Below are 72089 nucleotides of genomic sequence, written 5' to 3'. Positions count from 1 at the left end.
ACAATCACTATGAGGGTGATCATAACAATTTGGTATGAGAGCTGATCATTTCTTAGACTGCTAACAGATGGCGACCACCCAATCCATGGTATCGAGGCGTGTCATGGAGGAGTACATACCGAAGATGCTAGCGCACACGAAGAAGTGGAAGGGTACCACCCGAAAGCACCTTGGCGCACAAGTGGTTGATCTAGTCCAAATTTGCCCCTAACCATGGAGTCCCTCCTAATGAAAATGATAAGGACGATGAACCACAACTACTAGCAACTGGTTCAGCTCCTTACGCCTAGGGATGTGGATGAAATGTCATCTTTAATATCTAGATCGGTTGAAGAAAAGTAGTCCGCGCAACCGAGCAAATATATTCATCAGATATTCTTCTATAGTTAAAAAATTATGAAACTAAGGGTGATCAATCTATAACTTCCTGATCTACATTTTGAGTATTTATGCCCTTTATAGATTCGGACTGTAACTGAGACTAAAATACACAAGAGTGGGGGTGATGGTGGTGGTGATGGGTAGAGATGATGAAAGGGTTATGGATGATAATGCAGATGAAGATGGATGGTTGATGTAGTTTAAGGGATAAGGATGAAGGGCAAGAAGTGGTCGAGATTCCAAGAAGGAGGGAGGACTCGATAAACGAGGGAGATTAGAAGATAGATGAGACATTGCCAATGGTAGAGGTGGCTGATTGGTGAAGAGGGAGGAGGGAGATTAGGATAGAGAGACTAGAGAGAGGATAGAGGAAGATAGAAATTAAGTTTCATTGATCATAATAATTTTGGTTGCCAATCACACCTTTTAAGAGGCTAACCAACAAGCCAAAATAACATTTATTAACCCTAATAATAGCGGACTCTCGCTAATCGTGTTCGAATGGGGTCGACCACGTTCAAATGCACCAAATGTGTTATTCTCTGTTGATGTGAACTGATGTAGGCATTCGCAAGGGCATTCAAGCAGGCCCCCTCTCGGGTTCGAACACGACTTATAGAAATTTTATTTTTTGAAAATAAACAACTAATACAATAAGAAAAGACTCAAGCAAGGTGTATAAGCCCACTATGCTTCTCCCACCTTGTTCTCAAGGTGCAAAGTCAGGGAAACGCTCCAAGATGTCCATATCCAACTCCTAAGTCACCTAGTCGGATGGTTTGCCAAGTCACTTGACTAGGACCTCCATCTCCAATCTGGTACATCATCGGCGCCTCGCAAGTATACGAACTGACCCCACAATCACTATCTCCTCCAATTGCTCCGGAAAAACCGATCCAACGACCTGGTGATCTCCAATCTACTCCCTCAGCAATGAAACATGGAAGACCGAATACACTCTCGACCCCTCAAGCAACTCTAAGCGATACACAACCAGACTGTTAGGTTTTTATTTGTTGGCAATTGTGTACAAAATATTCTAAGTGTATTTTTTACATGTATATGAGCTTTACACAAGTCTAGAATATCTCTGGTCTAAAGAATTGCAAGGTTATTGGAGAAAAGCTGTTGAGTTCACACCGCGTTCACAAACGCGTTCGAACGCGGTGCGTTCACAAACGAGTTCGAACGCGAAATCTACGTTCACACAGACAGAGAGCCGCGTTCACAAACGCGTTCGAACGCGGGCACTGCGTTCACACAGACAGAGAGCTGTGTTCACAAACGAGTTCGAACGCGGTGCGTTCACAAACGAGTTCGAACGCGAAATCTGCGTTCACACAGACAGAGAGCCGCGTTCACAAACGCGTTCGAACGCGGGCACTGCGTTCACACAGACAGAGAGCCGTGTTCACAAACGCATTCGAACGCAACCTGAAGAATTCAAGCTGTCGCGTTCGAACGCACTCGAGCCCGTTCGAACGCACCAACAAAGTTTAAAAATATTGGACTTTCATGAGTACGGATAAGATTCAGATTTGGCTCTATCTTGAAGATCATGAGTACGGATAAGATTCAGATTTGGCTCTATCTTGAAGATCATGAGTACGGATAAGATTCGGATTTGGCTCTATCTTGAAGAACATGAGTACGGATAAGACTCGGAGTTGGCTCTATCTTGAAGATCATGAGTACGGATAAGACTCGGATTTGGCTCTATCTTGAATATCATATATAAGGATTATGAAACCCTAACTCTAGGGCAGTGAAAAAACATTATTGAGGGTGACTTCTTGAAGCTACATCGGTTCTTCTACCAACAAGGTTCCACTCATCTACAAGAATTTAATCTTTCGTCTTAAGGGTGATCTAGACGAAAGATCAATCTCGAGGGCTACTGAGATTGGACTTCAATCACAAGAAGCAGTGAATCGTGGGTTCTAGCGATCAAGACTGAGAGAAACAAAGTCGTTTGGATCGACGGGGTGTTTTGTGAGTTAGTCTTGTAACTGCTACTATTATAGTGATTGGTTTTGATCCGAGTTTGGATCCGTGGTTTTTTTCCCGTTTTGGGTTTTTCCACGTTAAAATCTTGGCGTTCATCTCTACTTTTGTTTTTAATATTTCTTCCGACTTTTACTTAAGCGAACGAGAAATATCATTGCCTAGAGGTTAGATACATACGTGTGTCTAGGGATTTATTTTTTTTCACAGACTGATATGCTCTAACACCCAAAATAGACCGAAGTAGCAATGTGCTAATTTCTGATTTCACATTCGATGCAAGGTCATCTGTCGGTACAGTTGCACCCTCATGAACGTCTAACTGCCGATGTCAAACTCCTGTTCCCGATGGCTACGATCGAAAACTTGCTTCATGCGATTTTGAGCAAGTTTAAGAAGGGCATGCAACCTCCTCAATGTGGCGTCTTTATCCATCAATGCCAAGTCCACCTCCGTCCAATCTGCAGATGCCATAGGGTCATAGGTGCGTGATGTCAGAGCCGTGCCCCCATACACCACCTCAAACGAAGTCATGCCAATACTACTGTGGTGAGCAGTGTTATAAGATCACTCTGCCCACAATAAGAACTCTAACCAATGTCTCGGCATCTCTCCAAAAAAGCACCGCAAATATTGCTCAATGCCTCGATTGACCACCTCGATTTGGCCGTCCGTCTATGAATGGTAGGCCGAACCGAAGTTCAATCGAGTCCCCTACAATCTGAAAAATAATATCCAAATGTTTCTTACAAATACACGATCACGATAAGAGACAATAGTGCGTGGCATGCCATGCAACCTAACAACATCTCTCATAAAAATTTTAGCCACTAACTTGACTAAAAATGAATGTGATAATGCAAAAAAGTGCGCATACCTACTCAATCTATCACGTACTAGCTGAATACCTTCTATGAAATCATAGAAATGTCTTCCCAAACACGGTCCAGTATTAGTAAGGATGAAGTAATCCGGTCGGTTTCAATATGGCTGTCTTCGCCCTTTGACAGACTTCGCAAGCACGGACAAAACTCCTTACATCTTGCCTCAGCCCTGGCCATGTGTAGCTCTGTGATATACTCCTATAAGTCCTTAAGACACCCTCATGATCGGCCTCCGGAGTTTGGTAGAAGTGCTCCAATAATTTCTACCGCAATCCATCATTCGCGGACACTCAGATGCACCCGTAGTCCAGCACCAAACTGCCTCAGTTCTCCAACTCTGGATGGCACTCCGGATCATCTGATATCTCCTATAACAACCTCATAACATTTGGGTCAAATGTACATGCATACCTTAGCTCGTCAAGAAAAGGAAAAGTGGGAAAAGAAAAGGATGCGAGCTCGGTTGTATCGGGTTATCGCGATAATGCATTCGCCGCTCTTTTCTTCATTCCCTTCTTATACTAAATTTCATAATCATACCCCATCAATTTTCTGACGCATCTCTACTATGCTGGAGTGTGAATTCACTATCTTAGAAAGTATGGAGAACTTCTTTGATCAGTTCGAATAATAAATCGTCTACCGATCAAATAAGATCTCCACTTTGTCACTGCATATAGGATTGCCAACATCTCCCTCTCGTAAGTCGATAATTGCTAGAATTTTTGTGATAAAGCCTTGCTAAGAAAGGCTATGGGACATCCTCCTTGGGCCTCTGCTGCGATGGTATGATATGATCTCCCCTTTTGGCCAAGGCTCGATCTATTCTGATTTTCAGATCTGGATAGGATCTGACACAGAACTTTGAAAATAGATCCCGAAAGATGTCGCCATCGAATCGATGTGAGATTTTGATATGTTGTAGCCCCAAAAATAGCTTTCCAAAAAATTAAGTTTCAAGCGAATTGGATGTGGGATCTCAAGATATTGTCCAATTAGTGGACGAACATTAGGGAGTCCATCTTAGGATCCCTGGATGGAGGCATGAGATCCTTGGTGTTGGTGAAGGTTGGTAGACCGGCGTTAATGGGGTGGCACCGGTGAGTACATGGAGATGAAAAGATTATGGGTGATGGAAGGGTTAGGGCAAAGTGTGATAAGCTTTGATACCAATTGATAGGCTCTGATACTAATTTGTTAAAGCTCGGATACCAAATTGATGGGATCTAGAACCAAAAGATCGGCTACGGAATAATTCCTTAAGATCTGAATTTATTGTAGAAAGCAGTCCGCGCAATCGTGGAAAAATATTTATCAGATATTCTTCGATCGTTAAAAAATTACGAAACCAATTGGGTTCGATCCGTATCTTCGTAATCTACAACTTTTGTATTTACGCCCTTTACAGATTCGAACTGTAGCAGGGACAACAAATACGGAATAACGTGGGTGATGGTGGTGGTGATGGGTGGAGTAAATGTTAGGGTACCCACATTCACAACCCCGTTCACAAACCACGTTCGAACTCACTCCACCCGCGTTTGAACGCGACTTATAGTAAACTTATTTTAATGGAAATTAAACACTAAAACATGAAACAAAAACACTCCTAAAGTGAATCCATGCTCGAGACGACGTCGGTGAAGTCCGAATCGTATCAGTATGGAGATGAGGGTGGATTGTGGATTGTGGAAGTGATTAAGGAAAGTAGACGAAGGAAATGAAATGGTCGAGATCCCAAATAAGAGGGGTGGCTTGACAGTCGAGGGAGATTAGAAGCGAAGAAAAACCTTGCCAACGGTAGAGGTGGAAGGATGGTGAAGAGGGAGGAGGGAGGAGGGAGGAGTCTAGAGAGAAGATAGGAGGCAAGAAATCAAGAATCTAATAGCAAATATAAAGTTGGGTGCCATCTGCATATTTATAGAGGCTAGCCAACAAGTCCTAAAACAATATGAAACCCTAACAAACCAACTAAATCGGTATTCCTTATCTTCTCCGAATACCTTTTGGATTAAGCTTTTATTTTTTCATAGATATATTCTGAATCTGGAGAAGTCATGAATATCAAAGTTGTAGATATAGAGGTTGTCGACCTTATCCAACTAGTTATATATTATTTGGATATGTGTCAAATATTCTACAAATATTTTTCGGAAACTGTGCAGAGCTGGATTTAGCTAATTAGATAAAATCCTAACTAAGTGTATCAGCCCACCACGCTTCCCCCACCTTGCCCTCAAGGTGAAAAGTCAGGGAAACACTCCAAGATATCAGTCTCCAACTCCCATGTTGCCTCATCAGATGGCTTGCCAAGCCACTCAAATAGAATCTTCATTTTCAATCTGGTACCATGTTGTCGTCGGCATCTAGCAAATACTTGAACTGGCTCTATGATCTTTATTTCCTCCAATGGCTCCGGTAGAACCGATCCTACAATCTCATGATCTCCAATGTGCTCTCTCAATAATGAAACATGAAAGACAAGGTGCACTCTCGACTCCTCTAGCAGCTCAAAACGATATGCAACCGGACCAATACTCTCCAACACCCGAAACGGACCAACATAGCGATGTGCTAACTTTTGGTTTCGCATCAGACGTAATGTCACCTATTGATACGGTTGCACCCTCACAAACACCCAACTACCGATGTCGAACTCCAACTCCCTATGACTACGATCATAAACTTACTTCATGTGGTTTTGAGCAAGTTTAAGATGAGCACGCAACCTCCTTAATGTGGCGTCTCTATCCATCAATGCTAAGTCCACCTCCGTCCTATCTACCGATGCCACTGGATCATAAACGCATAACGTCGGAGCCGTGCATCCATACACCATCTCAAATGGAGTCATGCCAATGCTACTATGGTAGGCGGTGTTATAAGACCACTCCACCCACGGTAAGAACTTCAACCATCATCTCGGTATCTCTCCAACAAAGCACCTTAAATACTGCTCAATGCCTCGATTAACCACCTTGGGATGGTGCTCCAGATCATCGATCACCTCCTGCAACAATCTCAAAATATCTAGGTCAGATGTACATGCATACCTCAGCTCATCAAGGAAGGAAAATGTAGGAGATGAATAGGCTGCAAGCTCGGCGGTATTGGGTTGGCGCGATAGTGCATTCGCCGCTCTATTTTATGTTCCCTTATTGTATTGAATTTTATAATCATACCCCAGCAATTTTGTGACCCATCGCTGCTGTGCCGGAGTGTGTATGCGTTGTCCCATAAAGTATGGCTATCGGTTCGGATAATGAATCGTCTACCGATCAAATAAGGCCTCCACCTTGTCACGGCATGTAGAATTGCTAGCATCTCTCTCTCATAAGTTGATAATTGCTGAGATTTTTATGATAAAGCCTTACTAAGATAGGCAATGGGACGTCCTTCTTGCATTAGTACAGCTCCTATGCCAACACCCGATGCATCACATTCAACAATGAATTCTTTGGTGAAGTCCAGTAGCGCAATAATGGGTGCTGTCATCATTGCTGTTTTTAATTTTTCAAAGGTTATTGTGGCTTCATCCATCTATCTAAAAGAGTCCTTCTTCAACAAAGAAGTGAGAGGAGCAGCGATCTTGCCATATCCGGCGATGAATCGACGATAATAACCAGTCAACCCCAAAAATCCTCTAAATCTGGTGGTAGTAGTATGAATAGGCCAAGCGGTCATACATGCAACCTTTTGAGGATCCGTCCTTACACCATCCACTGAAATGATGTGACCTAAATACTCCACCTTTGGTACTCCCTATAGGTACTTAGACTTCTTGATCTTCAATTGGTTTTGCTCCAACAAATTCAATACGTTCTCCAAATGCCGCCAATGCTCCAATTTAGTCCTGCTATACACCAAAATATCGTCAAAAAATATCAAGACATACTTTCGCAAAAGAGGCCGAAATATATCATTCATGAGGCCTTGGAAGATAGCTGGAGCATTGGTGAGACCAAAAGGCATCACTCGGAACTCGTAATGCCCGTCCGAAGTCCGAAATGCAGTTTTATGCACATCCGCCGGGTGAACTCTAATTTGATAATACCTGGCCCTCAAGTCAAGCTTACTAAATATAGTCGCCCCTGCAAGCTCATCCAACAACTCCTCGATAACCGGAATGGAATATCAGTCCTTGACGGTAATAGCATTTAGTGCTCGGTAGTCAACACAAAAATGCCATGTTCCATCCTTTTTTCGCACCAATAGCACGGGAGATGAGTATGAATTATGACTTGGTTGTATGAGACATTGCTCTAACATCTCGGCTACCATCTTTGAGATAACTTCTTTTTGCACATATGGATACTGATATGGCCTCACGTTAGCTAGTGCAGCCCCGGGTACAATCTCTATACGATGGTCCTCCGCCGCTCTCCTTAGTGGCAACTCCTACAGCTCCTTAAACAGTCCAGAAAAGTTATCTAATAAATTAGACAATTCAATTGTAGTACCTGAACTCGTTTGAGACTCATCTTTTGCTGGTCCTAACTGAAGAAGATAGGCCAAATCATACGCACCAAGCAGCCCCACCATAGGCTGCATCGTAGGAATCGGCGAAGTCTATACACCATCAAGCCGCACATCACATCGAAAGCAAAGACCCTTTGCTTTTCGCTGCTCTACCTAGGCAAGTATGAGAGTTTGAACGGGGGGTCTAGTGCCTCCTCTAACATCAGAAGAAGGTTTCAAAGGTGGTCATGATCTAGTAGTCACAGCCGCTGTTTTTGAAACCGCAGAATTTGCAGCCGGCGTTCTAGGTGCAAACCGCCCATCTCGGTTGCCCCAATTGGTTTTCGCTGCCATCTTTAGAGCCCTATGTTTTTGTTCCATCCTCACGGCCTTCTCAAAGGCCTCCTCAATAGTAGTAGGACATAGAGCACAAACATCTGCTTGTATCTCCTCTCGCAGCCCTAAAATAAATGTACTCATCAATATACGTTCAGGCCACGGTGGCTCACAACAACTACTAACTCTTTCAAACTCATCTTGGTACTCCAATACGGTAATCCTTTGAACCATCTTGCTTAATGTGGCAGTAAAATCTTCATATGCCGCTGTCCCAAATCTGCGTGTAATCCTTCTACAAAAATCAGCCCATTTGGTAAATCCACCACCACGAATAATCGATCTATACCAATGCAATGCCGTTCCTTGGACGTAAAAACTTGCCATCTGGACTTTTGCATCTTTCGCTGTACCTTGACAATCAAAACATTGTTCAACTTGAAATACCCAATCCGTTACGGAATAATTCCTTAAGATCTGAATTTATTATAGGAAGTAGTCCATACAACTATGGGAAAATATTCGCCAGATATTCTCTAGTAGTTATAAAATTACGAAACTAATTGGGTTGGATACATATCTTCCTAATCTACAACTTTCATATTTATGTCTTCCACATATTTGAACTGTAACAGGGATGAAAATACAGAATAACGTGGGTAATGGTGGTGGTGAAGGGTGGAGTGGATGTTAGGGTTATGGATGGGTATGGAGATGAGGGTGGATTGTGGAAGTGATTAAGGAAAGTAGACGAAGGGAACGAAGTGGTCGAGATCCCAAAGAAGAGGGCTGGCTTGACAGTCGAGGGAGATTAAAAGCTCGGAGAAACCCCAATGGTAGAGGTGGAAGGAGGGTGAAGAGGGAGGAGGGAGGAGTCTAGAGAGAAGATAGGAGGCAAAAAATCAAGAATCCAATAGCAAATATAAAGTTGGGTGCCATATACATATTTATAGAGGCTAGCTAGTAAGTCCTAAAACAATATGAAACCATAACAAACCAACTAAATTGGTATTCCTTATCTTCTCCGAATACCTTTTGGATTAAGCTTTCATTTTGTCATAGCTATATTTTGAATCTGGAGAAGTCATGAATATCAAAGTTGTAGATCGAGAGGTTGTCGACCTTATCCAACTAGTTTGATATTATTTGAATATGTGTCGAATATTCTAAAAATATTTTTCTGAAACTGTGCAGAGTTGGATTTAGCTAATTAGATAAAATCCTAACTAAGTGTATCATAACTCTAAAATAGTAGATTTTTGCCGACCGCATTCGAACGCGCACAATCACGTTCGAACACACATTTTGCATTCTATGTATGTGTGAACGCGATGCAGGCATTCGCAGGTGCATTCGAATGCGGTGTTCAAACGCACATTTCACACTCTTTGTATGTGTGAACTTGATGCAGGCGTTCACAAGCGCATTCGAACGCACTCCACCCGCATTCGAATGCGACATACATAAAACTTATTTTTTTATTAATTAAATACTAAAACAAGAATAAAAGACACTCTTAAAGTGTATCTATGCTCGAGATGACATCGGTGAAGCCCGAATTGTATCAATCCACCACGCTTCCATGACCTTGTCCTCAAGGTTTGAAATTTGGGAAGCGATCATTGAACTCTGACTCAAGCTCCTCCATGTTTTGATCATCTCCACTAGTTCCCCACATATCTAAAAATAGAGGAAAGGTTGGTGCTGAAAAGGAGGCAAGCTCACTTGAGTCCGGTTGGCGTGAAAGAGCATCGGTCGCTCGATTCTCGATCCCTTTTTTGTAGACTAGCTCGTAGTCATACCCAAGGAGTCTCATGACCCACCGCTGCTGTGCTGGGGTGTGCACACGTTGCTCCATGAAGTAGGGTAAGCTATGCTAGTCCGTGAGGATAGTAAACTATTGGCCAATCAAGTAGGGTCACCATCTAGCATTTCGCGCTCGTAGGTGGATAGCTATCGCGATTGGTTCGACAATGCTTTGCTCATATATGCCATGGGCCTTCCCTCTTGCATCAAAACAGTTCCAATGCCCTCACCCAAAGCGTTGCATTCCACCACAAAGGGCTTGTTGAAATTTGGTAGTGCCAGAATCGATGCGGTAGACATGGCTGTCTTCAATGCTTCGAAGGCCTCCGTCGCCTTGCCTGTCCATTGAAACCCTTCTTTTCTGAATAAGGAGGTCAACGGGGCAACAATCTTGCCGTATTTGGCAACGAATCGTTGGTAGTACCCTGTCAACCCAAGGAATCCCCTCAATTCCTGCAGATTAGTGGGAATCCGCCAATCCATCATATTCTTGATCTTGCTTGGATCGACTTCCACTCCTCTCGCTGGGATTATATATCCCAAGTACTCCACTCGTGGCTCACCCCAAAGGCACTTGCCAATCTTAACTTTTAACTAGTTTTGTCATAAGATATTCAACACCTCATGCACATGCCGTAAGTACTCACTCCAATTCCTGCTATACACTAGAATATCGTCAAAGAAGGCGAGCACGTACCGACGCAAGAGCGGGCAAAAAATGTCATTCATTAGCCCTTTGAAGCTAACTGTTAGGTTTTTATTTGTTGGCAATTGTGTACAAAATATTCTAAGTGTATTTTTTCATGTATATGAGCTTTACACAAGTCTAGAATATCACTGGTGTGAAAAATTTCAAGATCATTGGAGAAAAGCCGTCGCGTTCTCAGCCGCGTTCATAAGCACGTTCGAACGCGGGCACTGCGTTCACACAGACAGAGAGCCGCGTTTACAAGCGCGTTCGAACGCGGGCACTGCGTTCACACAGACAGAGAGCCGCGTTCACAAGCGCGTTCGAACGCGGGCACTGCGTTCATACAGACAGAGAGCCGCGTTCACAAGCGCGTTCGAACGCGGGTACTGCGTTCACATAGACAGAGAGCCGCGTTCACAAGCACGTTCGAACGTGGGCACTGCGTTCACACAGACAGAGAGCCGCGTTCACAAGCGCGTTCGAACGCGGGTACTGCGTTCACACAGACCGAGAGCAGCGTTCACAAACGCGTTCGAACGCAACCTGAAGAATTCAAGCTGTCGCGTTCGAACGCACTTGGGCCCGTTCGAACGCAAGTGAGATTAAGTTAGGCCATTCGAACGCACTCGGGCCGCGTTCGAACGCACCTATGAAGTTTGCAATTTATTGGATTTTCGTGAGTACGAATATTACTTGGATTTGGAAATATCTTGGAGATCATATATAAGGATAGTGTTGCCCTAACTCTAAGAAGGTTGAAGGAGATTATTCAAGGAGACTTTTTGGAGGCTACATTGGTTCTTCAACAAACAAGGCCCTTCGCATCTAAAAATCTTAATCTTTCGTCTTAAGGGCTATCTAGACGAAAGATCAATCTCGAAGGTTACTGAGATTGGACTTCAATCACAAGAAGCAGTGAATCGTGGGTTCTAGCGATCAAGACTGAGAGGAACAAAGTCGTTTGGATCGACGGGTTATTTTGTGAGTCAGTCTTGTAACTGCTACTATCATAGTGATTGGTTTTGATCCGAGTTTGGATCCGTGGTTTTTTACCGTTTGGGTTTTCCACGTTAAAATCTTGGTGTTCATCTTTACTTTCGTTCTTTATATTTGTTCGATCTTTTACTTAAGCGAACGAGCGAGATCATTGCCTAGTATTTAGATACATACGTGTGTCTAGGGGTTTTTTCAATTGGTATCAGAGCAGGTTCTCTCACCCTTTGAGAGAGATCTATTAGGCATGGATTTTCATAGAGATGGACCATCATCTATTAGACCTCCTATTCTAGATGGATCAAATTATGGATATTGGAAAGCTAGGATGAGAGCTTATTTGAAGTCTATAGATGAGAGAGTATGGATGGCCATTGTGAACGGTTGGAGTCCACCAATGTACATGGTGAATGATGAGTTAGTTGAGAAACTGATTGAGTCATGGGATAAAACAGATTATGAAAAAGTTGGCTGGAATAGCAAAGCAATAAATGCAATTTTTAGTTGTGTTTCCTCGGAAGAATTTAGAAGAATATCTACTTGTGAAATAGCAAAACATGCTTGGATGATCTTAGAAACAACTCATGAAGGTACTATGGCTGTAAAACTTTCGAAACTTCAGAGGTTGACTACTAATTTTGAAACCCTACGTATGGAGGAGAATGAAACATTTGATGAGTTCTATGCAAAGTTAAGTGATATAGTCAATTCCAGTTTCAACTTAGGAGAGAAAATTCCTGAAAGTAGAATTGTCCGTAAGATCCTTAGGTCTCTTCCAGAAAGGTTTCAGGCAAAAGTCACAGCTATTGAGGAAAGTAAGGACATTGATTCTATGAAAGTTGAACAATTGGTAGGAAATCTACAAACATTTGAGTCCAGTCTTTCAAAACCGAGGAAGTCCAAAGGGATAGCTCTATCCACTGTTGAACAAAATTTAGAGGAGTCTGAAGATGAAGGTGATTTAGATGTTGAGATGTTGGCTATGTTTGTCAAAAAGTTTAATAAATTATTTCGGAAGCCAAACAAGTTGAATACTGAAAAGTTTGAAAAAAATAAAATTTTTTTGAAAAAGAAGAATACTGTGACTTCGAATATAGGTGGTAGCAACAACAATGTCAAACAGAAAAATAAGAATTCTGAAAATAAAGTTCAATGTTTTGAATGTTCTGGTTTTGGACACATCGCACAAGAATGCCCTAATCGTCTTAAGAGAAAGGGCAAAGCTATGAAAGTTACTTGGGATGATTCAGATGAATCAAATGATGATTCTGATAAAGACGAAGAAAACTTTGTAGCCTTTGCCTCTTCTCTGCTTAATACTGACTCTGTTGATGATACTGATAGTACAGATGATCTTGATATGCTACCGGCTGAGGAAGATGAATCTGAAATTCAAAAGGCATATAATGACTTGTACCTGGAGTCGTTTAAACTCAAGAAAAGCAATCTTAGACTACTTCAACGACTCAAGGAAATTGAACCAGAAAGAATTCAATTTGAGGAGAAGTACAAGTTGGAGCTTGAACGTGTTAAAGACCTTTCTGAACAACTTGACAATGCGAAAAATAAAATGAAGGCTGATGAAATTGAACTAGAGCGATTGCATAAGAAAGTTACTTTTCTAAAAGGGAAGAACAAACTGGACGAGATTCTAAAAGCTCAGATCTCTGGAAAAGATAGGTATGGTGTTGGATATACTGGTAATTCAAATAATAATAAAACTGTTTTTGTTTCTGCAGGTATACAAAAGGAAGAATACCTGAAGCCATCAATCGTATTTTCAAAGCAATCCTGGATGAATCCTTCAAAATTGAAGATGAATCTACAAACTGGTGAATCGTTGACGGCACCAAAGGTAAACTTTAGTCACACTCCTCGACAAAAGGTGAGTAGAAAAGGGTCTGTTCCGACATGCTATCATTGCGGCATTCTAGGGCATATTCGACCTCATTGTAAATTTTTGCAAAAACCTAGAACTGCTTTCATTTATGGAATGAAAACAAAAACCATATGGGTCAAGAAAAGTGATTTGAAATGTTATGTTGTGCATACAGCCTTGAAAGCTTTAAATTCTGATTTATGGTATTTAGACAGTGGCTGTTCAAGACATATGTCGGGTGACAAATCGTTATTTTCTAATCTTGAAAAACATGAAGGGGGAGTTGTGACATTCGGAGATGATAATTCATCAAAGGTAATAGGTAAAGGAAAGGTAAGTACTCTAGGGATTCCTAGTCTCGAAAATGTTCTTTATGTTAAGGGCTTGAAAGCTAATCTACTGAGCATCAGTCAATTTTGTGATGAAGATTATGAGGTAAAATTCTCCAAAAATGATTGTACTGTTCTAGATCATGATGGTAATGTTATATGTTATGGATCTAGAATATCTGATAATTGCTATGTCGTTGGAACTTCACATAAACTGAAATGTAACAGTGCGTCTTTCGACATTGCAGATCTCTGGCATCAACGTCTTGGACATGTGAATCACAAGGAATTATTTACTCTGTCCAAACATGAAGTGGTAAGAGGAATATCTAAGATAAAAGAAATGTCAAAAAGAGTGTGCGGTTCGTGTCAAATTGGAAAACAAATTCGTATCTCACACAAGAAGGTAAATGCAGCTACCACTGACCGTGTGCTACAATTAGTTCACATGGACTTGATGGGTCCAACGAAAACCGAAAGTCTTGGAGGTAAACGCTATATATTCTTAATGGTCGATGATTACTCCAGATATACCTGGGTTGCCTTTCTACGTGAGAAGTCTGAAACCTTTGAAGTTTTTAAATCACTGTGCTTAAAATTGCAGAATGAAAAATCTACAACCCTAGTTAGGATTTGTTCTGATCATGGTAGAGAATTTGAAAATGAAAATTTTTCTATATTTTGCGATTCTCTTGGTATTCAACATGAGTTTTCAGCTCCTATAACTCCACAACAGAACGGGATTGTTGAAAGAAAAAACCGAGTTGTGCAGGAAATGGCTAGGGTTATGCTTCATGCTAAAAAGGTTACTCAAAGGTTTTGGGCAGAGGCGGTCAATACAGCGGTACATGTAATAAATCATGTTTATCTAAGACTAGGTACAAATATGACTGCTTATGAAATCTGGAAAGGTAAGAAACCTAGTGTTAAATATTTTCGAGTTTTTGGTAGTAAATGTTATATCTTGCGTGATCGAGAATATTTGACTAAATTTGACACTAGAAGTAGCGAAGGCATCTTTTTGGGGTACTCGAATAATAGTAGAGCCTACAGAGTATTTAACCTTGAAACTTCTACTGTTATGGAATCTGCTAATGTTATGATAGATGAATCCTCGACTGACTTAACTAAAGCTACTTCTATTTCTGTTTCTGCAGATACATATTATGAAGAAATAGGAAAGGAGCTTGATCTTGAAATTGAGAATAAGGATGAGGACAAAGTTGAAATGAACAAAAATGACTGCAACGTACCGGAACCATCTGCTAGAGTGAAATCAAATCATCCACTGTCACAAGTGATCGGAGACGTGAATGGACCGATTAAGACAAGACGACAAATCCAAAGTGAGGTATCATTTACTTGTTATACATCTTCTTTTGAACCTAAAAATGTGAAAGAAGCATTGTTAGACGATTCTTGGGTAAATGCTATGCATGAGGAATTAGAGCAATTTTCTAGGAATGATGTTTGGTATTTAGTTCCTAGACCTAAGAATGTGAACGTTATTGGAACAAAGTGGATTTACAAAAATAAAAGTGATGAACATGGCAATATAGTTCGAAATAAAGCCAGACTAGTAGCACAGGGATACACTCAGGTTGAGGGTATAGATTTTGATGAGACATTTGCACCTGTTGCTAGATTAGAGTCTATTCGTATACTGCTTGCCATTGCTTATCATTTAAAATTTAAATTGTTTCAAATGGATGTTAAAAGTGCTTTCTTAAATGGTATCCTGAATGAAGATGTTTATGTGGAACAACCTAAGGGTTTCGAAGATCAAAAATTTCCTTCTTATGTTTTTAAATTGAAAAAGGCTCTTTACAGGCTAAAACAAGCTCCGAGAGCTTGGTATGAGAAATTGACCACCTTTTTAGTGGATGCGGGGTTCACTCGAGGGGGAGTGGACAAGACATTATTCATTAGACGTGAAAACAAGAGTTTAGTTGTGGCACAAATATATGTGGATGACATTGTCTTCGGGGCGACGAGTCAATTATTAGCTAAGGAGTTTGCTGATCTCATGCACAGTCATTTTGAGATGAGTATGATGGGTGAGTTGAAGTTCTTTTTAGGGCTTCAAATTACTCAATTAGAGAGAGGGATTTTTATCGCTCAAACCAAGTATGCTAAGGATCTTGTGACTAAATTTGGTTTAGAAAATGCAAAACATGCCAGAACTCCTATGAGTACAACTACCAAACTAGGTAAGGACATGTCAGGAAAAAGTGTTGATCAGACAGTGTATAGGAGCATGATCGGTAGCCTTTTGTACTTAACGGCTAGTAGACCCGACATTGCATTTAGTGTCGGTGTGTGTGCTAGGTTTCAGTCTGAACCTAAGGAGTCACATTTGTTTGCTGTGAAACGTATCATAAAATATGTTAGTGGCACAGTTGATTTAGGTATCTGGTTTACTTATGACTCGGGTGCTATCATATCGGTATACACGGATTCTGATTGGGCAGGTTCATGTGATGATAGAAAAAGTACTTCAGGTGGATGTTTTTATATTGGAAACAATCTGGTTGCATGGCACAGTAAGAAACAAAACTCGATATCTTTATCTACTGCGGAGGCCGAGTACATTGCAGCAGGAAGTTGTTGTTCTCAGTTACTATGGATGAAACAGATGGTCAAGGATTATGGCATTGAACAAGATACTATGGTGCTTTATTGTGACAATATGAGTGCTATTAATATATCGAAAAATCCTGTTCAACACTCGCGTACAAAACATATTGATATCCGACATCATTTTATACGCGAGTTAGTTGAAGACAAAACAATAGAACTAGAACATGTTGAGACGGAGAAACAGTTGGGTGACTTGTTTACAAAACCTTTGGATTTACAGAGATTTGAGTATCTTCGTACTTCTTTAGGGATTTGTGCTTTGGACTGATTTTATTGGGATTTGTGTTCTTTTTAGTTTGCGAGTTTCTTTTGTTTCATTTTTTTTCTTGGTTTTCTTTTACTCTGAAATTTTCTTTGGTTTCAGTTTTAGATTTGTCGAGAGTTTTTTTTGTTATAAAAAAAAAAAAATTTTTGATGCACTCCTAGATTCAATAATATCCTCTTGACATAAAAATTTGATTTTTCTCTTGATTGTGAGTTATTATAGTCAATTTTGTCATCTTGTAGTATATTGTTTCAATTTTGAATTTGTCACTCCCTCGACTTCTATAATAATAACTTTTTAATGCCTCATAACGTATGTGTATTCTTGAGTAAGCATAATATCATGAATATTTTTTTTAAATAGCTCTCTATTAACTTTGATTTGCACAGTTTGACCTCATGCTTAGTTATCAAATATATTTTTCTAAAAGATCAATGAAAAGGGCTGCAATGAGTTAGTGTGAAAGCCGTCTTGTTTCGAGTCCAGTTTGACTCAGTACATTATTTGCAAATGTTAATAAAAAAAAAATTGATATATGTGAATTTCTTCTTGCACATTGTTTGATTTGTATTTCAAGAAAAGGGCTACCTACTCATGTGTGAAAGCCATCATTGCACATATATGTTTCAATAAAAAAAAATACAGGAAAAATTCCTGCTGTATTATGGAGAATAAGTCGAAAAGTGCAAAATTTCTATACTGAGTCGGTTTGACTACTGTGTTGCATCATTATTTATATAGTAAAGTTTGTTTAAGAAGATTGGTTCATGTTATCTATGATCATCTTGCATATGCATATCGTTATGATCAATCAAGATTAATGTAATTTTGAGTGATGCATTCGAATTGAGTATAATATGCTTTTGATGATTTGATTGATCTTGTATGACTTATTTCATTTGATTGTCATATTCTATGTCTTGATTATATTTTGGAATTCTAGAAGTGCATCTTCAAAAAGATTTTTACCTTGTTTTTAGTTAAATTAAATTAAAAAAAAAAAAAGGGCGTTCGAACGAGGATTCTTGAGTTCGAACGCGACGCGTTCGAACGCGCGGACTGGTGCGTTCGAACGCACGCGTGGGTTCTTTAAATATTGCGTCCGAACCCAAGGGTTTCATCTTCCATTCTCCAAACCCTAAAAACCCTTCATTTTCCCCTTCTCAAATCTTCAAGATCTTGGTGTTTTTCATCGAATTTTTCACTTCAAATCCTTTTTGGGGGTTGATCTCCTCCGGATCTAGTGTCTTTCCACCAAAATTTTGAGTTTCTCCCCACATTTGCAAGGTATGATCATCTATTATTTTTTTTATATACACTTGCTTGATTTTGAGTGATGTGTGCGTTCTCAACTTTTGATCACGTTAATGTTCAACTCTTGATGGTTCTTGTGAGATTGAACGTGATCTCTTAGCATTTTTCAAGTGCAAGATGTTTTTTCCTTTTGGGGCTTCATGGTTTTTACCATTTTTCTTTGGATTTCTTGCTATTTTTTTGGTTGCTTTCGGGAATGTATTGAATATTGAAACGTGTTTTCTTTTCAAGAATGCCTAAGAAAACGACGGTGACCAAGAAACCAAGGCCGCCTTCCTCGCCATCCTCGGCTCCCAAGTTTTCTTCAACAACGGCTGAGGGTCGTTACAAGCATAATTTTGGCACCCGTCCTGTTATCTGTGAAAGACCCGTAGTTATATCTGATTTTTCTGAGTTGGGGATTGAACAGATCTTTACTGACCGAGGATGGTTATCAGTGTGTCGGATGAGCGGGACTGCTTATGTGGAAGTTGTTAGAGAATTCTTTAGTAATGCCACGATTTTCGATCACTGTATACGTTCTACTGTTCGTGGTGTATCTATATACTTGGATTCCGATGTTATTCGTGCTGAACTGAGTTTGCCTGATGGTGAGTTTCAGTATCCGACGTCTGCTCCACTCCCTGATATAAATGACTATGCTGGTACAGTCCTGATCAAAGGGGAACGTTGGAAAGGTAACATGATGCCACATGCAAGGCTGACATCTGTGGCTCGCATGCTTCATCTCTTTTGTCTGTACAATGTCACCCCCAAGACCCGACATTCCAGCATTAGTTTGGATCGTGCGTTCCTTCTTCATGCCATGTTATCGGGAGTCTCTATTGACTTAGCTGCAGTGATCTATGATTCGATTCTCTCAGCTGCACAGAAAGAAGCACCTCGTGAGGGATTACCTTTTGGCATCTTTCTTACCAATTTGTGCACTCAGAGTGGGGTGCGAGTAGATGCTTCGGAACCTTCACTTACTTCGTAGAAACCATTGGATCGGATTACTCTGAAGCGGAGTCAAGCTCACGACCAGACGTCTCCTCTCAAACCGTCCTCTTCCGCCGCTGGTCGGTCATCGCATCTCGACAGTTCAGATGATAGCTCTGCCGATGACTCATCTCCCACTGAGGGGGAGTTACCTCAGTACTCGGACCGGTTCGATCAACTTAGTACTCAAGTGCAGGATCTCCATTCCGCGGTGAATGATCTACGTACTAAGCAAATCCGTCAGGGAACTGTACTTGATTCCGTGTTGACGATTCTTCATCGTCAGTTTCCTCCGAGTTCTTAGTCTTTGGCATTTGTGCCAAAAAGGGGGAGAGAGTGTCTCAGTGGTTAAGTGTCTAGGTGTGTAGGGGGAGTATGGGCATAGGGGGAGTTTAGTGGAGTTTACTTGATGGTTGATCTTGGCATTTGAAACTTAACTTGAAGCAATTGTGATAACGTGTGTTTAATCTTTGTCTGTTTAAATTTTTGCTCTTGTGATAACTTGTGTTTTGATATTTTTCTATTTCAAGTTATTTTCACTTGATCTTGGATTGGTATATGTTTCCTTGCAGGGATTGATGTGCAAAATATTCTAGACTTGTTGATTGCTCAGTTTGAAATCTTTGTAATATCTTGTAACATAGGTGTTTTGTCACAAATTGCCAAAGGGGGAGATTGTTAGGTTTTTATTTGTTGGCAATTGTGTACAAAATATTCTAAGTGTATTTTTTCATGTATATGAGCTTTACACAAGTCTAGAATATCACTGGTATGAAGAATTTCAAGATCATTGGAGAAAAGCCGTCGCGTTCTCAGCCGCGTTCACAAGTGCGTTCGAACGCGGGCACTGCGTTCACACAGACAGAGAGCCGCGTTTACAAGCGCGTTCGAACGCGGGCACTGCGTTCACACAGACAGAGAGCCGCATTCACAAGCGCGTTCGAACGCGGGCACTGCGTTCAAACAGACAGAGAGCCGCGTTCACAAGCGCGTTCGAACGCGGGCACTGCGTTCACACAGACAGAGAGCCGCGTTCACAAGCGCGTTCGAACGCGGGTACTGCATTCACACAGACCGAGAGCAGCGTTCACAAACGCGTTCGAACGCAACCTGAAGAATTCAAGCTGTCGCGTTCGAACGCACTTGGGCCCGTTCGAACGCAAGTGAGATTAAGTTAGGCCGTTCGAACGCACTCGGGCCGCGTTCGAACGCACCTATGAAGTTTGCAATTTATTGGATTTTCATGAGTACGAATATTACTTGGATTTGGAAATATCTTGGAGATCATATATAAGGATAGTGTTGCCCTAACTCTAAGAAGGTTGAAGGAGATTATTCAAGGAGACTTTCTGGAGGCTACATTGGTTCTTCAACAAACAAGGCCCTTCGCATCTAAAAATCTTAATCTTTCGTCTTAAGGGCTATCTAGACGAAAGATCAATCTCGAGGGTTACTGAGATTGGACTTCAATCACAAGAAGCAGTGAATCGTGGGTTCTAGCGATCAAGACTGAGAGGAACAAAGTCGTTTGGATCGACGGGTTGTTTTGTGAGTCAGTCTTGTAACTGCTACTATCATAGTGATTGGTTTTGATCCGAGTTTGGATCCGTGGTTTTTTACCGTTTGGGTTTTCCACGTTAAAATCTTGGTGTTCATCTTTACTTTCGTTCTTTATATTTCTTCAATCTTTTACTTAAGCGAACGAGCGAGATCATTGCCTAGTATTTAGATACATACGTGTGTCTAGGGGTTTTTTCACTAACCGATGCATTGGTGAGCCCAAACGGCATGACGAAACTCATAGTGGCCATCGTGAGTTCGATACGTCGTTTTGTGCACATCTTTCGGGTTGACGCAGATTTGATGGTACCCCACTCTTAAATCAAGTTTGCTGATGTAAGCCGACCCTGTATGTTCATCAGCAACTCCTCGATCACCAGTATTAGGTACCGATCTTTGATAGTGATCGCATTCAAGGCTCGGTAGTCGACGTAAAATCTCCAACTCCTGTCTTTCTTCCGAACTAGCAACATTGGCGATGGCTAGGCACTTCTACTTGGTTGAATAATCCCTTGCTCTAACATTTCCAACACCAACTTGCTAATCTCTTCCTTCTGTACATGCGGGTATCTATATGGCCGAACATTTGCTAGTTTAGCCCCTAGAATGATCTGAATGCGATGGTCATGCCGACGGGTTGGTGATAGTCCTCAAGACTCCTCGAAGAGATCCTTGAAGTCTTACGGTAGTTCTTGCATGTCAGCGGGTATTTCCCTCGATGGTGGATGTTCTGGTTCAGCAATAGCCATTTGTAAGAGTAGAGTGCGGTCCCCTACACATGGAAGTCCCAATAGTGGTTGCAACGTCAGTCCTTGCCGTGGTTGGTTCCCATCCAGCAGCACTCTTTGACCATTACTCCAAAATGTAACTGTGAGGTTTGAAAAATCAAATGTTACGGGCCCCAAGCTTTGAAGCCATTGGATCCCCAAGACAATGATGTCATCTCGAGCATGGATACACTTTAGGGATACCTTTGTTTCTTATTTTAGTGTTTAATTCTTAAAATAATAAGTTTTCTGTATGTCGTGTTAGAACGTGCATTTGAACGCAATCGGGTGCGTTTGACCGTAGGTGGAGTGCGTTCGAACACGCTTTTGAATGCCTGCATCAGGTTCGCACATCTAGAGAGTTTGAAATGTGCATTCAAACGCCGCATTCGAATGCGCCTGCGAACGCCTACATCGTCTTCGCACATACAGAGAACGCACAATGTGCATTTGAACGCGATCGGGTGCGTTCGAACGTGGTCGACGAAAATCTACTATTTTAGGGTTAATAATTGCCATTTTTGAATTGTTTAGTTAGCCTCTAAAGGTATGAATGATAACCATAGAATTATTATTGAATGAATTGAGATTTGCCTTGTCTCCTTTGTCTTCTTCTCTCCCATTCTCTCGTTCCCCGGCGTCACCGCTTTTAGCCTCTCTCGACCGGTCAATCACCCTAGTCCCCTAGGGGCCCACTCCGACGGCAGCATCTTTCGGGATCTATTTCCAAAGTTTTGTGTCAGATTCTGTCCAGATCTAAAAATTGGAAGGGATCGAACCTTGGCCTTAGGGGAGATTGTATCATAATACTAATGATAGGTTATGAAACGTCCTCTTCAATATCTGGATCGGTTGGAGAATAGCAGTCCGCACAATTGAGGGAAAATATTCACCAGATATTCTCCCATAGTTAGAAAATTATGAAAATAAGGGTGATTGATCCATAACTTCCTAATCTACATTTTTCGTATTTACACCCTTCATAGATTAGGATTGCAACTGGGACAAAAATATGCAAGAGTCGGGGTGATGGTGGTGGTGACGGATGGAGGTGATGATAGGGTTATGGATGATAATGGAGATGAGGATGGATGGCTGATATAGTTTAAGGGATAAGGATGAAGGGGAAAAAGTGGTCGAGATCCCAAGGAAGATGGAGGGCTCGAGAGAGGAGGGAGATTAGAAGATAGATAAGATCTTGTAACGGTAGAGGTAGCTGGTTGGTGAAGAGAGAGGAGGAAGATTAGGATAGAGAGATTAGAGAGAGGATAGAGGAAGATAGAAATTGGATTTCATTCATCATAATAATTTGGTTGTCATCTACACCTTTTAAGAGGCTAACCAACAAGCTAAAATAACATTTTTCAACCCTAATAATGGTGGACTCTCGCCAATCGCGTTCAAATGGGGTCGACAGCATTCGAACACACCAAATGCGTTCTATGTCAATTTGAACTGATGCAAGTGTTTGCACACAGGCGCTTGAACGGACATTTGCGTTCTGCGTTGATGCGAATTGATGCAGGCATTCGCAAGGGCATCCAAAACTTTATTTTTTTGAAAATAAACAACTAATACAATAAGAAAGGACTCTAGCAAGGTGTATCAGCTGAGACGACAAACTAGCAAAATCAAACTTTGGTGCCACAATCGTTGATCCTTCTGATCCCTTCTGAGCCAAGGCTTGTAGCTAGGGTATGGCCAGGGCAACATGAGTTTGAGTTTGAACACGAGTCAATCAAACCAAGAAGGCATGCACTGATTCGGAGACCACTTAACCAGTCACAAGTGGTGCACCCACCTCCTATACTAGAGAGGTTTGGGTTCGACCCAAACTAAGAGAACACATTCAAGGGTCAAACCACAAGACTCAACTTCCCCAAGTATAACGAACGTGATCTACTCGAGTGGATCTTCAAGGTGGAGCAATTTTTCTAATTCCAAGGCATGCGCGAGGAACACAAGGTGATCATGGCCTTATTGCATCTTATAGGACACCTCGCTATGATGGTTTCACTTGATGAGTTCTCATCATAAATTCTAAACCTGGACTGAGTTTACCGAGGCCTTGTGCAAGCGATTTAGTCCAACCGGGTACGACAACTTTCATGCCATGCTCAACAAAGTATGACAAAAGATAACGGTGAAGGCGTACATGGAAGAGTTTGGGTGCATCCATAACCGATAAGAACTGCCATGGTCTAATCTCCATCGAAGAAGCACTTTCCTCTCGAGTCTTCGTGGCAACATCCAAGCCGACGTTAAGGCCCTAATGCTGAGTACCATGGAGGAGATAGTGGAGGATGCTCTCTCATCAAGGAAAGGCACTATGAGCTAAGGTTGAACCAACAAGAACCATGGATCGGACGAAACATGCGCCAAACCAGCTAGCCAACCGTAACCGCTCAGAATGCCACAAATGATCAGAGGACATCGACGACTACTATTGGACCAAGAGCTCCCTTAAAGTTGTCTAATGACATGAACCTTGACTTAGCCCCCTTGGACGGACTCTCACACTTGCTTAGGCACAGGAGCGACACTCCATGGGGCTATGCTTTTGTCGTGACGAGAAGTACGTGCTCAAACATCACTATACAAAATCGAGAGGCACCGTTTTGCTTTTGGATGGTCTAGAGATTGAAAATGACAATGCCATTGTGGACAATCAAGAGGAGTATAGATAATTACTAGTATGCGAGGCAAATGAGGGGATGGAAGAAGAGATGATCGTAGGAGCTTCGTTGCACATGTACTCAAGTGAGGTTGCACCTAAGGCATTGTGGGTGAATAGGATGATCTAGAGAGCTCGCGCCTAGATCTTGAGAGACAGAGGAAGCACCCACGACTTCCTAAATGAAAGGCTCATGAAAAGGTTGGACTTGAAGTGGAACCAATGAGGATCATGATAGTGTCTCAAGCTCAATGCTTGAGACAGATAGGCGGCGTCGACATGCGTAACTATGAGTGCAAGACTTCACCTTCACTGTTTATTTGTACCCACTAAACCTTAGAGGAGCGAACATCATCCTAGGAGCTCAATGGCTATAGAGCTTGGGGGTGGTAGTGTTTGACATCATTAGCATGCAGATGGCATTTAAGAGATATGGGCGAGCAAAGCGGCTTAGAGGAGCGAAGAAGAAGATGGAGCATCCAGGAGGAGTCTCATCCGAGGTCAGGCTAGACGAAGTCCCATGGAACTTAAGTCAAATTCAAATTCAACCGAGTCGGGTGATGTGAATAAAGATGCACACCCCAAATTTCTTTGTGTTTTATGCTAGTTGGGAGAGTTAATGGAGGGACTATTTGAGGTGATGATACTCAAACTAGAAAAGATTAATTTGAATCCCTTAAGATGGACCCATCAGACAAGGCTTCAAGAATTAGAAGCCTAACCTAATGAGATCAAGTCCACCAAAATGCATCGATCCGATGATACTAGACTCAAAATTGCATTGAGGGGAATGGGAATCGAGGTGAACTCGTTATAGATAAGCCTAAACCATGACAAGGATGCATAGTTGAAAAGCGCATTCAAAGTAGGCATGGAGTTCAGCCAGCTACAACTTGAGTGCGAAGAGATTGCATTTGGTTGGATGCGCCAAGTGAGTGGATGGGACTGTAGCCGAGCCTTGAAATGGTGAAGCCAAATTAGACTGTTAGGAAGCCACTTAAAGATAGACACAGATTAGAAGAGGGCACAACCAAACCCGGAGTGAACGAGAAGAGAAGAACAAGGGTTAGTGGCGACTAAGGTAGACTAAATAATACTACGGGTTGGGAATCGCAATAAAGGATGAGTCCCCATCGAAGTAGCTAAACTACATAAAGGAGCCATCTACTGCAAGTGATGGCAGAAGAGGTGACCTCGGGTGGAAAAAAATGCTCCTTTGTTAGTAAGAAGAACCCAGAGAAGGCATGGCAAACAAGCGTCGGGCTAAGACCAGTTTGGGCGAAAGCCTATCTAAGAAGATGATCAATGAGGGAGAATCTAAGGTGGAAAGCATGAGAGTGATGGCTGCATCAAAGACTAAGTGCTTTTCCCAACTTTGGGTGTCAACCACATCCTATGGATGGTTGGCAACCTGAGTTAGGATCAACATTCAGCCACTAGGGCACAAATGGCCACGAGATCGCAAGGTGCACCAAGAATGGGGGAACTGCATGGGTTAGTTAAGAGAGGAGTTGATGAAGGGAGCTATGGCCTAGCCAGTCTCTCAAATGGGGCACCCGAAAACAATTGGCCACGTTGAGCCGAGTGAACATCTTTCACAATCTGCCATCTTAACCACGTAACATTTATCCCCAATTTTCATCTAACAAATCACCTTTTTTTACCAAACCACCACCACCATCATCTTCCCCTTGTTATAATCATAGATTTTGACTATTTACACATCCAATTCTGCCTTAAAAATCAAAAGTTATGAACTGCCCTAGTTTCATGAGTTATAATTCCAAATTTGATGTTTCTTGATTCAAACCCTTAAAACAGTTCATATCAGACGTGAGGGACTAGTCACCTTAAGGACAAGGTGTTGAAAGCGTGGTGGATTGTTATCTAGAGGAGGTTAAACAACTTGGTTGCACTCCACATTATCTAAAGGAGGCTAACTGACTTGACCCAACTAGCTAATTAAACAAGACTCAACCAACTAATAAATAACTTAAATCATAACAAGATGAAAAAAAATTGACTCAACTAAAATAGAAATGATTAAGCTAAGATAACTAACTTGATCCAACAAGTCCGATGCCCCGTGATGTGATCTGACCATACCTAGTTCATATCAATAAGTTTCTAGCTCTCTTAAGGATTACAATATTTTCCACCAAATTGTGAGGAGAATTATCTACATATTCTTAAATTTTTTATATGATGCTGCAGATTGAGAATTTGAATGCATTATGATGCAATTCCAGGTATAATATATATCAAGATTTTTATTTAATATTATTTTAAAATCATGCACCTTAGATAAGTCTATTTAAACATGTTTTTCAAGAACCTCAAACCAATTAAATCTTAAATTCTCTTTTCTAAACAAATTCTGCTCCTTATTTCTTAGTTCTAGTGATGCTTTAACAATGTTTTTCTGATATCTCTAGTTGTTTCCGATATAATTTGAATTGAACAAGAATATCATAAAATACATAAACTAGTACGACCTTGTTTGTCTTGTGAATAAGGTTTTTTAAGGATATTTTATGTAAAACTTTATGTAATGATTGAACAGATTTATGTAAAAATTTATGGTGGTTACAAAACTGTTAATAAGTATATATGTTAACTATAATAAAAATCCGTTTAAAAGACATGCATAACTTTATTGCATTCCTATATTTATGATAAAATTTTATGCATAACTTATGACATGACTTACTTTATGAAGATATCCATAAATAGTTGTATGGTTGTAAAATATACTTAAGATATAAGATAGATCTAATTCATAAATAAATATCCCTTGCATTAACCAAAAGGCAACCTTCATAATTGTAAGGAGATTTAAATTATTCATCCATTTAAATTCGAACATAGGAAAAGCAAACACAGATATTGTGAAGTAATTAAAGATTAAAATCCAAACAATACTATAATATTTTCACTGTTGCAACAGCTCCACACGCTATCTAGTTTACAAATCTACAATCACGTCGGATCTCTCCATCTACAGCAGTCTTCACCCCGATCCTCCCCATCTTAGTGATGGCATCCACAAACGCAGTGAAGAAAACAATTTGATTTGAAGCAAATTGGTTGACGGTGTTGGCTGACCGTGGGTCGGTGAACAGGACTTGGTCGGAGCCGAGCAAACCCATTCCTCGCTGGAGATTCTGATAGTAAACATTGTCGAACGTAGCTGAAGTTGTAGCATCCAAGAAGGCAAAGGCGGAAGGGCTAAACACTCTTGGACATGTCTGTTGCAGCTGAGCGGCAAATCCTTGGTTCATGGAGGGGTCTGTTGGTTGGTTTGGTGCATAATTATATAGCCTGTTATAGAAGCTGGGACAACCGGCGGCACCGATGGTATGAGCCCCTGATAATACAAGTATCAAGAAGTTGTGAGTATTCTTCTTCATATTGCCAAACATGCACCGAAGGTTGGCCTACCTGATAGAGCAATCATATCAGTCTGTGTTAGGCCGAAAGCGCCGAACATGGAATTAAGCTGATCCAAGTTGAATTCAGGATGAGGAAGAACTACACTGGATTTCGTGGATACCTTTCCATCATACCTCCCAAGCTCAACAGTATAGAATGGTCCTCTGCTCTGTAACAACAACATGAATGTCGGCAATCGATGAACATTATAATCATATGTAATTTGAAGCAATATTTTCTTCGTGAGTAGAGTTCTAGTTACCAGTGCGACCGCATCTCTAGCAGCTATAGCAATTATATCAGCACAAGACACCTTGTTTGTGCACTGGGGATCACTGTCCACAGCTGCCTTAGCTGATATGATTACATCAAATCCTTCTGGTTTGAGCGTCATATCTTCAGGGCTACGCCACTCGTCGTCACCTACCGGTGAGATGAGCATCACGGATGCATCACAGCCCTTCAAGTAATCATCCCATCAACTTTAGAATGATAGATAGAAGTAGTGAATAAGATAAAGAAAAAAAGCTAGGGTTTCAAAGATTCACTGACTGCAACAAAGCAGTCATGGAACACGAGTCTAAGGCTAGCAGGCCCCGCGATCGGACTCTGACTCATCTTCTGAGCAACTACTCCGCGCACGATGGACTCGACGTTGGGACAGATGTTGGCGTAGTAGTTCGGACTCAGCTGGGCAGTTGTTGTACGTGGTGAGAGAATCAGTGAAAGAAGAAAGAATGGAAGAAGAAGAAGGATACGGAAGTTCTCCATTTCTTGCTATGACGAGTATATACGCAACCTTTGCGGTGGTTTAAGTGGGGAAATTAAGCTTGTGCACTTATATAGACATAATTCTGATGTTGAGGTTGTTGTGATGGAGGATGTCACGAGGCGCGTGTACGCTTCCATTACTGATAAGATTATAAATATATAATTCCAGCTTGGCCGTGGTTAGCGCAAGACGAGTTCAATTGAAGCATCACAGCTCATAACCTGGATCAGAAGCTAGTTAGCAATTGAAACTGTGGTCAGATTGATTTTTATTAATCAATACAATGGTCTCCTACCCTCTCATTGATATCTTGGATTTCTTATGCTGTTGAATTTGACTGTTGACATCAGTAACGCAATAAAATACCAAGAATTGGCTTATAAGCTTGCTGGGTCCACAAATCCTACATTTTCTATGTATAAGTTCTCTATTATCGATTTGATACTTAGTCATGCGGGTATCGGAAAGGCCGTTAGTTTCACATTAAACAAAAGAAAGTTTGTGTGATATCTAAACAACATACTGCGCGTCTTCTACGTTTGAAAGATTTCTGGGTTCCTTAATTTATGATATATTTTATGTGCGAAGATTTGAAAAATTTGCACAAGGTTTAATTAACTGCCACGTGCTATCTTCTCATATGCCATACTTCGACTCTGCCAATATTTATCCAATGCCTTTCATGTATTATACTTGATGCTGACAGGTAAAATTTTATTGTAATTGGATTTCAATGTTCATACATCCTAGACGGGCTGAATCTAGTTCCTTGTTACCAACAACTCGTGTGTTTGGCTTGAAATTTTATTTTGAAATCGATTTGTTTGTTTAACAAATGAGAAAATATATATGAGCCTACTCGAAATATAGATGAGCTTGAAATATTGAAATTTTGGGGGAGAGAAAGAATTCCTAGACCGCTACATGTAGAGAAATAAAAAGTTAAATAATAACTAGTCGAAGTCAAAAGTCAAAAAACTAAATTCAGATTAGTTGAAGGAACTCAAATAAAAATCGGACTTTGAAACTGAAACCAATTAGGAAATTTTAATAATACTCTAATAACAAATCTTGAACTCGTGCCAGTGTAAGAAAATCTGAGTAAAAATAGGAAATAAAAACCCGAATATAAGTAGGCAATTAAGGATAACATATGACGACACATCTTCTTAACATTAAAAGTCTCTTTCGCATAGAGAGAAAAAAAAACTATAGACTTGTGATTGATCTTCTTTCACTAAAAAATAAGACTTACTTACAACCCCTTCTGACACTCCAATGCCAAAGTATGTAAATAACTTCTTAAATATGAATTGTTTAATTAACTACTTTTGTGAAAAAGATTGCCTCCCTTTAGTAAGCACCCGAACGATTGTTCAAATCCTTATCTGCTTGTATGTTGTTTGATGTTGACGAATATTTTAGCTTTCTTTGATGCAATTGGATTATCCTTAGTTGTAGCTCAAGTAATCGGACAATTGTGGAATTCTCATCAACCAAATATATAAAACTATAAAGAAACTAGAGAACTATAAGGGTGATTTTTTGTAATGGCGAATTCATGAAGTAAACAGTATTTATTTTGAGTTGTATAAATTAGATTCACATGTACGATCAAGTCACATAGCCTATTGTAGATCAGATTATATAAAGAAATCAAGTTAGAATAGAAAGAAGAAAGATTAAAGATTCAAAATTCAGAAGCATGTTTAAAAAAGGTTAAAGGTGTCTAAATGGTTGGAGCGAATCACTTGAAGATACTGAAGGGGTGTATGGATGAAATGCGGCTGACAGCTAAAGAAAGTTATGATCTAAAACAATTTTAGAAATTCCTTTTATGGCTTATCCTAGTAGAAATTTTAGATGTTCTTCACTTCTACTTGAAAGACTAAGAGCTAGAGGTTGAGACATCCTTCAAGTCAGAACTCTAAGAATTTCTAACTTATATTTAGAAGAGTTCTCTAGTTCCCTCTCATGGAGTTAAATTCTCAATCTATTATGAGAAGAGCTTCTACATATATCTAAGAGATTGTTCAAGAGCATCCGAGGAGCTAAATCGAGTGTACATTATCAACCAATACCGACACAAGGAGTTTGAGGAGCAATTCGCTGCGATGTATTATGAATTAGATGTGAAGCCAATCTATTCTAAGAGTAGTTAATAGAGATGGACTTCAATCAAGACACGCAGACTTCAACTCTTTAAGTACTTATTTTTTCTACAAACAATATGATAGATATTGATTCGGTTTAGGCGAATCCATTTTTTTCCTCTCGATGCATTGTGTGTGAAACACCCAAACCTCCAAATACACGTGTAAACCGCGTGGGTAAATCCTCCCACGCGGTGCAACACATGACCTGTCAGTACAAGGATTTCACCAGGCACACAACAGCACAATTTCACCATAAATAACTCAACTAAAGGAGTCCAGATACAAGTTCCACAGGCCACAACAAGCCTTCCAAATATACATCCAAAATACTATACTAAAGTCTAAAAAAAAAATACAACGTCATCATCACACCTTCGCAGGGGCTTCATACAACTAACATACGTACTGAAAAGAAAAAAGCGGCTACTCCTCGCAACCCGCACCTGCGTCCCCTAGCTCTGAAATAATACCGCCACGAGGGGTGAGCTTACAGCCCAGCGAGTAGGATCCATACAATCTAGAATAATAACATCACATGTGTATATCCAATGTATGCCTATATTTGCTAATGATAACGACATGCTTATTAAAATGACTTACCACAATTTACTAAGTCAATGCAATTGATAAAGATTACCAATCACTATCCTGGAACATGCTAGTTCCTAAACATATTATGATAAGTTCACACAGATATAAAGCTTGAGACAATCTCTTATTCGTACACATCTCAATCATAAGTTTTACATGTTATGCATAGCAATAAAATAGCAGTTTAGTTATCTCATGTCTACCAAAGCAATAATCATACTTATCATCGCTCACCGAGCTATTCACCACACAGGGTAAATACTCTTAAGAAACAATCATCCATCATCTCATACATCGAGGGGGGATATATACACATCTAGAGGTAATGTCACCTACATGTGTATGGCGACACTACATGTGACCGGTTGTCTGTGGCCATCAAACTCAGGACCCCGATCGTAAGCCCATATCTCACTCTCTCTAAATCATCACCGTCCTCGGCGGGAGAATCGGGAGCCCTCGGCTCATCAACAGACGCCCTAACCCTGCGTCGTCGGGTACCGCTAGAGTTATATCCCTACCTCACAATCATGTTCTTCTATCATCATAATCTAGTCCTAACTATGCAGTATAACTACCTGAATGCCACATAGGCTTCCCGACCTCAGGTGTAGGCCGCTAATAGTATAGACATATATGATACACTCTACCCTTAACCTTGGGCTGAGTGAGTAGGGGTACTGCCTAGTCAGAATTTGACTACTAATGATAGGTAGAAGTGGTGTAGTGTTTATACGCGTATAAAGCATGTTATAGTCATCATGATCATTACATTCCATATTCACAGCAATCATACATCTATACAATGGTATACCATACGGGACACATGTAAAGCATTATCATACTAATGTTGATATTACATTAACATTCTCATAATACTATGATGAACAGGTTATAAATAACTACATATGCAAAAGATATAACAGGGAGTACCAACTACATGTATTAATACCGACAATTCCTACAGTGTCATGACAGGTATAATGACTATAATTATGTTATTCTAGATTTGTATAACTCTACTCGCCTAAGGGGTCTCCACGGTATGATAAAACTCGTTAGCTAGTCGGCTCCTCCGGAAGCCCAAAATCCTCCTCACGCGGTGTAAATCTTATTAATTCACGTAAGTAAGCCATTAGCGAACTAATAGAATTAATTATCTTATTAGCACATTTATGTTTGGTACGAGTCAAGGGTATCCTAGGAATCTTATGTTATCCCAAAATTAAGGATCAGGCTAATCAAATCAGGGGAAAATGATAAATAGGGTTATAGGGTCCAAATGGCCCCAAATGGGCTAGGCTAGAGGCAATGGGTAGGCCCAAACCCAACCCACAAAGCAATAGGGCCTTGGTGGGCTGGGGGCCCAGCCACAGCCCACCAAGGTTGGAATAGTGGGCTGCAAACTGCAGCCCACTCCACAATGGGCTAATGGGCTGCAGCCTGCAGCCCACCCCAACAGATTAGTGGGCTGCAGACCACTGCAACCTACTAAGGGGGAAATGGGTGGGGGTTAAACCCCCACCCCTCCACCCCATCTCCTTCCACTCCCGATGGAAGGAGAGTGAGGCGAAGAGAAGCGCCCATGAGGCTGCGGGGCTGCGGCGGCGCGGCACGAGGCCGACGGCGTAGCGCAGGGACGGTGGCGGCATGGGTCCAGCATAGCACGAGGCCGAGGAGGGGAAGGAAAAGGGGAGAAAGGAAGGAGGGGAGGAGAGCTTACCGGAGGGGGGAATGGTCGGCGAGCTCGGCGGCTCCGGCAGCTATCGGCAACTATGAGAGAGAGAGAGAGAGAGAGGCAGCGAATGGAGGGGAAGGTGAGAGGCTGGAGGTGGGAAGGCTGCAGTGAGGGAAAGAAGAGATGAGGGAGATGGGGAAGGTGGCGTGCACGGCAAAGGAAGGGAAGAAGAAGAGGAAAAGGGAGGGGGCAGGGTGGCAGGCTGACGCACGTGCTCGTCAGTCACAGAGAGAGATTTTTTTTTTATATATATTTTTGGGGTGTTACAGTGTGAAATTGCAAAAGAAGCATGGAACATATTGGAGGCTACATAGGAAGGTACATATGCAGTTAAAATTTCTAAGTTTAAAAAATTAACCATTTCTTTTTAAGATGCTCAAAATGGAAGAATCGGAGACCTTGATGATATCTACGTTGAGCTAAATGACATTATGAATACTAGCTTCAATCTTGGCAAAAAGGTCCTTGAAAGTAGAATCACTAGAAAGATCCTTTGGTCACTATCTAAAATATTTCAATCAAACATAATTGCAATTGAGGAAAGTAAAAATATTGATGCTATTAAAGTCGAAGATTTGAATTGAAAATTTTAATCTTATGTATCTTCATTTTATCTTCCTAAAAAGGTAAAAATATTGCTTTATCATCTTTAGAAAAGGAAGATTATGATTTTGATAACAATGTTGATCTTGAACTTATGATAGGGGACTCAGAAGGAGAAACTTTGAAAAAGAAATTAAATTTAAAAAGTTTTAACTATCTCTAAATAGATTTATTTCACTTAGAATGATAAGAGACAATTAAAATATGAAAAACAAGGCACAATCAAATACAACCATTTTAATATAAAAGAACCCTTTATCAACCAAGGGTAAAAAATCATGGATCTCTTCTATGAGATCAAACCAATCACTATAAAATAACGATTACAAAACACTTACAACCCGATTGTTATTTCCTACAATCTTCTTGACGATACTTTGCTTGATTCCTCCTCGATAAACTATTTTCCGTGCTTGGTACCCAACCTTGATGACCCTTAAGGTTGTAGGCTTGCCTCTATAACCCTTGAGTTAATGTCGAATTGAATCTTCAATATAGTGGAACTCTAACAAGATGAAATATTAATATTCCCAACTCTCCCTTTGAATGATCTCCAAGAAGATTTTTTGGTCTCTAGGAGTTGTACCTTTTTCTTCAAGACTTTTCTTTTAATAGCCCCCAAAAAGTAAGCTTCTCAAATCCTAATCTGGACTGAAAAGGTGAACATTTCCCAACATGTTCGAATATGTTCGAACAAACCAATTGAAAGCTGCTTTGAATGACTTATAAAGCTCTTGGGCAAATCTTGTTCAAAGTTTGTTCGAACAACTTCGAACAATCAAATTTTTTTGGACAACTTCAAACAATCGAATTTTTTTGAACAACTTAGCATTAGGAATGTCTTATTCGAACAATTTTGAACAAACTTCAAACAATCGAAGTTCGTTCGAACAAACAACTCAGCACTATTTTTTGGAGCTCTCGGAAAAATCTTGTTTGAAGTTTGTTCGAACAAACTTTGAACAAAATATTCAGCTTTATCTTTTAAAGCTTTTGGGTAAGATTCATTCGAAATTGTTTGAACAAGCTTCAAACAACCTTCAAACGAACTTCAATCTTTGTTGCACCAGCTCCATTTATCTTCCAAACTTCATAAGATATTATGCCACAAGACAGTAAAAACTAAAGAGTACAATATGAGTAACTTTGTTTAATCACCAATTTACCAATTACAAAATCTAATAAACTCTCCCTTTGGCAATTTCGTGACAAAAACAAAGTTGTCTAAATATAAGTTTTTCTAATAATACAACTTCCTAATAGAGCTGAGTATAATGACATTCTTTCGAAAGATCTATAGAATCTGAAACATAACATTATAAACCATGTGCACATAAATATGGAATATGTGATAATAATAATGTGATAGTAATAATGCTGTTAAGCATACTTATGTCAAAACATGCAATTGAATATAGTCAAACATATATAATGTATCAATAATCTATGAATATGTCTAACGTATACAAAGAAAGTTGAGTATAGATATCACACTATAAGAAGCAATATAGAATATCATGAAGTGCACAACTAAATAGCTCTCTATTTGATTATATTCAAAGAAAGTAAAGCATAGATATCACACTATCAGAAGCAATATAGAATATCATAAAGCACACAACTAAATAGCTCTCCCCCTTTTGTTACAAATTGACAAACCATTGCACAAAAATGTTAATGTAAAATATACTTGAAATATCAAGCAACATAATAAATTCTCAAACCAAGTCGTTGAAGACATGAGACAAATGATCTGCAAACTATCATAAATTCGAGAACCACCAAAATCCCAAAGATATAATAAAAAAATATCAAATTTATTTCTCCCCCTCAAACTAATTCTCCCTCTCAAACAACTTCCACACACAAAAGATCCAAGATAATAATAGCACAATACTTCAAATAAAAAGTAATTTTTCAGTTAGTCAGTTAAATATGAAAAATACGTCAATATTTGGACTATATTGGTATGAGACATATATAAGATACATAAAGAGACTCCTAATATTTTATTTTTATTTTGATCAAAGATAATAACTACTCAGGGATCAACATATTAAACAAAAGTGAGGGATCTCAATCAACAATTTAGCAAAATAAAAAATCATGTACATAGCCTAAGTTGCAATTACTAGAGCTTATTTCAAGTAAGATCTAAATATGTACATGAAAGTCACAAAGAAAATCTAAAAATAAAAGACTAATAGTCAAACCAGCCTATAACACAATGCATCACTCATGCAATAGTGGCTTTTACACTCATGAGGTAAGGTAGCCCTAACCTTGAATCCTTTTCATTTGACATTTTTTTCAATAATAAGGCATTTTCACTTTTTGTGATTCGAATGAGACAAGATTTTTCTTGTAAACTTATGTCGAGGTGGCTTTCACATTAACTACACAGGTAGCCTTTTCCATTGATCTTTTAAAATAGAAACTAAAAAGAGTGTAACTAGATTATTGGTCAACTAGCATGATCAAAGAAACCAATACAACCTATTAGACATAAAGGATCAAAGACACACAAAAAAAAAATCTAGTAAATGGTTACTCAAACTAGTGTACACTCATATCAATATGCAATGCCAAAGATTGAATTATCTCATCCTAAGAATAATATAAATGTTCTCGAAAGGTTCACTAAGATCAAGAATGAAAATATGAGAGGTGATTCTATTATGCAAATTATAGTCTCTACCAATCAAAAGATCACAAAATACATTTAAAATATTTTTTTAATTTTCTTTTTCATTTTTCTTATGGTGCAACCAAAAGGAAAAAGAAAGACCATAATTGAAAAAGAAAGACCATAATTGAAAAAGAAACACAATTGAAAAGAGACATACTAAAATCAACAAAATATGGATAAAATATCAAATAGTAAAATTCAACAAATCCAATCAAAAAATATGTCACAATCAAATTTCAGTGACCGGAAGAACTTGCAATTAAATAAAGAGAAAAAAAAATGTAAAGATAGAGTATGTACAAGTCATGACTAGGCTAAATATATCAAACAAGAAATGCCCCCTCATCAAAGTAATCCAAGAGTGGATCACTTAAAAACACCATCCCAAAGAGGTGTTATGAGATCACTTTTCCTCACCCAAAATTTTCTTATTTTAGCTTTCATATCATTTTTATATTATTTATACAAAGTCCTAAATGTGGAGACATACAAACAATCTAGACAATCACAATTCTCATTCAAAGCACCAAATCTATTGTGAAAATGCAAGTTATTGTATCTAGGACCATTGTGATTAGTGTGATTCAAGGGCTTGCTATGACTCAAATAATAATGAGATTTAATGTGACCCTTAGTGCCACACCAATGACAAATAGGAACAAAAGATTTAACTTCATGATCATTTCTAGATATATCATGTGTCTGCACAATCATACTTAGCAATTATAACATCATTCTTGTAAGGAATATGCATATCGCAAATGGATTTTACAAAGTACGAAGATAGAGATATGTTACAAAGCTTTCTTGTAGATGATGAAATCGACATTTCGCCTTTGTATCCAAGCCCTTGCTTCTTCATCCTTTTCTTTTGAGCTCCATGGCTCAAGCTTCTTGAACCTGCATCAAATTTATTAAATGTATTCTTAGCTTTTTGTAATTCAGACTCAAGAAAATTAGTTTTTTCAACTAAATTTTCTCGCAAGGTAACTTGCTCATATAGATTAACTTCTAAAAACTTAATTTTATCAAGTAGCAAAGAATTTTTAGAAGTTAAAGTGAGAGAGAGAGAGAGAGAGAGAGTTATTTAGTTGCTCTTGAAGTTTATTTTTCTCCTCCTTCGAGTTATTCATCATGTCTCTATACTGCTTCGCTATCTTGATTTCTCCATCTATCGATAATGTAAGTTTTCCAACAAGCTTTATATTAGCTTTCTTAAGCTTGTAGGATTCTCTGGATAATTCATCGTAAGTGATTTGAACATCCATCTCTCCATTATCATCAGAATCATTTTCCTTTTGCTCATTTACACTAGATATCTCACAAGAACTATTAGTAGATAAAAACAAAGTAGTAAAAGCAATAGACTTCCCTATATTGGATTTAGGATCATCATCCTTAGATTTATCAGTATCTTCCCATGTAGCTTGCAAAACTTTATTATCTTTCCTACGATTTGCACACTCTTTAGCAATATGACCATAACCCTGACATTCATAACATTGAACACCTCTCCCTTAATTTGTGTTTATAGGCTTTTGACCCATTAATGATAGGGATAGCGGAGGATACACTAGAATTTATGTTATTCTCTAGGATTTTAGCCTTAAGCATTTTACTCGTGACACCTTTTTCATGAGTTTAATCATCTCAAGGTCAATATCTTCATCCTCATCGGACTCATCATCATCCATTTTGATGGATGACAAAGCAATTCCTTTACCCTTTTTGAGGGGTCGGAGGGTGGCCTCATAGGTTTGAAGGTTACCTACAAGTTGTTCAACTCTAAGAGAGTCAACATCTTTGCTCTCTTCTATAACTGTCAATTTAACTTACAATTGCTCAAGAAGAGACCTAAAGATTTTTCTAAGAATTTTGTGCTCGGGTATTTTCTCACCAAGATTAAAACTAGAATTAACAATATCAAATAACTTGGCATAAAATTCATCAAAAAATTTATTCTCCTCCATATGGAGGGTCTCAAATCTAGTAGTTAGCATTTGAAGCTTTGACAGTTTAACAATGATAGTCCCCTCATTGGTAGTCTCAAGAATATCCCATGCATCCTTTGCTACCTCACAAGTGCATATCCAATGAAACTCGTCGCAAGTGACTTTATTAAATATGGCATTAATTGCCTTGCTGTTCCATCCAAAATTTTCATAATCTACCTTATCCCACTAAGCAATAGGTTTTTCAATAACATTTTCATTTTTATCAAGAATAGTAGGATATTTAAAACCATGAAAAATAGAAAGGCAAGCACGTTCATCAATTGATTTTAAAAACACTCGCATCCTTGCTTTCCAGTATGGATAGTTTGATCCATCAAGTAAAAGAGGTCTAATAGTAGATAGTCTTTCTTTAGAAAGTTCCATCTTCTAACAAATGAAAGAGAATGGGATCACTTCAAAGCAAAAAAAATAATGATAAAGAACTCTATAGGGAATAAACACAAACATCTTGTATACAACACAACTAGAGTTCACAATCAACAAGTTTAATCAAAACATTCTATAAGGAATAAACACAAACACCTTGTGTGCCATACAACTAGAGTTCACAAATAATAAGTCTAATCTAAGCAAAATAGCACAAAGATAAGATCTCACCTTTTTTAATCAAAATGAAAGTGATTAATCCTAGGGTGACCTGCTCTAATACCAATTAAAAATTTGTAACTATCTCTAAATAGATCTATTTCAGTTAGAATGATAACAGACAATTAAAATACGAAACACAATACACAATCAAACACAACAAATTTAACGTGGAAAAAACCCTTATCAACCAAAGTTAAAAAACTACGGATCTCTTCTATGAGATCTAACCAAGCACTATAAAATAATAGTTACAAAACACTTACAACTCAATTGTTATTTTCCATAATTATTTTGATGATGCTTTGCTTGACTCCCCCTCAATACACTATTTTTTGTGCTGGGTACCCAACCTTGATGACCCTTAAGGTTGTAGGTTTGCCTTTATAACCCTTGAGACAATATCGAATTGAATATTCAATATAGTGGAACTCTAATAAGATGAAACATTAATATCCCCAGCTCTCTCTTTGAATAATTTTCAAGGATATTTTTTGGCCTCTAGGAGTTGTACTCTTTTCTTCAAGACTTTCTTTTTTATAACCCCCAAAAGGTAAGCTTCTCAAACCTTATGATAGACTGAAAAGGTGAACATTTTTCGACTTGTTCGAACATGTTTGAACAAACCCATTGAAAGTTGCTTTGAATGACTTATAAAGCTCTTAGGCAAATCTTATTCAAAGTTTGTTTGAACAATTGAAATTTGTTCGAATAACTTCGAACAAACTACTCAACATTAGTTTTTTGGAGCTCTCGAGAAAATCTTGTTCGAAGTTTTGTTCGAACAAACTTCGAACAAAATACTCAGCTTTATCTTCTGGAGCTCCCGGGCAAATTTCGTTCGAAGTTGTTCGAACAAGCTTCGAACAAACTTTAAACAAGCTTCAAACAAGCATTAAACAAGCTTCGAACAACCTTCAAATGAACTTCAATCTTTGCTGCACTAGCTTCATTTGTCTTCCAAACTTCATAAGACATTATGCCACAACTCATATAATAAAAACTAGAGAGTACAATATGAGTAACTTTGTTTAATCACTAATTTGCCAATTACAAAATGTAACAAAATTATCAGGTGAACTAATTCCTTCTCCTACTTTGATTTAGACTGCTAAATTTAATAAGAAGATTCAATACTACAAGTGTTAATAATATAGACGTATCAAGAAAAAGTTCAAATTAAAAGTCGATCGGAAAGGCAATGAAAGTGACATGGATTTTGAAATTTTTGATAAAGAACTTGAGCCCAATCAGAAAATTTATTATCCACTGATATATCTTGTGAGATTATTTTAGATAAGCATAAGGATGATGACAAGGACATCTGCATGGGCACTGATATTCAGACGACTTATGATATGCTCTTTTGTGAGTCATATAAATTGGGGAAATCAAATGTAGAGATGATGGAAAAACTTAGTGTGGCCAATGAATGAATGTACTTCATGAACTAAAGTGTAATCTTAATGGGGTGCTTGAGACGACATAAGAAAAGAAGAAGACTTTGGATGAAAATCTAAAAAATTCTATCTCTTAATCTCAATCTTTCAAATCTAAAAATTCCTCTCTTTTGGACAAAAATCATTTTCTAGAAGTGAATGTTCATGAGCAAGCTAGTTTAAAAGAGGGACTACTTGAACTAAAATTCAAAGACTAATTCATTTCTTCAAAAATTTCAAAGACAAATTTGTTTGTTCAAAAATTTTAGGATACATAGCTCGACAAATTGACTCAACTTCTTCGAGTGCAATTAAAAAATAACAATAAGGAAAGGCTAGGCCATGTGAGAAACACCACCTCTAATGTACTATCTACTTTGAGAAATCAAGGTTATGTTTACTCCACTCCGGTATTTGTGAGACCTATGCATGACCATGATGATATGCATATTATGAGTAGGAAAGATATTTGTTGAAAATCTTTTGTTCCTACTTGCGATGTTAAATATGACACTAGCAATCACACTAGCACATGTGACATATTTTGATTTGTATTACATATATAATTTTTATGATAAGATACTCACTACTCCTCAGGTGTTTCAAAAAAGAAAGAATAATGCTAAGACTAGGAGGGCTTCCCATGAGAGTACATCTATAGATCCAAAGTTGAACCATTTGAGTAAGAAAGAGGAATCTCACCTCACCCCTTTGAGGTGGTATACTTGAGTGATACGAGGAGCTTTCTAGAAAAGTATTTATCTCTAGCTATAGTTTTTTGGGCATATTTTATTATCCCTTATTTGGATTTTTGTAGATTTCAAAGATTTGATTTGATTTCTTTTTTTACTTGATGGATTTTTATTGTCATATGATAGAGTCAAGATTTATTATTCTTTAGATTAGTTTCTTTATTTTAATGTGTTTCCCTTTTTATGGAAACTTATCTTTTCTGATCAAAATAACATCCTTTGTCAATCTCACATGAAATCCACCGTAAGGAGCAAAATGATAAAATAATGAAAATCTGCCAAAATCCATAGGTAGGGATTAAAACACTTTTTAGAAAACTTCTCCCTAGTCCATGACTAGATGGGATCACTCAATGATACCGTCTCAAACTAGTATTGTGAGATCACTTTTCTTCACCAAATGGTTCAAATTTTCACATGAGAATATTTATTTTTACCATCATACACATCCCCTATACACTGCAGAATAATTGCTCTCAGTACGGATCCCCTTCTAGTATGCCTCTCTTTTGTATAGATCGTCACTTTCTTCCCTTGATGACTTGGATCAATGAGACAAAGGGTTACTCAAAGTTGGAGTTAGGGCCTTTGCCAAAGGAATGGGACTCCTTTTACGCGAGTCAATCCCAGTAGAGAAAGGAGAATCCTCCATAAGGGTTAAATATTCTTTAATGGGTTGGATTGGCTATTCAGCATGAAGAACATCAAGAGGGCATCGAAAGTTTATCAAGCACAGCATTGAATTTTCCTTAATCCGAGCAGGCTATACATAAATAGGCTCTTAGCTACAACATTATTGCTATTGATGGGGAATAAGTGCTCTTGAAGGATATATAAACTATAAAGCGAGGGTAATACAACATATAATATATAGTTAATATACAGGCAGGACAAAGTAAAAAGGAAAATGAGTATATGATGCTTCAAAATAGAAGGATGCTAACTATGAAATCATTTGCCCTGTAGTAAGAATCATAGCAGCTAAACTAGTAGCTAGCGTAAGTAATTGAATCATCACAAGAGTGAAGTTAGCAGGGCTAAAATAAAAATAAAAAATTTGAGTTTCTTCTTCCCTTTCAACCTATTTAAAGGTGCAGTTTGATGAAATAAATGTTTCGTCTATCTTCAACGGGCGAAGGCACTCCATCGTGCAATGTGCAAAGGTCATTCGTAATAAAGCTTGAAAGGCTTGATTGGCAATGGCAAACATTCACACCGCCCTACTATCTTGACGCTTAAGACTGGGATCATGATTTTCCATCTCAAAATGAAAAAGTGCCCGCATCAAACAAAGGCCCTATTTTGCCCTTAGTTAGTGGTCAGTTGCCTAAACACGATCTTTCCATTTGAATATCTCATGTAGAATAGACAAAATCCAAATTCTAAAAAAGTAGGTTTAGAAATGAAATATCCCATTAAGTAGAGGCATGCCATTATGCAAATATCGCACAAACATACAGGTAGAATTAGTATCACCTCTCTTTTTTGATGTAGACAGTATATTTGAAGAAATGTTTTTGGTGTAGTCCAGTCCGTCCATAATTTTGCCTTTTTTCGATCTCAAGGAGGTTTCTTTAGTAGCTTGAGATAAAATAATAACAATCAATTTTTTAAATTGATTTTCGGAAGTCATTATGTTCAATTTAAGCATTTAAGAGCTGATGTAAGTAATATATAATATTCTCACTCAATTCAATGCAATACAATTTCTCCCTTTAAACATCAATGACTCTCCCCTTTTCGTCACAAATGATAAGGATAAAAGTAAACACAAACATGCAATAGTTAGGGAATAAATCACTCAAGTAAATGTCAATACATATCATAATCGCATAACATATATCAATAAGTGAGTAAAAACAATGAATATGTAAATATGCACGTAACAAGTAAGATAAGCAAATATACTTGGCAGACATAACACTCCCCCTCAAACTTAAACACTAAATTTCATGAACAAAACTCTTAATCTAGGATGGAGTTGGGAAGTGCTACTGGATGTAAGTAAACATTTTAAATATCTTTCTATCTATCTAGTTATGTTGCTAATGTAACTGTTGAATCTATACCGTATCTCGACAACGTCGAGCTTGATCACACGAAGTAGATTCTAAAGCTTTAGCAATAGGCTCATTATCTTCTTCTTTCACATATGCGACTCTGTCTCATCCTTCTTTGAAGTTAAGTTAGACTCTTCCTAATGGAAGTGGAGTCACAAATTTGTACTATTTTTTCCCCTAACCTATCAACCACAACTCCATGCATGATGCAGGCCTTAGAGATGAAAGCTCCAAATGACAGACTGCCCACAAAAGACTTGACTGAGAGTGCTAAAGAAAGATAAGGAGAACATTTACTGAGCCATGTCGATCTTAGTCGTGAGCAAATGGCACGTAAAATTTATGCCTGCTCGTAGTCTAACACACTCATCTTCGTCTTCAGTAGGACATTGTAAAACATGATCAAGTTTAACATGCGATAGTGAGCTCTTAGATCGCCCTAAAGAACCATAGTCTAGTGCACTGTCAATATTGACGAATCCTTGCATATGACTCCATGTACTATCTCAAAATCCATAATAGGGGAAGGTGCATATGGGTACTCTGGCTCTGATAGCCTAATAGATGCAATATACTGACAAATTAATATCGGTGTTAAAATCAACAAATCTATCCCGCGAACATATGAGACAATCTCGTCCTTTCTAATAATGGCATTCGCATAAAATTCTTGTACAATCTCCACGAATGCAACATACAAGGGCTTCAAATTTCTTTCCATCCTCTGTCCTGGAACAAATTAATCAAATCAAACTCCCTGGCGCTATGTAAAACAACTTTCATTTCACTTAAAAGCTTTCAGTGCTTGTATACTGAATGATACTCAGACAAAAAGTTCTTAGGGGCAGGTGGTTAATTTCTTCCTTTGCATACGTCCTCTTGGACTAGACACGATTTAATAAGAGAAAATCCCCGAGAGCAACCCCAAATCTTAAAACCCCTAAATTTGAAGAACGACACAAACTGAAACAAAATATAGGATTTTAAGATGAAAAATATTATAAATTCGTGAAGATCCAAGCAAAAACTTGTAGAGGAGTAAACGGAGATCTGAAGGTGCATAATTTTAAGAAAAGGATGAAAAGCTAAGGTTCTCTAGTTAGTTTAAAACAACCAATTTTATCAGTTGATGCGCACCCTCGTGAGGTAAGTGCGCACCTAGTGCAAACTGATGACTTGGGTGGGTGCACACCGGCTAAGACAAGGTGAGCACTGAGCAACAAAAGCTAATTTGTTTTTAGAAAACTCTGCAATAATGATCAAAAACCAATGATTCAAAAATCTTTCAATATAAAAAAATTCCAGAAAATAAAATCCTTCAAATCAGAGTACAAAACAACCGTAGATTATAGAAATCAAGGTGTCTGTCACATTAAATAACCTCCAATTTTGATTTTTCTCATTTTTAAAAATACTTGAGTCACTTGCAATGTTTAAATTTGATCGTAGATGCCTAACTCAAATAGACACATATTATACTCAGATCAGAGACGTCAAAATCGACAAGTGGCACAAAATATCCATACTCACCAAATGCAAGACCATAAGTGAAAATTTTCAAATGATAATCCATCTATGCTCTAAATTTTCACATTAACTGACACATAATCAACTATGGAAGTCCAACCAAGCTTTGGCAAATGAGTAGGTAAATATGATAAGCAGATAGTGGCTTTCACAGTTAAAGGTGAGGTTGCTTTTTCGTTAAATCTTCACATTATGAAGAGACAATGAGGACTTTTCTTGGATGCTTATGTCAAGATGACTTCAACACTTTTCCTCTGTGGTAGCCCATTTCAATATAATTATTAATATGTTTTGCTAATAAAAAATGTACTTATGCTATTGGTCAATCTAGACTAATCATAATGAGGCATATTCAATCATCTAAATAGAGAAAATTAAAACTTGAAATTTAGACTTAACATGCATGCATACTATGGTTTATACTATTCATTTGACATGCAAACTCTAAATATGGTACCTCTCACTTTAGAATACTATACTACATATCCGATGGAAGTATATCAATTAAAATATGATGTCATCAGCGCCGTCAGCCAAAATAGATTTGTCGTCAACAAACTCACTATCTTCAAATCATGAGGGAGGTGGAGAGGAGACCCAGCCCAAAGCCAAAACCGCTCCTCTGACCGTGGAATAGAACCCCCACTCCCTCGCACTATAGACCTAGGCTGCCGTCGTAGCTATGTCAGAGCAGTCCAAAGTGGTGATTCTTGGGCCATCTTCCTTAGCTGCAATGGAAAACAATGGCCAAAACTCTAGTTAGCCATCAGTGGTGATCCAAATCCCCTCGATCCAAGTCACCACCATCAGCACATTCTTTGAACAACTCGCACTCGTACCATGGTTGCCATTTGTGCCGGCAATTGAAAGACCGCCATCAATGGCCATTAATGCTATAGCCAACTCGTGGCTAGTGGTCGTATGTCCAACGCTTCCACGACCATGGACGACCAAGCCTAGCTTTCTCGAGCTAACTGCTGGTCAATGATGGTTGTCGTAGTAGTTAGTGATCTTCGGGGACATGCTGGACGTCAATTTTCGGTGGCCCATGATCGAACCCAACTGGCCCCATGCAAGCTATGGCAGCACCCTTACATGTTTTCAGAATTTTCACAAATCTGTTTGACCACCTTATGCAGATTAGTATTAGACCCATGAGAATGACCATTGGCCTGAGTATGAGCTTGCGAATGATTGGTGAAATGACCTAATGGGCTTGAGCTAGATCCACACGCAGCCCGATCACGTCGTGAGCCAGACCTGTGGCTTACGACCCACATGACTGCATCGACCACAAGGTCTGATTGATACACCTTACTAGAGTCTTTTTTTATTGTATTAGTTATTTATTTTTATTGAAATAAATTTTCTGTAGGTCGCGTTCGAACGCAAAAAAGGGGTGTGTTCAAACGCGTTTGCAAACGCCTACATTAGTTCGCAGAAAATAGAGAATGCGAAAAGTGTATTCAAACGCGGACGGGCGCGTTCGAACACCCGTGTGTGAATGCCTGCATCAGTTCGCATCCACAAAAAACGTCTTTTGTGCGTTCGAACACAATCGATGAGAGTTCATTTAGGGTTAATAATTGTTATTTTGGCTTGTTGGTTAGCTTCTATAAAGATGTGGATGGTAGCCAAAACCGTTATGCTTAATGAATATTAATTTTTATCTTCCTCTATCATCTCTCTAGTCTCTGTACCCTAATCTCCCTCCTCCCTTTTCACTAACTAGCCACCTCTACGTCTTATCTATCTTCTAATCTCCCTCGTCTATCGAGTTCTCCCTCCTCCTTGGGATCTCGACCACGTTTTCCCCTTTGTCTTTATCCCTTAAACTTTATCAACTATCCACCCTTATCTCCATTATCATCTATAACCCTAACATTCAATCCACCCATCACCACCACCATCATCCCCACTTTATCGTATTTTTGTCCCAGTTGTAGTTAAAATCTGTAAAGAGCGTAAATACAAAAAACATAGATCAGAAAGTTATGGATCGATCAACTTTGGTTTCATAATTTTCTGACTAAGGGAGAATAATTTGATGAATATTTTTTCTCGATTGCGTGGACTGCTTCCTATAATCAATCCAGAACTTGAAGGGATCGTTCCGTAACTTATCACTTACCACCTTGTGCAAATTAGTGTTAGACTCATGAGCATGATTGTGAGCCTGAATACGAGCTTGAGGATAACTAATGGAATAACGTAGTGGTCCTAAGCCAAACTCACATGCAGCTCGAGCACGACGAGAGCTAGCCCCATGGCTTACGATCCATATGACCGTACCGATCTACTATGATTATACTCCTATAAATAGGAGTGATATGAGATTATTATTATTATGTGTGGAATGGTATTGAGTTTATTTATTTATTATCATGCATTTATCATTTTACCGTAGTCGTTGAATTGTTTTTATTTTTATAAGAGTAGATCTTAACCCTAGATTCCTCCAAGCTTTCAAACTCTATCCACTATCTTCCTCCAAAAGCCACCTTAGTGTCGTCCACCATCACCTTGGTCGTCTGCTACCCTTTGACGACCACAAGCAACATTAGATAATCCATTTCAGCCATGTCATGACCTTCTCTCGCCCTTTTAACAATAACTTCTTATCTAAAACTCTAGATCCATTGAAACCAGAGACAAAAGAACCCTAACTCATGAGGCTATCTTCCACCAAAATTTCATAATTTTCTTATGTAGGGATCATTCCGGATTTCGTACAAATCAAAGATCCAACCATGCACAAATTAATTTACATAGATCATAATATCAACAGTAGAAGTTAAATCAGCCTAGAAACCACTGATTCCAAAGTCTATGTACAGATCAAAACTAGGGTCCAAAAATATCAATGAACAAACTCTTACTAGGTGAACTAATCCAAAAGTTAATCATTCACATCAAAAGAATGTCAAGGTCTCAGGATAAGAATAAAATCCATCATGAACAAAATGCACTGAAATTCTTCAAAGTCATGCAATGTATCAGCAAAGTGTGTCTCAATTACAGTATACAAATAAAATTCGACAGTCAAACAATGTAAGAGTAAAATCCTATCAAAGCATAAACCCCCTCAAAATGACTAACTCCATCAACCACATGAAATCTGATGAAGTCAAAAGAATAAAGCAATCAAATCTGACCAAAGGAACCATCAAGAATATGATAGATTGATAAAATCTAATCGTAGGGGCCAAACTGTAAAGTCACTAAAATCAATCCAAATAGTCAAACCATGAGATTTAATGACATCCAGTAATCTCACAAGAATATGCTTTCCATATTATCCATTAAACACACTAGGCAGAGGTAAAATAATTTTTAATAGTTTAGGAATCTATGTGTACTAAAAAAAAGACCCGAGACTATATACAAAAATAGGCAATAGTAAGAGATCTACATAGAATTATTCCCCTGTATAAAGAAAGAGAGCAAGATTGATACGATTCGGACTTCACCGATATAGTCTCGAACATGGATACACTTTAGGGGTGTTTTTGTTTCTTGTTTTAATGTTTAATTCCTAAAAAAATAAGTTTTCTGTATGTCGCGTTCGAACACGGGTAGAGTGCATTCAAATGCGGTTGTGAACACCTGCATTACGTTCGTATATCCAGAGAGTGAATTGTTCGTTCGAACGCCCTGTGAACGCTTGCATCACGTTCGCAAATCCAGAGAAGGAAGAAATAGGTGAGTTCGAACGCGGTCGGCGAAAATGTATTGTTTAGGGTTATTTTTTGAATTGTTTGGTTAACCTTTAAAGGATGTGGATGGCACCATGGAATAATTATTGATAAATTGAGTTTTTGCCCTTTCCTTCATCTTCTTCGCTCTCGTTCTTTCGATCGCCGGCGATGCCGCTTCTAACCTCCCTCGACCGACCAATCACCCTAATCCCTTATGGGTGACCCTCTCCTCCCCCTTCTTTCAATCTATCCAACACTTGCCCTAACCCACCCCATTAATGCTGGTCCACCACCAACCACCATCATCTAGGATTTCATGCCTCCATCCACGGATCCTGATTAGACTCCTTGATGTTCGTCCACTAATCGGATGATATCTCGAGATCCCCACATCCGATTCGCCTGAAACATAATTTTCTGGAAAGCTCTTTTCTGAGGCTACAACATATCTAAATTTCACGTCGATCCGATAGCGACATCTTTCAAGATCTATATATAAAGTTCCGTGTCAGATCTAATCCAGATTTGAGAATTAGAAGAGATCGAACCTTAGTCAAAAGGGGAGATCGTATCAAAGATCACTTGATCAGTTGATCATATGTGATCAGTGGTTAAGCAATTAAAATAAGATTTTTATAAGCTAACAAATGAACAAACTAAAATGAGAATAGATTTATATATTACTAAAGAAGTTCAAATTGCTTATTCAAAAACAACACATGAAGAACAAATAGGGAAAAGAATTAAGAAATGACGAATGAGGTGCAAGCCGAAAACACTTGCTTATTATTTAATTTGCTTCTATATCTACCTTTCTAATCTAGTTTGGAAATCTACAATCTTGTCGGATCTCTTTGTTAGCTGCAGTCTTCACCCCAATCTTCCCAAGCTTAGCCATGGCGGTCACTGATGCGTTGAAGAACACTTGCTGGTTTGCGACGAACAAGTTGACAGTGTTGCAAGATTGGGGATCAATATACAAGACTTGATTAGAGCCAAGCAACCCCATACCTCGTTGGACATTTTGGAAGTAAGCATTGTCAAACCTAGACGGAGTACTTTGATCCCAAAAGGCGAATGCAACAGGGTTGAAAAATCTCAGGCATGTTCGTTGAGTTGGAAGAGAAATCCAGGGTTGAGGGATGGTCTGATGGTCTGTTAGGTGCGTAATTGTAGAGCCAATTAATAAAACTAGGACAACCGACAACAGCGATGGTATGAGCCCCGGATGGTACATGCATGCATCACTATATTAGAGTTCTTGTTAATCAATGTAAAATCTAATTAAATTTCCATTATAACGATGTATACTTGAATCTTAATTCTCCTAAAATACAATATAATTGAAAAATTAAATTATCTTGATTCATATGATCATGAATTAACTAATTTACCGAATAGAGCAATCATGTCAATTTGGGATAGCCCTACGACACCAAACATGGCATTAAGCTCATCCAAGTTTGCGGTCAGAAGTGGCAGGTGGACGCTGGATCTTGTGGATATCCTGCCATCATACCTTCCAAGCTCCACCTGGTAGGATGGTCCTTCGCTCTGCATGAGGTTAGGATGGTTGGTGGTTGATCGGAGACAAAGAAAAAAAATAAAAAAATCTTAACTAGTACGTACTATTTATTAATTTGTATATATATATATATTTATATATTATTATTATTATTATTATTACCTGGACAATGGCATCTCTACCTGCCATAGCAATTATGTCAGCACAAGACATCTTGTTCGTGCACCGGGGATTACTGTCAAAAGCTGCCTTAGCTCAAAATTACATTAAACCCATCTGGCTTCAGTGTCATATCTTCAGGGCTTCGCCACTCGTCATTGCCATTTGGTGAGATAATCATCATCGATGCGTCGCAGCCCTGCCATGTACGTAATTGTCATCTTATATGTATATATATATTATCAGCTAGCTAGCATGGTAAAATTAAATTAAAGCCTGATAATTTTTTAAAAAAAATAAGGATATATAATTTTAAGCGAAATTAACCGCACGTACCCTAACCAAGCAATCATGGAATATGAGTCTAAGGGCGGCCGGTGCAGCTATCGGAGTCTGCTGCATCTTCTCGATGACGACCCCACGCACATTGGACTCTACATTGGGACAGATGTTGGCGTAGTAGTTCGGCCTCAGCTGTGCAGTAGCTGTGGGTGGTGAGATAATGAAAGAAGAAAGAAGGACAGAAGAAGGACATGGAAGTTCTCCATATATAAGCTAGACAGGTAGTTAGCTGCTTTTCTTGATGCTATGCCTAGCTTTGCTCTTCTAACTGCTTTAGTTAGCTGTGGTCGATGTACCAAACTGAGCGGTGGTTATATAGAGCTGTCAAGAGCTTTTACTTATGGAGATAATCATCCGCATGTGCTCCATTAATGCCAATATTAATTTTTTAAACTTGTTGAGAATTGATGGTCAGAGTACGAGACAGACTAGTTGCCATGAACATGATCTCTATCGAAACGCCAAGTAAAAACTTAACTCATCACGATTGGAATCTGTGGTCGGTCGGGCTTTTGTCAACGAATTAATTCCATGGTATGAACAATTTGATAGGGTCTTAGATGTAGAAACAATGTACGGATTAGGTTGTTTTTACGATTAGTGCCTGATAAGATATATAAGAAACTGCAGATAAAGATCGTATCAAAAATCCATCGTGGTTTACGACATAGTAGGGAGCTCGATCTTGCAGCTTTAATGTGCATTAAGGTATAAAATAGGATGAGATTAGAGTGAGAAGAGTGATATTACAAAAAATTCTTAAATATACCTTAAGTGTATTACAAAAAATATACCCTAAATTCTTAAATATCACTAGAGCCTTATTTAAATTAGTAGTAGTGCTGCAAGTCCTTTATAACGTCTTTATGGCTTTGCTTATATAGAGCTCTGAAGAGCTTTTAATTATGGAGATAATGCACTTCAAGAAATGTGACCAGTAGTATTTACTATTCCGGCCATTAAATATATGCCACTAATAATAAGTTTTACCAACATTTACTATAGACCGCCGGTGTAAAGTATATAATTCTCGATAATGTATAAATAAATCTCCATATCATACCATCATTATAAGTCTCTCTCAGATATGATGCATGCTGTCCATGACCATGCTATGATATCAAATATAACCACAAATGACATATATAGACCACCTAATAATCAGATATATTAGATGATAATGAAATCATATTCATTTCTCAACATCTAAATTATTAACGTCATATATGAATGTCATCATCATACTAGACCACTATGCACAGTCAACACCTAATTTCCAGTCTCAACATCATGGTCGAAGGCTTAGAGCATATTCTACCATCTGTAACGAGTATCTCAATCATAATCATACACCGCCATCCGCTAAAGGTATCAACATCTATCCAAACAGAGCACCCTTTAGCTGATAAAACCACGTGAGGATAACTCGCTACATATGCCGAACCGCATGTATTCGAATATCTGCTGCACACACAGACTAATGACCTTAGACGTAAAGCCACAGGATCGCGACTATGTCAAGCGATCAATCATCCACCAAATGCATCCTAGTCCTCGCGTCTACTTGGGTATCCTTACGCTTTCTATCAACTATCCTATTAATCAGATTCTATGCTTTCTTTCCAAATGACAGATCATATGTATATATCCAGTACGATAACAATCAATGCATAACAGAAATTTAAGTAGAATAGGAGTCAACAAAGATGTAATGATACGATTCGGACTTCACCGATACCGTCTCAAGCATGGATACACTTTAGGGGTGTCTTTTATTTTATTTTAGTGTTTAATTCTTAGAAAAATAAGTTTTTCGTATGTGTCGTTCAAATATAGGTGGAGTGCGTTCGAACGCGCTTGCGAACACCTGCATCAGGTTCATAAATACAGAGAATGCAACATGTGCATTTGAACGCTGCGTTCGAATGCGCTTGCGAACACCTGCATCAAGTTCGCACATATAGAGAATGCAAAATGTGCGTTCAAACGCGATCGAGTGTTTTCAAACGTGGTCGGCGAAAATCCACTGTATCTAGGGTTAATAATTATCATTTTTGAATTATTTGGTTAGCCTCTAAAGGTTTGGATGGCAACCATGGATTGATTATTGAATGAATTGAGTTTTGCTGTAGTCTCCTTCATCTTCCTATCTCTCATTCTGATACATTTAGTTATGATATTTTCTTATGCATTAGGTGTTTATTTTTATTAAAATAAAATTCCTATAGATTTGCAAATACAGAGAACTCATATTGTGCGTTCGAATGACGTAGGGCGAGTTCGAACGCTTGCACCATATTCGCACAGATAGAGATGGAGCTTTTTGGGTGTGTTCGAACACGATTGAGTGCGTTTGAACACAATCGATGGGAATCCTCTAGAATTAGGGTTTCATATTATTTTATGACTTATTGGCTAGCCTTTATAAATATGTAGATGATAGCCAACTTTATTATGCTATTAGATTATTGATTTCTTCCCTTCTAGCTTCTCTTTAGACTTCTCCCTCCTCTTTCTTCACCATCCTTCCACCTCTACAGTTTGTAAGGTTTCTCCTAACTTCTAATCTTCCTAGACTATCGAGCACCCCTCTTCTTTGGGATTTCGACCACTTCGTTCCCTTCGTCTACTTCCCTTAATCACATCCACTATCCACCTTCACCTCCATATCCATCCATAACCCTAACATCCACTCCACCTATCACCACCACCATCACCCACGTTATTCCATATTTTTGTCCCTGCTACAGTTCGAATTTGCTAAGGGCGTAAATACAAAAGTTGTAGATTAGAAAGTTACGAATGCAACCCAATTAGTTTCGTAATTTTTTGACTACTGGAGAATATTTGACAAATATTTTCCCACAGTTATGAGTAGACGGACTCGTTAGAAAGCATTGTGTGCACATCCTCATTGATTCGGGGAGTACACACAACTTTCTAGATGAGAGGTTAGTGAGGAGATTGGATTGGATGCCGAACCGACCACAGGATTTGACGTTGCTATTGGAGACGGCCTAAAGCTTAAGGCGGAGAGCTTGTGTCGTCGGGTCGGTATACGGGTGCAAGGATATGATATTATTGTGGACTTGCATCCGTTGGCGCTGCGAGCAGTGGATATTATCCTTGGTGCTTAGCGGTTATAGAGTTTAAGACCCGTCACATTTGATTTTCGGAGCATATGGATGAAATTTAAACAAGGAAACAAAGATGTGCAGCTTGATGGTGTTCAGTCTTCGTCGATTTCTACAATGCAACCTATGATGGGGCTACCTTGTGCGTACGATTTGGCCTATTTTCCTCAGTTAGATCCAGCAAGAGATGAACCTTAAACGAGTTCAGATACTACCATTAAATCGTTTAATTTATTAGATAACTTTTCTGGATTGTTTAAGAAGTCGCAAGAGTTGCCACCGAGGAGAGCAGCAGTCCATCGAATAGAGATTGTACTCGGGGCTGCACCAGTGAACGTGAGGCCATATCGGTATCCATATGTGCAAAATAAGTTATCTTAAAAATAGTAGCCGAGATATTGGAGCAAGGCCTCATACAATCAAGTTATAGCTCATATTAATTCCTCGTGCTTTTGGTGCGAAAAAAGGACGGGACATAACGTTTTTGTGTCGACTATCGAGCACTAAATGTTATTACCGTCAAGGACCGGTATCCCATTCTGGTTATTGAAGAGTTGCTAGACAAGCTCGTAGGGGCGACTATATTTAGTAAGCTTGATTTCAGGGCCAAGTATCATCAAATTAGAGATCACCCGGCGGATGTGCACAAAACTGTATTTTTTAGACTCCGGATGGGCATTACGAGTTCCGGGTGATGCCTTTTGGTTTCACCAATGCTCCAGCTACCTTTCAAGGCCTTATAAATGATATATTTTGGCCTCTCTTGCGAAGGTATGTTTTGGTATTTTTTGACGACATTTTGGTGTATAGCAGGACTGAATTGGAGCATTGGCGGCATTTGGAGGATGTGCTGATTTGTTAAAGCAAAACTAATTGAAGATCAAGAAGTCCAAGTACCTGTGGGGAGTACCACAAGTGGAGTATTTAAGCCACATCATTTCAGCGGATGGTGTAGCGGCGGATCCTCAAAAGGTTGCATGTATGATCGCTTGGCCTATTCATACTACTACCACTAGATTGAGAGGATTTTTGGGGCTGACCGGATATTATCGACGCTTCATTACCGGATATGGCAAGATCGCTGCTCCTCTCACTTCTTTGTTGAAGAAAGACTCTTTTAGATGGACGGATGAAGCCACTATAGCTTTGAAAAACTAAAAACGACAATGACGACGGCACCGTTCTAGCGTTACCGAACTTTATCAAAGAATTCACTGTGGAATGTGATGCATCGGGTGTTGGCATAGAAGCTGTACTAATACAAGAAAAATGTCCCATAGCCTTTCTTAGTAAGGCTTTGTTATAAAAATCTCAGCAATTATCGACTTATGAGAGAGAGATGTTGGCAATTTTGCATACAGTAACTAAGTGGAGGCCTTATTTGATCGGTAAGAGATTCATTATCCAAACCGGTCAAAGGAGCCTTTCATACTTTATGGGATAGCGTATACACACTCCAGCATAGCAAAGATGAGTCACAAAATTGTTGGGGCATAATTATGAAATCCAATACAAGAAAGAAACGAAAAATAGAGCGACGGATGAACTATCGCACTAACCCGATACCGTTGAGCTTGCAGCCTATTCTTGTTCAACATTTCCCTTCCTTTGATGAGCTGAGGGATACATGCACATCTGACCTAGATATTTTGAGGTTGTTGTAGGAGGTGATGGATGATTTAGAGCACCGTCTAGAGTTAGAGAATCGAGGCGGTTTGTTGCTGGACCATGATTGCATTCGAGTGCCCGCAAATGATGGATTATGGCAGAATTTATTGGAGCACTTCCACCAAATTCCAAAGGCTGGTCATGAGGGTGTCTTGAGGACTTATAGGAGAATATCTCAGAGTTGCACATGGCTAGGATTGAGGCAGGATGTGAGGAGTTTTGTCTGTACTTACAAAGTCTGTCAAAGAGCTAAGGCAACCACAATGAAACCATTCGGATTACTACAGCCTTTACCTATACCAGACCGTGTTTGGAAAGACATTTTTATGGACTTCATTGAGGGTCTTTCGCTGGTATGTGGTTATTCCGTTATTTTTGTGACGATTGACAGATTGAGCAATTATGTGCACTTTTCAGCATTGTCACATTTGTTTTCAGCCAAGTTAGTGGCTAAAATTTTTGTTAGAGATATTGCTCGGTTACATGGCATGCCACGCACGATTGTCTTGGATCATGATCATATAATTATAAGCGACTTTTGGACGGAGTTTTTCAAATTGCAGGGGACTCGATTGAACTTCAGTTCGGCCTACCATCCACAGATGGACGGCCAAACTAAGGTGGTAAATCGAGGCATTGAGCAGTATTTGAGGTGTTTTGTTAGAGAGATGCCGAGACGATGTGTAACAACCCAATCTTAAAAAAAAAAAAAAAAAAAAAAATTCTAGGCACGACGCGACCGGCCACACTGTGGCCGGCCTCGTGCCCATGCAAGCTGCGCATGCAGCTTGCGTGGTGGGGGCGCGACGCGCCCGCTGCCCTTGCCGCAGCCAATGGGCTGCGACCAGCTGGCCGCGGCGGGCCCTGGCGCCGTCGCAAACCGCCCCCCCTCACCGCCTTCCCTCTCTCTCTTTAAATCTCTCTCTCTCTCTCTCCCGTTTGGTCTCTCTCTAAACCTCTCTCTCTCTCTCGCCGAGGCCGGACTATCGCCGCCGCCGCCACCTCCACGAGCGCCGACTCCGAACCCTTTTATTTGAGACCCCGTGGACCTTGCTAGCGATGAGTGTCACTCGGTTACCTGACGGACGTGAGAGATGCGTGGTTTGTGTCTTCTGATCAGACTGTGAGTAGTCTTATCCTCTAGATCCCTTTCTCAAATTAGGATTTATTATATATTATGTACATGCATGTTTTGGCCTCCAGCATGATTATATGACTTTATATAGAGATGATTTCAGTCGAGCATATATTTTATCATGCATTTGATTAGACTGATCTGGGATATGAGTACATTGGTGATATATAGAGATGATTGGAGATGATTATGCTATTATGGTTTTATGTCGAGATGATCTCTATCATGAGTATGCATGTGATAGATTAGCATGAGTATGCATGTGTTAGATACATGGTTGGAGTTTGCATTACATCATTTTTCTCTCGGCTTCTTTACCACCTAAATTCCTGAGTTGTATGATCTGTTGTCGTACTGGATATATGCATATGATTTATCATGTATAGGAAATCATAAAAGTACATGTGTATGTGATGTGATGTGATGTGATGGCTGGAACGGTATCTGGTCCGGACTGGTACTGGACATACTCTTAGCGTATGGCAGAGTATGGTGATGGTTGATAGTTGTACTCTTAGCGTATGACAGGGTACAACTATCATTGATATACCCTTAGTGTATGGCAGGGTATGATTACTTTCTTCAGAGATACCCTTAGCGTATGGCAGGGTATGATTTATCTACAGAGATACTCTTAGCGTATGACAGGGTATGCTCTGAGCTTGTGACATGATGTGTATCGAGTTTGGGGCCGGGTACCGTAGTCCAGCATGGTGGATGATATTCAGAGTTGAGACGGATGATTGTGATAGTGAGAGATATGTGAATTATATCTGGCTCTAACATATATGATTATCTAGTAGTTGGCATGCATCATGCATCATCATTGTTGTGACTAGTATCATTGGATCATAATTGTTATACATGATATGGTGTTATATTCGGTGATGTTATATGGTAATTTCATCATGTTATATAATTTCGGTTGAGGATATAATATGGTCATTTATGAGAACTGATTTCATTCATATATATGTCATTGAGGATACATATATATATATGTTCATACATGACATCATACTGCTTTCTGATTCATATTATCCAGTACATGATTTACTCTCTGTTTGGCATCACTGATTCGGGATAAGGTTTATTCACTGAGCCTTTTGCTCATGACTCTCTTTATTTCTTTTCTAACCCCTCAGATTTGTGGTACGTGATAGCGACCTGAGATATCTTGAGAAGATATTTTAGAGTGATGATAAGGTGAGCTATTGATGCGAGACGGTATGGAAGACAGTTTAACCAGACATTGAGTTGTATCGTTGTTTGCTATATTTGTACCTTATTGTATCAGATGATGAGTTATATAGTATATGTCAGATTTTTATAGCACTCGTGTATCAGCTGTTTAGTTGTATCTTGATGGTTTGTTGTGGCCTGTATGGGTCCTGCCAGATTATGTAGCGGTCTAGTGTTTATTGTTATGGACTTGGATATTCATATGTTAACAGATTTATTTGATTGATAGTACGATTTATTCGACGATGGATTATGTGATCATGGATATGTTAGTAGGTGTTATTTTATAATGTCATGTTTATAGGTGCACAGGAGAGTATCTGTGCGTGACGGGCCCCACCCGACCTATCTTGTGCGCCGCGCGTGTTGTGTGGGCGCGTGGGCGTGCACGTGCCGTGCCGGGCGGGGGCGTTACACGATGGTTGGAGTTCTTACTGTGGGTGGACTGGTTTTATAACACCACCTAGTATAGCAGCATTGGCATGACTCTATTTGAGGTGGTGTATGGATGCACGGCTCCGACGTTATGCGCTTATGATCCAGTGGCATCTGCAGACAGAATGAAAGTAGACTTAGCGTTGATGGATAGAGACGCCACATTGAGGAGGTTGCGTGCTCACCTTAAACTTGCTCAAAACCACATGAAGTAAGTTTATGATCGTTGCCATAGGGAACAAGAGTTTGACATCGGTAGTTGGGTGTTTGTGAGGGTGTAGCCATATCAACAGGTGACCTTGCGTCCGATGCGTAACCAAAAGTTAGCACATCGCTACTTTGGTCTGTTTCGGGTGTTAGAGCCTATTGGTCCGGTTGCATATCGTTTGGAACTGCCAGAGGGGTCAAGAGTACATCTTATCTTTTATGCTTCATTGTTGAGGGAACGTATTGGAGATTATGAGATTGTTAGATCGGTTCTACCGGAGCCATTGGAGGAGATAGAGATCATAGAGCCAGTTCATGTATTTGCTAGGTGCCGACAATGACATGGTACCAGATTGGAGATGGAGATTTTAGTTGAGTGGCTTGGCAAGCTATCTGATGAGGTGACATGGAAGTTAGAGACTGATATCTTGGAGCGTTTCCCTGACTTTTTACTTTAAAAACAAGGTGGGGGAAGCATGGTGGGCAGATACACTTAGTTAAGATATTTTCTTCTTGCATTAGGTGTTTATTTTCATTAAAATAAAATTCCTGTAGGTCGCATTCGAACGTAAGAGGGGTCGCTGTCAAATACCCTTGTGAATGCCTACATCAGGTTCGCAAATACAGAGAACGCATATTGTGCGTTCGAAAGCAGTCGGACGAGTTCGAACGCTTGCTCTGCGTTCGCACAGATAGAGATGGAGCTTTTTGGGAGCGTTTGAACGCGATCGGGCACGTTCGAACGTGATCGACAAGAATCCTCTAGAATTAGGGGTTCATATTGTTTTAGGACTTGTTGGTTAGCCTCTACAAATATGTAGATGGCAGCCAACTTCATTATGCTATTGGATTATTAGTTTCTTGCCTCCTATTCTCTCTAGACCTCTCCCTCCTCCCTCTTCCCTCTTCCCTCTTCACCATTCTTCCACCTCTACAGTTGGCAAAGTTTATCTTAATTTCTAATCTCCCTCAACTGTCGAGCCACCCCTCTTCTTTGGGATCTCGACCACTTCATTCCCTTCGTCTACTTCCCTTAATCATATCCACCATCCACCTTCACCTCCATATCCATCCATAACCCTAACATCCACTCCACCTATCACCACCACCATCACCCACGTTATTCCGTATTTTCATCCCTGCTATAGTTCGAATCTGTGAAGGGCGTAAATACAAAAGTTGTAGATCGGGAGTTAGAAATCTAACGCAATAAGTTTCGTAATTTTCTGACTATCGGAGAATATTTGAAAAATATTTTCCCACGATTGCGTGGACTGATTCCTATAATACATTCAAATCTTGAAGGAATCATTGCATAGCCTATTTTTGGTTCTAAATCTTATCACGTTCTTTCATTTCCAAGCGTCGCTGCTTCTAGGCTCCCTCGACCGGCCACTCACCGTAGTCCCTTAGGGGCGGCTCACTCCTTCCGCTTCTTCCAATCTATTTATCACCTTGCCCTAACCTTTTCCATCATCCATAATCCTTCCATCTCTACCTACTCACCGGTGCCACCCCATTATTGCCGGTCTACTACTATCCATCATCACCTAGGATCTCGTGCCTCTATCCATGGATCCATAGATAGACTCTTTGACATTTGTCTACTTCTCAGACGATATCTGGAGATTCCATTGTTCGATTTTCTTAAAACTAGATTTGTTGGAAAACTATTTTCCAGGGCTATAACATATCAAAATTTCACATAGATCCAATGGCTAAATATTTCGAGATTTATTTTCAAAGTTATGTGTCAGATTTTATCCAAATCTAAAAAATGGGATAGATCGAGCCTTGGCCCAAGGGGAGATCGTACCAACAGTGATATCGGAGCCACCATTTCTCTAACACGTGCTTCTGATGATAACCACCAGAGCTATGGCTGCACGGCGAAACGAGGAGGAAGAGATCTCCCCAATAGAGGAGGGGGAGACAGCTGTGGGAACTTCCACCTGCGGAACTGCCCGACCAAATCTAAATACCAAAGAGCCTAGCATTCAAGTCATGATTGGGTCTTTTTTCGAGCAAATAGCCATCAATAATCAAATGATGATGGAGATGATGCGAGAAATATGGGCGACAAGAGAAGCCATGGGGAACAGAAATGCACCATCGACCCCATGACACAAGTCCACCCCTATGAACCCGCCGCCACCAGTTTAGGATTTGCACCAACAAGAGCCTTTGCTGCCACCACCCTATGGGCAGACACAAGCAAGGATGGTTCCACCAGGCCAAGTTGTAGGTGAGCCCATCCAATGAGCAAACCACTATGGAGATTGTCTTGGAGATCTAAATCCTTGGGCGGGGCAATACGAACCGAAACTGCATCGAGTTAACCAAAACCGAAGGAGGGATCATCAACCATTCATGGTGCATCCTCCTCCGGTTATACAAGGACTTGGATATGATCCAGATCGGGACAACAGTATCCGTGGGCAAATCATGTGTCTCGAATTTCCCAAGTTCAAAGGTGGTGAGCCGATCAATTGGTTGTATAGGGCGGAACAATTCTTCGCGTACCAGGGTACGATAGAAGAATATAAGGTGACATATGGTTGCTTCCACCTTGAAGATGCGACACTTCATTGGTTTCGAGCAGCCAATGCCCATGATATGATTGAAACTTGGGCTGATTTCTGCACCGATATCACGCGGCGATTTGGAGCATCGGGGTATGAAGACTTTGATGCTCTCCTCTAAAAGATGATGCAAAGGACTACGGTTGAGGCATACCAAGAAAAATTTGAGAGGATAAGTAGCTGAGGCCAACCTGCATGGACGGATCAACAACTTTGCAGCACCTTCATCTCCGGACTGCGGGGATACAAACAAGCCGACGTGAGGGCTTTAAGGCCTAGAACCTTAAAAGAGGCCTTCGAAGATGCAATACTCATGGAAGACAAACATCAAGCCATGAAGTTACACCTCAAACAAAATTGGACGAGCCAAGAAAGCCACAATCCAATTCAACCAACCATAGTGACAGGAAATGTTACCAACGTACCAAGAACTGCTGTTGCAATGGTGCCTCCTTGAGTACCTGAAGCCCTCCCAAGATGTGAAGTACACACCTAGAGGACCGGGTCGAGCACTCACACCTGCTCAAGTGGAGGAACGAAGAGTCAAAGGCCTATACTTTTGTTGTGATGAGAAGTTTGTACCCGGACATCGCTGCGCTAAACCGATGAGATCAGTGATGCTAATAGATGGATTGGAGGAGGTAGAGGATGAGATTACAGCTGAAGATGAAGGTGTGGCCGGACAGCAACGAGGAGTAGCTGAGGAGCAACCCGTGGAGGACATGATAGCCAAAATCTTCCTCTACACCTATTCAGGGACAGCTGCGCCAAAAACTTTGCGGGTGAACGGTATAGTCAAGAAAACCACAGTGAGAATCTTGATCGACACCGGGTCCACCCACAACTTCATTGACAAGAGGTTTCTTAGGAAGATTGGGCTCGAGTCGGAACCCACAAAAAGGTTCGATGTGACTATTGAAGATGGCACCACATTACGGGCAGATTTTATTTGTGGAGGTGTGAAGTTGAAGGTGCAAGGTCAAATTTTCACGTTGGATCTTTATCCGTTGGCCTTGCGAGGTACCGATATTGTCTTGGGGACTCAATGGCTTCAAAGTTTGGGGCCCGTAACATTTGATTTTTCAAACCTCACACTTACATTTCGGAGGAATGGTCGAAGAGTGCTACTGGATGGAAATTAACCGTAGCAAAGGCCGACGTTGCAACCGCTATTGGGACTTCCATGTGCACGGGACTGAGCTCTACTTTTGCAAATGGTTGTTGCTGAACCGAAACATCCACCATCAAGTGAAATACCTACTGACATGAAGGAGCTACTATAGGAATTTAGGGACCTCTTCAAGGAGCCCCAAGGACTGCCCCCAACCCGTCGGCACGACCATCGCATTCAGATCATTCCAGGGGCTGAACCAGCAAAAGTTTGGCCATATCAGTATCCACATGTCTAGAAGGAGGAGATCAGCAAATTGGTGATGGAAATGCTAGAGCAAGAGATTATTCAACCGAGTAGAAGTGCCTACTTATCGCCGATGTTGTTGGTTAGAAAGACAAACAACAGTACCCAATACCAGTGATCGAGGAGTTGCTTGACGAACTTATAGAGTTGGCTTACTTCAACAAACTTGACTTAACAGCGGGGTACCATCAAATCCGCGTCGACCCAGAAGATGTGCAAAAAACGGCGTTTTAAACTCACGATGGCCACTATGAGTTTCGGGTCATGCTGTTTGGACTCGCCAATACACCAGCTACCTTCCAAGAGTTGATGAATGATCTTTTTTGTCCGCTCTTGCGTCGATATGTGCTCGTCTTTTTTGACGATATTCTAGTGTATAGAAGGAATTGGAGCGAGCACTTGCGGAATGTGCGTGAGGTGTTGAATATCTTGCGACAAAACCAATTAAAAGTCAAGATGAGCAAGTGCCTATGGGGTGAGCCACGACTGGAGTACTTGGGTCATATAATCTCAGCGAGAGGTGTGGAAGCCGATCCAATTTCAACAAGCCCTTCGTGGTGGAATGCGACACTTTGGGTGAGGGCATTAGAGCTATTTTGATGCAAGAGGGCAGGCCTGTGGCAGATATGAGCAAGGTATTGTCGAACCAATCTCGACAGCTATCTACCTATGAACGCGAAATGCTAGCAATTCTACACGCCATCACCAAATGGTGACCCTACTTGATTAGCCAAAGGTTTACTATCCGCACGGACCAGCATAGCTTACCCTACTTCATGGAGCAATGTGTGAATACCCTAGCACAACAACGGTGGGTCACGAAACTCCTTAGGTATGACTACCAACTAGACTTTTATAACTACTAACACAAGCATCTTGCAAAGACAATCTATCATATCAATCATCCTAAAATTTTACAATCCCCAATCGTATCATATCGTCTAACATCTTTTCACAGTATAAGATCATCCAACTACAATCAATGATTAAAATCTACATAAAGATTCAAAATAGTCTTCTGGCACCTACACCCGTTTTACATCATCTACTAATCCCAAGTGGATCCATAAAAGAATCAAAATCCAAAATATGTAATATCTGTTCAAAATAACCTCAAATCCACTGAAAATAATCCTTCTACACAAAATACATATCTCTACATGTTTACAAATTTTTACACTTTATCACATCATAAGAACATATCTATATCTCCGATCTTATGCTCCACAGACTATAACACCTCAGCATCAATAACATCAATACATAATTTAGTAACAGTTCTTCCTATTCATTAATAGCTCAGATAAATTTACAATATACTAATATCTAAAATTATTTCTATCAATATCGTTAAGCATCAAACTTAATATCCTCAATATTATAACTTAGGCATCTACCTCAATCAATCCATATCAAACTCGTAGAGATCGACTACTAGTATAACCTTAAATAAAATCGACAACTAATGTATTTGATGGTTTGCCAAATCATCCTTAAAATTATGCTTTGATATCACTTGAATTGTACCGCCCTCTCCCGGCATGGACACGTGCACGCCCACACGCCCACACGACACGCGCGGTACACACGATAGGATGGGTGGGGCCCGTCACGCATAGATACACCTATACTCAACATAATCCATCTCAGAGATCAATCATACTATCAACCAAATAAACCTATTGACATATGAATATCCAAGCTTGTAACACCATACTAGACAGCTATATAATCTGGCAGGGCCCACATAGGCCATGACAAACTATCAAGATACAACTAAAATCACTAATACATAAATACACTATAATCCGACTTGTATTACACAAATCATCGTCTATACAATGGAGTACAAATATTAAATATTAGTACAACTCAATATCTGGATAAACTATCTTCTATATCATCTTACGTCTATAGTTCAGCTCATCTTTGCTCTAAAATATCTCCTTAGGATATCTCAAGTCGATGTTACGTACCATAATATCTATGGGGTTAGAAAAGAAATAAAGATATTCATAAGTAAAAAGCTCAGTGAATAGACCTTACTCTGAATTAGTAATGTCAAATAGAGAATAAATCATGTATTAGTTAATATGAATCAGAAAGAATATCAAGTCATGAATAAGTATATGAATATGTCCTCAATAAAACATAAATAAAATGTAGATATCATATTATAACTGATGAAAGTATATAATTCTTGACAATGTATAAATAAATTTCCATGTCATACTGTCATTATAAGTCTCTCTCAAATATGACATATATGATGCATTTCTTAACATCTCAATCATCAATACCATCTGTGAATGTCATCATCATACTAAATCACTATGCACGGTCAACATCCGGTACCAGTCTCAATATCATGCACGAAGACTCAGAGCATACTCTGACATTCACAATGAATATCTCAATCATAACCATACCCCGCCATTCACTAAGGGTATCAACATCCATCCAAACTGGGCACCCTTTTAGCTGATAGAACCACGTAAGGATAACTCACCACATATACACTAGCGAACCGCATGTGTCCGAATGTCTACTACGCACACAAACTAACGACCTCGGATATAAGACCACAGGGTCATGACTATATCAAGTGATCAATCATCCACCAAGCACATCCTAATCATCGTGCCCACTTAGGTATCCTCACGCTTTCTATCAACTATTATATTAATCAAACTTCATGCTTTCCTTCTAAATGACAAATCATATGCATATAACAAGACAATGCATAACAGGAATTTATCTAGAACATGAGTCAAGAGAAAAATGATATAATATAATCTCTAACTATGTAGTCAATACATGCATACCCAAGCTAGTCTATCATATGCATACACATGCTACAAATCAACTAGACATAAAATTATAATAGCATAGTCATCATTAATTATCTCTATATATCATCATCATACTCATATCTAGGATCAGCCTAATTACATGCATGTGATAAGTTCTAGAACCAAAGATAGGAATCAATCCATGCAACAATGTAAAAATATTTATCAGATATTCTCTGGTAGTCAAAAAATTACGAAACTAATTGGGTTAGATCCACAACTTCCTGATCTACAACTTTCATATTTATGCCCTTCGAAGATTCTAACTACAGTAGGGATGAAAATATGTTATAACATGGGTGATGGTGGTGGTGACGGATGGAGTGTATGTTAGGGTTATGGATGGATATGGAGGTGAAGGTCAATGGTGGATGTGATTAAAGGAAGTAGAAGAAGGGAACAAAGTGGTTAAGATCCTAAAGAAGAGGGATGGCTCAACAGTCGAGAGAGATTAGAAGTTAGAAAAAACCTTGCCAATGGTAGTGGTGGAAGGATGGTGAAGAGGGATGAGGGAAAAAGTCTAGAGAGAAGATAGGAGGCAAGAAATTAATAATCCAATAGCATCATGAATTTAGCTGCCATCCACATATTTATAGAGGATAGCCAACAAGTCCTAAAGTAATATGAAACCCTAATTCTAGAGGATTCCTATTGATTGTGTTCGACAGTCCTAAAGTAATATGAAACACAAATATGACAAGTCCCAAACTCTGTAACCATTGAGCATTAAGGACAATGTCCGCTCCTCATAGCGCCAATAGATATAAGTCCACAATGATTTTCTATCCTTGTACCCGTATACTGACCTGGCAACATAAGCTCTTCGCCTTAAGCTTCGTGCCGTCTCTAATAGCAACGTCAAATTCCATGGTCGGTTCGGCATCCAAACCCAATCTCATCACTAACTTCTTATCTAAAAAGTTGTGTGTATTCTCCAAATCGATAAGGATGTGCACACAATGCTTTCTAATGAGTCCGTCTACTCATAATGTCCTCGGCGGGGAAGTATCCGAATATGCATGTATCGATATTTTTACTTGGATATCTTCTTCTATGCCCTCTTTAACAGCCTCTTCATGGATCTCCTTTGGACACTCTCCATCATCAACAATCTCATCATCCACCTCAAGACCGTTGATAAGCATCAACACTACTGATCGATTTAGAATACCGATGACCGCGGGTGAAACGCCCATCTTTAAAGCCCTATGCTTTTGTTCCATCCTCACAGCCTTCTCAAAGGCCTCCTCAAGAGTAGTAGGACATAGAGCACGAACATCTGCTTGTATCTCCTCTTGCAGCCCCAAAATAAATGTGCTCCTCAATGTCTGTTCGGGCCAAGGTGGCTCACAATGACTACTAACACTTTCAAACTCAACTTAGTACTCCGATACGGTTATCCTCTAAACCATCTTGCTTAATGAGGCAGCAAAATCTTCACATGCCACTGTCTGAAATCTACGTGTAATCATCCTACAAAAATTAGCCCATCCGATAAATCCACCACCATGAATAACCGATCTATACCAATGCAATGCCGTTTCTTGGAGGTGAAAGCTTGCCATCTGAACTTTTGCATCTTTCGACTTTAACAATCAAAATATTGTTCAACTTGAAACACCCAATCCGTTGGATCACCGACTTCGAATTTTGAAAAGTCCAAGCATGTAGTTCTCTCCCAAATAGCATTATTGGGTTCACAAAAGATCCTTAATTCAGGTCTAAACCTTCGTGCATGTTAATTACCTTCTCAAAATCCTTGAGCACGTCCATCACCATCTCTATAGGGATCAACCTCATCCTCATAATGCCAATCCTCCTCATCGACGAAGCGCACCGGTATCGCACGCCTCTCGAGTTCCACCATCGTCGGTCTTAGGTTTTGTAACAGAGGTAGGGGATGATGTGAAGGCATAGGAAAGAGGGGATCATTGGCACTCATATGACACACCTGGACCTGTGGGGTATCGGTTCGATGAGGTCCCACCACTAGTTCTTCTTGAAATTCCAATCGTCGTTGAGGAGATGACGAATCCAATCAATTCACGATATATTCCTAGAATTTATTGTGATCCTTTTGCATGTTGTCAACTCTATGCAATAATATTTGGAACATGCCCCTAAGTTCATCCATATTCGAACCCATAGACGTTGGTTGACTCAGTCCTGCCGTGGTCGCTCCAAAGGAATCGGCCTTACGGTTAGGGTCATCGTGGATTGAGTCTTCCTTCGTTGATGTACTCTCCATAGGTTTTTTTATTGATGTCATTTTTTTATTTTAACCATTAATGGAGGTCTGAGATTCGTCTGCTCTAATACCACTTGATAGGTTCTGGAACAAAAGATAGGCTACGCTACGATTCCTTCAAGTCCGCGCAACAGTGAAAACATATTTGTCAAATATTCTCTAGTAGTCAAAAAATTAGGAAACCAATTGGGTTAGATCCATAACTTCTTGATCTACAACTTTCATATTTATGCCCTTCACAGATTCTAACTGCATCAGGAATGAAAATATGGAATAACGTGGGTGATGGTGGTGGTGACAGGTGGAGTGGATGTTAGGGTTATGGATGGATATGGAAGTGAAGGTGGATGGTGGATGTGATTAAGGGAAGTAGACGAAGGGAACGAAGTGGTCGAGATCCCAAAGAAGAGGGGTGGCTCGACAAGTCGAGAAAGATTAGAAGTTAGAAGAAACCTTGCTAACGATAAAGGTGGAAGAATGGTGAAGAGGGAGGAGGGAGAGAGTCTAGAGAGAAGATAGGAAGCATGAAATCAATAATCCTATTATTATGAATTTGGCTGCCATCCACATATTTATAGAGGCTAGCCAACAAATCTTAAAACAATATGAAACCCTAATTCTAGAGGATTCCTGTCGATCGCGTCCAAATGCACCCAAAAGCTCCATCTCTGTATGTGTGAACGTGATGCAAGCGTTCAAACTTGGGCATTCGAACTTGCCCGACCATGTTCAAAACCACAATATGCGTTCCTTGTATTTGCGAACCTGATACAGGCATTAGCAAGGGCATTTGAACACGACCCCTCCTACGTTCGAACATGACCTACAGGAATTTTATTTTAATGAAAATAAACACCTAATGCAATAAGAAAATATTCTAACTAAGTGTATCAGTATAATAAAATATGCTCGACTAAGAAAATATTCTAACTAAGTGTATCAGTATAATCATATGAGAGGCCAAAACATGCATATACATAATGCATAATATAACATAGTTTGAGAAAGGAGTTTAGGGAATAAGATTACTCATAGTCTATTCAGAAGACACATATCACATATCCTTCACATCCACTAACCGACGAAGGTCAACTCATCGCTAACCAGAACCAAGTCTCACACAAGGGTTTTGAGATCTAAAAATATTTAAATAGCATAAAGTTAGCTATTTATCTTATTAAAATTAATTCATATAAAATATAATGATTCATTAGGTTTAGAATTTTGGTAATATAAATATACCATTATTATGAAATGCTAGTTAAGAATAAAATGGTTGTTCTTTTTAAATAAAAGTAGTTTAAGTATATAATCAAAAAATAATAATAATAAGAGGCTTATATATAATTATAAAAATATAAAAATAGATAAAATCTAATTATAGTTAATTTTTGAGATTCTTATTCTTTACTTTATTAATCGCTAATTATACGTACAATAATCATTATTCAATAATATAAAAATACTTATTCGAGCTTAGCATTTTATTGTATAAAAATAATATATAATAATAAGGTGTTAAAAATACATTATATATGTATATATATTAATATATATGCATGCATAAGTATACATAAACATTAATAGAAACTTATATAATTTAATTATTTTTAATAAAACTAAATGTATAAAATATGAGATTATTATCAATAAGATTACATGTATTTATAATCTAATGAACAAGGGCTAAACTATAAATAAATTTATATGCAAGTATTTATAATTATAATTAATAAATTATTATACTAAAAATACTTAGCTAATACTTATACTAGTGAGTGTAAATTATCAAAATAATCCACCATCTAAATAAACTAATTTACCTAAAATTTTTAAATTAAATCATATAATTAATGATAAAAAATTAAAAGGGAGCAACCCCTTGCTACCACGCTGGCTCGGCCCAGCACTATTTGTAGAAGGGAAAGAACAGAGGAAGAAGAAGGACAAGAAAGAAAGAAAGGAGAATAAGAAGAGAAGAGAAGAGAAAGGGAGGAGAAGGGGGCATAGCGTGCAAACCTAGGCCGGCGGGGAGTGTACCAGCTGCTGCTGGCCAAGGAGTGGTCGGCCTTTCGCCGGCGGCTCGGCTTTGGTGAGCCCGAGCCCAAGAGTAAGAAGAAGAGGGAGAGAGAGAGAGAGATAGAGAGAGGGAGAGGAGCTCACCGGCGCTCAGTGGAGGTGGCGGCGACGGTAGTATAGAGAAAGAGAATGTTTGAGAGAGAGACCGAGAGAGAGAGAGTGAGAGAGAGGGAAGAGTAGAAAAAGAGAGAGAGAGGCAGTGCTAGGAGAGGAACGCGGCAATTGTGATGTCGTTGGGGCCTACCCCGGCCAACTGGTTGCAGCCAGTTGGCTGCGACAGTGGCGGTTGGGCACGTGGAGAGGAGAGTGAGAGAGAGACCGAGAGAGACCGAGAGAGAGAAGAGTAGAAAAAGAGAGAGAGAGAGGCAATGCTAGGGGAGGAACGTGGCAGTTGCGATGTCATTAGGGCCCACTGCGGCCAACTGGTTACAACCGGTTGGCTGCGGCAGTGGCGGTGGGGCACGTGGCGCCCCCTCATGCAAGTTGCTCATGCAGTTGCATGGGCACGAGGGTTATTTTTTTTAGGGTTACGTTTTTACAATCTCTCTCTCTGTCTCAATGTCGACGATGGGTTCCTCTCCGAGATCGATCACATACTTGACAGTTTCAACAAAAGAGTAGCGAAACTCTAACCATATCAAAAACACCTTCTCTTCCTCCTCTACCGAAAACAAAAGAGTAGTGAAACCTTAATTGTAATGCTCTTGCCTAGCATAGGAACGTGCTCGCCCACGAGCCCGCATGACACACATGGCACAAATGGCTAGATGGGTAGAGCCGTCAAGCATAGATACACATGTACTTAACATAATTCATCTCAGAGAAAATCATACTATCAACCAAATAAACTTGTTAACATATGAATATCTAAGTTCATAATAATATACACTAGACCACTTTATAATCTGGTAGGACCCGCACATGCCATAACAAACGAGTAAAATACAAGTAATACAACTAATACAAAAACATTTAATCTATACAATATTTTTGATTATATAACTCACAGTCGAATATAGTGGGATACAGATATATACAACATCAATACAATTCAATTTTTACACAATCTATCTTTTATATCATCACACGTCTATATCTCATCTTATTTTTGCTCTAAAATATCTTCTTAAAATATCTTAAGTCGCTATCACATACTATACATATTATGTCATGATTGATCAAGTATATAATTCTCAACAATATATAAATAAATCTCTAGGCATACCATCGTCATAATACTCTCAAATATAATATATATAATACATACCGACAATGACCATATTATGATGTCAAATACAACCACATCTAATGTATGATACTCGATAATCATATGTATATATTGGATGACAATGAAATTATATTATTTCGCAATATCTCAATCATCAATATTATCCTAATATAATATCATCGTACTAGACCACTATATACAATCAATATCCGATACCCAATCTTATAATCTAGCTCGAAGGATCCGAGCATACCCTACCAATCATGAATGGTATCTCAATCACATAATCATACCCTACTAAATTTTAAGGGTGTCATCACCATCTAGACTTGAGTACCCAACTAGCTGATAAAAATCATATGAGGATAACTCACCACATATACTTTAGTGAATAATATATGTCTGAATATTTACTGCACACTCAAACAACTGACCTCAGACATAAGGCCACAAGATCACGAATGTATCAAGTGATTAATTAACTCTAGATAGACCCTAACCCGCGCCCACTCAGGTATCGTCATGTTTTCTACCAGCTATCCTATACATGAGAAGTTATGCTTTCTTTCTAAATGACAAATCCTATATATTTATCTAATACTATAACAAATTATGCATCTCGAAAGTTTAGGTGATAAAAGATCAAAAGAAATATAATGTAATGCAATCTTCAATCATATATCTATCACATGCATACTCATACTATAGATCATCTCGACATAAAGCCATACTAGTATAGTCATCTCTAATTATCTATAAAAATCAACAACATATTCATATCCAAGATTAGTCTAATCAAATGAATGATAAAACATTATCAACTACAATCATCTCAATAAAAGATTATATAATCATATTGGAAGCCACAACAGAATGCATATATATAATATGTAATATATCATAATATATGAAAGCTCTCTAGGATGTAAGACTACTTACAGTCTAATTAGAAGACACAAACTATGTATTTATCATGTGCATCAACCTTGTGTCGACTTATTGTCAGCAAGGTTAATTGGGTATTAAATAAGGGGGTTCGGAATATGAAAATGTTAATATAACGTTAGTTGTTTATTCAATTAGAATCCATTCGTGTAACATATGACAATTTATTAAATTTTATTAAATAGTTAATTTATATTATATAATATAATTATGATAGCATTAATATGTTGTTACATTAATATTAGGCATATAATAATTAATCTCTTTTGATATAAGCATAAAAGACCAAATATATTTTTTAATAATAATTAATTATCTAACTCCTTTACATTACATTAATAACATAAATCATTAAGGGAAAGGAGAGAAAACTCTCGAGAGGATCTAGGACCTATACGATAAGATTAGCGATGTCATCCATGCCATCTCCCACGTGCATGCATCATCTCCTTAAGGCGGCCCACAAATCCTTCTATGTGAAGGCCAAAAGAAGGATGGATACGGAGATGATTGCAGCGAGGGACGGTAGGGATGGGAGGAATGGGTTTGTCTTCATTAAGGATTTCAGGACATGGGAGGTGGACATGTTAGAAGCAAAGAGCCTCAGCACCATCAGGACCGTGCTAAAGAGTCTCGAGGACCAACTTGAGTTCTTCCATGTGAGTTCCTATAGATTTTTTCCTTTACTTTTCTTCCATGTGACCGTCTCTCTACCTCCATCACCAAGCTCCACCTCTCTGCCATCTTTAAGCCACCGCCACTCTATCGTCACCAAGATATCATCATGTTTCTCAAATCAAATTCTCACAATGCTCACATGTGATATTATTATCTCAGACATCTTGGGAGTACCGAGAATTTAATCTTTGTTCAAG

The 72089-nt window shown here is 39.2% G+C and overlaps 1 protein-coding gene and 1 pseudogene across 1 annotated transcript; both read right to left on the bottom strand.

Annotated features, from left to right (window-relative positions):
* Positions 1 to 26785: 26785 nt before the first annotated feature.
* Positions 26786 to 28194, bottom strand: LOC140779177 (peroxidase 45-like). The gene is made up of 4 exons (XM_073124163.1): positions 27944 to 28194; positions 27654 to 27851; positions 27401 to 27560; positions 26786 to 27326 (listed from the first exon to the last, which is right to left on the bottom strand). The coding sequence occupies exons 1-4, from the start codon at positions 28160 to 28162 to the stop codon at positions 26920 to 26922; spliced, it is 984 nt and encodes a 327-aa protein (XP_072980264.1). The 5' UTR covers positions 28163 to 28194; the 3' UTR covers positions 26786 to 26919.
* A 2317-nt stretch (positions 28195 to 30511) lies between these two features.
* Positions 30512 to 50248, bottom strand: LOC140779062 (peroxidase 45-like; annotated as a pseudogene).
* Between the last annotated feature and the right edge of the window lie 21841 nt (positions 50249 to 72089).

This window comes from Typha angustifolia, chromosome 15 (genome assembly GCF_048772165.1).
Source record: "Typha angustifolia cultivar Huaian chromosome 15, ASM4877216v1, whole genome shotgun sequence".
Taxonomy (NCBI): Eukaryota; Viridiplantae; Streptophyta; class Magnoliopsida; order Poales; family Typhaceae; genus Typha; species Typha angustifolia.
The sequence above is the reverse complement of the archived record's forward strand: the minus strand, read 5'-3'. Positions and strand labels throughout refer to the sequence as shown.

What these genes read in the sequence shown, in the direction of transcription:
- LOC140779177 (XM_073124163.1), bottom strand. Translation starts at nt 28,162, where the DNA reads ATGGAGAACTTCCGTATCCTTCTTCTTCTTCCATTCTTTCTTCTTTCA. An exon ending in TCCATGACTGCTTTGTTGCA is followed by an intron (nt 27,852 to 27,943) that starts GTCAGTGAATCT and finishes GATTACTTGAAG; the next exon opens with GGCTGTGATGCATCCGTGAT. An exon ending in CTAGAGATGCGGTCGCACTG is followed by an intron (nt 27,561 to 27,653) that starts GTAACTAGAACT and finishes TTGTTGTTACAG; the next exon opens with AGCAGAGGACCATTCTATAC.